Below are 72089 nucleotides of genomic sequence, written 5' to 3'. Positions count from 1 at the left end.
GAGAAAAAGATTTCATCAGCTAAGTTTATCATTACAATATAGAAGTACGATTTATCAGACTGAACTGATGAATCTGAGTATGTAATCCTCTCATGGCTGAGGAATGCCTGAGTCAGCACAGGTAAATCTTTTTTCTCAAACTCAATCTACCTCTTGAACAAAAGAAATACAAGTCAATAAATTGGCAAATTTAACTCCTTTTTCTTTTACATACAACAAAATTTACTCTTTGGGTGTACTCTTTTATTATTGAGAAAAGCATATAGTAATGTGTCCACAAAAACATGACTCAGTGTTACCAAGGCTGTTGCCCCAGAATCATTCCCCTATCCCTCCCTTGAATGGAAACCAATTTCTCTTATCTAAGTTTCAGGAGGAAGCTGCAAAGAGAAAAACAAGAACTGGTTAGAACTAGGACCAAGATGGTGGAAGATTTGAATTCCAGTAGACCTTGAGCCTCATTATACACTCATTATAATGCGTTAGCATGTTAAGTGACATACCCAACAATGCAGTTGCCATGACGACAACTGGAAATGTCCATACAAGGACTGAGAAAGAGTGTTGCATCAGTTCTGGGTCCAAACCACACCCCTTTTTTTGGATTAGTCATCAATATTCCTCCCTCTCTTTTCAATTTCCTCCCTTTTACCTCAACCCTCCAATATATATGGTGTTTCTGCCCGAATTAAGTTGAGAGTTGATTTGCAAACTAAATTCTAACTTTTCCATTCTTCGGTCGTTGAATAAAACTTGTGCCGTTCCAGACTCAGCACCAGTTTCATTATTGGTTGTGCAAATCTGAGCAGAAAAAGAATACAGTAGCCAAGACAAGGGGTCTCCACACGGGCTAAGGATCCCAGAGCAGGTCCAGTGGACCTGTAACCTGTAACATCAGGGCTCAGAACACACCGCCAAGTTGACTCAGGATTAGTAGTGAAATGGCTTAAGCAACTTCACAGTAAAATACCATTCAAAGAGCACCAAGAAACAAGAATGCAAATGCCTGCTCTCAAGGATTATTAACAATAACTCTGTCCTTACTTGGAGTTGGTATCTACATCAAAACTGTTGTCTGAAAAAAAATACACAACCTAAAAGTTGAGAGTTATATTTTATTCGACAGACTTTCTGTGGACTTCAAGCCCAGGAGACAGGACTCTCAGACCACTCTAAGGGACCACTCTGAAGAGGTAAGGGAGGAGCCAGGATACATAGGAGTTTTTTGCAACAAAGACCAGGAAGTTGGAACATCAAAAGATTACGGTTAATTAAAGAAAGCCAGACATCTCAAGTTAAGGAATTTAACACCTTCCTATGTATGGGAAGATGCAAGAGTCTGGGCTCACTGAAATTATTCCTTTGATATGCACTTCAGCTACCTGGGGCCAGTATCCTGTGCTTTCTCATCCTGAGTCTCCTCAGGGTGCACCATTCGGGTGAGCCTGTAATGTTGGGTCTTGATGGCTGCAATATCCTTTGTTTACAGATATGGCAGGCAGCATTTTTTCCTTTACAATACTGAGGTGCCAGAAGGGTGGAGAAAAAAGGGGAATTGGAAGTTCAGAGGTTTGAATTGAAAAGAAGTTAGAGCTACCACTATAGTCTGTTTTTAAACTGTGCAAGAAGACAGCCAGTGACAGCTTAATTGCCACTCTCTAAAAAAGAGTTGTATCCTAACGGAGTAAATTCATAATGCCAAAATTAACCTCTTGCTGGGATATTTGACTGAGGTTGCGGTTGACATATACTACAGATAGGAATCATGTGTTGGGGAGGAAGAAGGTTTCCTCTACACTTCTAGGTTTGTCTGGCTGGTCTAAAAATAAATTGACATGAGACAGATTAACAGGAGAAAATCAAACAAAAGTTTAATAATATGCCGACATAGGAAAGACCCAGGAGAACTGAGTAACTCACCAAAATGACTAAAACCCTTACCTTAAAATGCTATCTGCAGCTAAAGACAAAAGAAGATGTTGACGGTAGTGGTTTGGGACTTCAAAGGTGAGGAAGGCAATCCACAGGGACATTAAGAGCAAAGTCTGGTAAACAAATGTTTGCTGAGCCATGCAGAGACAATGAGACACAGTGTGAACGCTAATTTAAAAATTTCAGAGTTTTCTCCCCACACATAGCCCATATTCTTTGCAGATATTTCTGGCGATAGCTCTATTCTGGGAATAGGGCTTCTTTCTAAATTGCTTTTAGGCAGTTAAGGGGAAGGTCAGAGTTTTTTCCCAAGTCTTCTGGGGCTTGATTGTTTTCAGCTAGAAATAATCTGCATGCCAGAGACATTGGGGGGTGGAAAAAAATTTTTTTAACATCTTTACTGGAGTATAGTTCTTTACAATGTTGTGTTAGTTTCTGCTGTATAACAAAGTGAATCAGCTATATGTATACATATATCCCCATATCCCCTCCCTCTTACATGCCCCTCCCACCCTCCCTATCCCACCCCTCTAGGTGGTCACAAAGCACCAAGCTGATCTCCTTGTGCTATGCAGCTGCTTCCACTAGCTACCTATTTTATATTTGGTAGTGTATATATGTCAGTGTTACTCTCTCACCTCATCCTAGTTTACACTTCCCCCTCCCCGTGCCCTAAAGTCCATTCTCTACATCTATATCTTTATTCCTGTCCTGCCCCTAGGTTCTTCAGAACCTTTTTTTTGGATTCCATATATATGTATTAGCATCTGGTATTTTTCTCTTTCTGACTTACTTCACTCTGTATAACAGACTCTAGGTCCATTCATCTCACTACAAATAACCCGATTTCATTTCATTGTATGGCTGAGTAATATTCCATTGTACATATGTGCCACATCTTCTTTATCCATTCATCTGTCATTGGACACTTATGTTGCTTCCATGTCCTGGCTATTGTAAATAGTGCTGCAATGAACATTGGGGTACATGTCTCTTTTTGAGTTATGGCTTTCTCAGGGCATATGCCCAATAGTGGGATTGCTGGGTCATATGGTAGCTCTATTTTTAGTTTTTTAAGGAACCTCCATACTGTTCTCCATAGTGGCTGTATCAATTTACATTCCCACCAACAGTGCAAGAGGGTTCCATTTTCTCCACACCCTCTCCAGCATTTATTGTTTGTAGATTTTTTGATAATGGCCATTCTGACCAGTGTGAGGTGATACCTCATTGTGGTTTTGATTTGCATTTCTCTAATGATTAGTGATATTGAGCATCCTTTCATGTGTTTGTTGGCAATCTGTATATCTTCTTTGAGGAAATGTCTATTTAGGTCTTCTGACCATTTTTGGATTGGGTTGTTTGTTTTCTTGATATTGAGCTGCATGAGCTGCTTGTATATTTTGGAGATTAATCCTTTGTCAGTTGCTTCATTTGCAAATATTTTCTCCCATTCTGAGGGTTGTCTTCTCATCTTGTTTATGGTTTCCTTTGCTGTGCAAAAGCTTTGAAGTTTCATTAGGTCCCATTTGTTTATTTTTGTCTTTATTTCCATTTCTCTAGGAGGTGGGTCAAAAAGGATCTTGCTGTGATTTATGTCATAGAGTGTTCTGCCTGTTTTCCTCTAAGAGTCTGATAGTGTCTGGCCTTACATTTAGGTCTTTAATCCATTTTGAGTTTATTTTTGTGTATGGTGTTAAGGAGTGTTCTAATTTCCTTCTTTTATATGTAGCTGTCCAATTTTCCCAGCCCCACTTATTGAAGAGGCTCTCTTTTCTCCATTGTATATTCTCTCCTCCTTTATCAAAGATAAGGTGACAATATGTGTGTGGGTTTACCTCTGGGCTTTCTATCCTCTTCCATTGATCTATATTTCTGTTTTAGTGCCAGTACCATACAGTCTTGATTACTGTAGATTTCTAGTATAGTCTGAAGTCAGGGAGCCTGATTCCTCCAGCTCCGTTTTTCTTTCTCAAGATTGCTTTGGCTATTCGGGGTCTTTTGTGTATCCATACAAATTGTGAAATTTTTTGTTCTAGTTCTGTGAAAAAGGCCATTGGTAGTTTGATAGGGATTGCATTGAATCTGTAGATTGCTTTGGGCAGTACAGTCATTTTCACAATGTTGATTCTTCCAATCCAAGAACATGGTATATCTCTCCATCTGTTTGTATCATCTTTAATTTCTTTCATTAGTGTCATAGTTTACTGCATTCAGGCCTTTTGTCTCCTTAGGTAGGTATATTACTAGGTATTTTATTCTTTTTGTCATGATGGTAAATGGGATTGTTTCCTTAATTTCTCTTTCTGATTTTTCATTGTTAGCGTATAGGTATGCCAGAGATTTCTGTGCATTAGTTTTGTATCCTGCAACCTTACCAAATTCATTGATTAGGTCTAGTAGTTTCTGGTAGCATCTTTAGGATTCTCTATGTGTAGTATCATATCATCTGCAGACAGTGACAGTTTTACTTCTTCTTTTCCAATTTGTATTCCTTTTATTTCTTTTTCTTGTCTGATTGCAGTGGCTAAAACTTCCAAAACTATGTTGAATAATAGTGGTGAGAGTGGGCAACCTTGTCTTGTTCCTGACCTTAGAGGAAATGGTTTCAGTTTTTCACCATTGAGAATGATGTTGGCTGTGTGTTTGTCATATATGGCCTTTATTAGGTTGAAGTAGTTTCCCTCCATGCCTATTTTGTGGAGGGTTTTTATCATAAATGGGTGTTGAATTTTGTTGAAAGTTTTTTCTCCATCTATTGAGATTACCATATGGTTTTTATCCTCATTTTGTTAATATCGTGTATCACATTGATTGATTTGCATATATTGAAGAATCCTTGCATTCCTGGGATAAAGTCCACTTGATCATGGTGTATGATCCTTTTAATGTGCTGTTGCATTCTGTTTGCTAATATTTTGTTGAGGATTTTTGCATCTGTGTTCATCAGTGATATTGGCCTGTAATTTTCTTTTTTTGTGACATCTTTGTCTGGTTTTGTTATCAGGGTGATGGTTATCAGGGTGATGGTGGCCTCATGGAATGAGGTTGGGAGTGTTCCTCCTTCTACTGCATTTTAGAAGAGTTTGAGAAGGATAGGTGTTAGCTCTTCTCTAAATGTTTGGTAGAATTCATCACTGAAGACATCTGGTGCTGGGCTTTTGTTTGTTGGAAGATTTTTAATCACAGTTTCAATTTCAGTGCTTGTGATTGGTCTGTTCATATTTTCTATTTCTTCCTGGTTCAGTCTTGAGAATTGCTACTTAAGCTTTCTTTTGATTTCCATTTGCATGGAATATCTTTTTCTATCCCCTCACTTTCAGTCTGTATGTGTCCCTAGGTCCTAGGTCTGAAGTCTTTTGTAGACAGCATATATACGGGTCTTGTTTTTGTATCCATTCAGCCAATCTAAGTCTTTTGGATGGAGCCTTTAATTTACAATTAAGGTAATTATCAATATGTATGTTCCTATTACCATTTTCTTAACTGTTTTGGGCTTGTTTTTGTAGGTCTTTTCCTTCTCTTGTGTTTCCTGCCTAGAGAAGTTCCTTTATCATTTGTTGTAAAGCTGGTTTGGTGGTGCTGAATTCTCTTTACTTTTTCTTGTCTGTAATGACTTTAATTTCTCTGTCAAATCTGAATGAGATCTTTGCTGGGTAGAGTAATCTTGCTTGTAGCTTTTTCCTTTTCATCACTTAAATATGTCCTGTCACTCTCTTCTGGCTTGTAAAGTTTCTGCTGATAGATCAACTGTTAACCTTATAGCGATTCCCTTGTATGTTATTTGTTGCTTTTCCCTTGCTCCTTTTAATATTTTTTCTTTGTATTTGATTTTTGATAGTTTGATTAATATGTGTCTTGGCATGTTTCTCCTTGGATTTATTCTGTATGGGACTCTCTGTGCTTCCTGGACTTGAGTATTTCCTTTCCCATATTAGGGAAGTTTTCAACTATAATCTTTTCAAATATTTTCTCAGTTTTTCTTTTTCTCTTCTTCTTCTGGGACCCCTATAATTCGAATGTTAGTGCATTTAATGTTGTCCCAGAGGTCTCTGAGACTGTCCTCAATTCTTCTCATTCTTTTTCTTTATTTTGCTCTGCTGCAGCTATTTCCACTCTTTTATCTTCTAGGTCACTTATCTATTCTTCTGCATCAGTTTTTCTGCAATTGATTCCTTCTAGAGAATTTAATTTCATTTATTGTGTTGTTCATCATTGTTTGTTTGCTCTTTAGTTGTTCTAGGCCCTTGTTAAACGTTTCTTTTATTTTCTCCATTCTATTTCCAAGATTTTGGATCATCTTTACTCTCATTATTCTGAATTCTTTTTCAGGTAGACTGCCTATTTCTTCTTCATTTGTTTGGTCTTGTGGGTTTTTACCTTGGTCCTTCATCTGCTGCATATTAGTGAATGATAATCTAATGTCTCTGGCAATAATCTAATTATTTAATGCATTTATTTTATATTAATATCATGAAAGAAATATTAACTGGGGAATCTCAAGATTTTGGGGTTCTTAAAAAGAACCAAGCAAAGGCATCTGTGAAAAGATGGTATGAAATTAGAAGTTAGTTACAAGAAGAAAACTGGAAAACTCATAAATATGTGAAGATTAAACAATTTGCTCTTGAACAAACAATGGGTCAAAGAAAAAAACAAAAGAAAAATCAAACTATATCTTGAGGCAATGAGAATGGAAACACAAAATATCAAAACTTATGTGATGCAATGAAAGAAATTGTAAGAGGGAAGTTGGTACATTAAGAAACCTACAGTAAGAAAGAAAAATCTCAGCTAAATGACCTAACTTTATACATTAAGGAACTAGAAAAAGAACAAACTAGGCCCAAGGTTAGTAGAAGAAAGGAATAACAAAGATTAAATCAGAAATAAATGGAACAAAGACTAAGAAGAAAATAGACAAGATCATTGTAAGTAAGAATTGGGTTTTTTTTGAAAAGACAAACCAGAGAGACAAAACTTTAGCTAGACTAACTAAAAGAAAAAAAGAGAGGGGGAGCAAGAGAGATAGAAGACATGAATAAATAATACTATAAATGACAGAGGAGACATTACAACTGATATCACTCAAATACAAAGGATCATAAGAGACTACTATGAACAATTATACACCAACAAATTTGACAACCTAAAAGAAATGGATAAATTGCTAGACACATACAACTCTCCAAGACTGAATCATAAAGAAATAGAAAGATTTGAACACATGAATTACTAGTAAGGAGATTGAACTGGTAATCAAAAATCTCCCAATAAGAAAAGTTCAGGACTAGATGGCTTCACTGATGAATTCTATCAAACATTTAAGAAGTAATACCAATCCTTCTCAAACACTTCCAAAAACCAAAAGTGGAGGGAACACTTCCATTTTAACACATTCATTTTATGAGAGCAGCATTACCCTAACACCAAAGTCAGACAAGGAATTACAAGAGAAGAAAATTATAGGCTAATATCTCTGATAAACTTGATATAAAAAAACCTCAAAAAATTAGCAAATTGTATTCAACAGTACATTAAAATGATCATGAACAATGATCAAGTGAAATTTAGTCCAGGAATTCAAGGATAGTTCAATATCTGCAAATCAATCAATGAGATATACACATTAACAAAATGAAGGATAAAAATCATGTGACCATCTCAATAGGTGCAGAGAAATTATTTGACAAAATTCAACATTCTTTCATGATAAACTCTAAAAAAAACTGGGTATAGAGGAATGTACCTCAACATAATAAAGTCATATATGACAAAATCACAGCTAACATCATACTCAATGGTGAAAAGCTAAAAGCTTTTTATCTAATATCAAGAACAAGGCAAGGATGCCCACTCTCTCTACTTTTATGCAGCATAGCACTGAAAGTCCTAGCCAACATAATTAAACAAGAAAAGGAAAGAAAAGCCATCCAAATCAGAAAGAAGTAAAATTGTTCCTATTTGCAGACAGTATATTATATATAGAAAACCCAAAAGACTCCACCAAAACACTGTTAAAACTAATAAATGAATTCAGTAAATTTGCAGGATGACAAATCAATATACAAAAAATTAATTGCATATTAATAAATTAATAACAAACAATCAGAAAGAGAAATTAAGAAAACAATCTCATTTACAATAACATCAAAAATAGTAAAATTCTTAGGAATAAGTTTAACCAAGGAAGCAAAATATATGCTGAAAACTATAGGACACTGAAGGGAAACTGAAGAAGACATAAATAAATGGGAAAGTTAATCCCTGTTCTTAGATTGGAAGAATTAATATTGTTAAAATGTCCATATTACCCAAAGTGATCTACAGATTCAATGCAATTACTACCAAAATTTCAATGGCATTTTTATAGAAATATAACAAATAATCCTAAAATTTGTATGGAACCAAAAAAGATCTCAAATAGCCAAAGCAAACTTGAGAAAGAATGAAGCTGGAGGCATCATACTTCCTGATTCAATCTATATTATAAAGCCATAGTAGTCAAAAGAGTATTGCATTGGCATAAAAATAGACATATACATGAATGTAACAGAATAGATAGCCCAGAAATATACTATATGGTCAATTAATTTTTGATAAAGTAGCCAAGAATATACAAAGGAAATAGGATAGTCTCTTCAATATACGGTGTGGGGAAAACTGGACAGCAATTGCAAAAGAATGAAACTGGACCTCTATCTTCCACCATAAAAAAATCAACTCAAAATGGATTAAAGATCTGAATATATGACCTTAAACTGGAAAACTCCTAGAAGAAAACATAGGGGGTAAATTTTATGACAATCGTCTTGGCAACGATTATTTGGATTTGACAACAAAAGAAAGACAACAAAAAGGAAAAATAAACAAGCATCAAACAAAAATGCTTCTGCACAGCAAAGAAAATCATTAACAAGATGAAAAAGCAACCTATGGAATGGGAGAAAATATTTGCAAACCACATATCCAATAAGAGGTTAATACCTAAAATATACATGGAATGCACATGACTCAATAGCAACCAAACAAACAACACAATTAAAACATGGGCAAAGGACCTGAATATATATTTTCCAAAGAAGATATACAAATGGCCAACAGCGACATGAAAAGGTGCTCAACATCACTAATCATCAGGGAAATGTAAATCAAAACCACAGTGTGATATGACCTCATACCTTTTAGGATGTTTATTATCAAAAAGAGAAGAGATAACAAATGCTGGTGAGGATGTGTAGAAAAGGGAACTCCTGTATACTGTTGGTGGAAATGCAAACTAGTACAGCCACTATGGAAAACAGTATGGAGTTTCCTCAAGAAATTAAAAATGGAACTACCATATACAGCAATCCCACTTCTGGGGTATCTAGCCAAAGAAAATGAAATCACTGTTTCAAAGAGATATCTGCACCCCTAGATAAAAACACAATCCTTTGAAATTCAGTACAAAATTTTCAACTTAAGTTCACCAAAAGATGTATACATGGATAGTAACTAATTTGAGAGTTATTTCCCTTGAATTGATAAGTACATTCATTTCAAAAGAAATAAGAAAATGTGTACTGATCTGCAAAATAAAGTGATGAAATACAATTAAAATAAGTACTTTTTTATTTTTAAAATATAGGTACTATTTTAATGGTAGTTTTCTGTGTAATATTCTTCAATTCGATACTTTGTTAAGTTTTGAATTTCAGAGCTAACAATGAAATAATAACAATAAACCAGGAACATAGTGTTAAACATACACACAAAGTGCTTTAGAGATTTAGGCTTTTGTATTCACAGAGATGAATGAAGAATAAAGCAATTGTTTTTATAATCCTTTCAGCATTAAGACTATCTGACCTATGATCTCCAAAGGATTATTTTGAGATTGGGGGGAGGGGAGTGGGAGAAAAGCCAATTTATTTTGTGAAAGATGTTAGATAATAGGTTTATAGATTAAATGTAGCAAAATTCATGGTAAGACAATAATTGCCTTTTTATAACTGAAACAGAATGGATAAAATAAGACAGTGATTTGAAAAATAAACATATAGTAACCTGTAGCAGAAGACTGAGCCAATCTATTTGGAGAAAATTATGAAAACATGTAAGCCATCAGTAATGCTGATAACTTATTCAGTGGGCAAAAAGCAATTATTTTTCCACTCTGGAGACTATGTTTGCTAGTCTAATACTGGACTAGATGGTATATAGACTAGACTAGACATAAATCCAATGTACTTATTTTGTTTAGTTTTTTCATTTCTTTAATCTTGGAATAATTTTTAAGAGAAAGAAAACTTTTAGAGTTTGTTTCCTTTTCTTGAAACTGAAATTTATATTATTGAAAATGTAAATAACAGGTCATCATATAAATGCCCTTGAATTTTCAGAGAATAAACACATTCAGTGAACATAGTCAGGACTCTTTAGGATGTAAATGACAAGGGCACAATTCAAACGTGGCTTTAGCTCACTTAATAGTAATGATCAAGAACAGGCTTCAGTTATAGCTGTATCCATGGCACAAACAGTACCTGTAGGATTGGGCATTACCTTTTCCACCCTGTATTCCTCTGTCTTGGTTCTATTTTGTTTGCTTCCTGTGACAGCTCATATCTTGTGATAAAAATAAAAAAGACTGGTGAATATTGACTTCTACAGGACTACTCAGGGACTCTGTCACTAGGGATCTCCTCTGGATATGGATTTAACACTCAAGGCCCAGTATCTTTCTCCCCAAAGCCTTTTTGTTTCTGAACGTCATAAAAGATGGTCCATCTTTTTATGATCAAAGTTGTTGCTCAGAGATACAGATATTTAAGGGACCTGGTGGTAGATCAAAAAAGAGTAATTTTCTAAGGTGTTCATATTTTCTAAGCAATTGCAGAGACATCAATCAGGACCCACCAACAGAGTGGGGATAGCCCAGTTAATTTTTGAAAAATCGTGCTGGCTCACTTCTTCCCCACATAATAATCAGAACTTTTCATACTGTGTAAAAGATGAGTATCATAGCAATTAGATCAGTTCCCACACACTCAATGAAAATAGTGACTTTAAAAAAATGTTATATGTAAGATAGCTGCATTGAATTCCAATGGATAAATTAGAGACAAACTTTCTTTAAAAGTTAATGCCATGGGTGGAGATCAAGATGGCAGAATAGAAGGACGTGGAGCTCATTTCCTCCCACAAATACATCAAAACTACATCTACACATAGAATAACCTTCACAGAATATCTACTGCACACTGGCAGATCTCATACAACTAAAGCTGCAAGAAAGATCACCATATAACTTTGTAGAATGAAAGGAAGAAAAGGAATTGGTATGAGATCTGCTCCCTTAGGAGGGAGCAGTGAAAGAGGAAAGGTTCCCTCACCCTGGAAACCCCCTTCACTTTCTCAGAAATCAGCCAGGACAGATAGGGAGCTTCAGAGGCTCAGAGGAGAGTGCAGCAGCAGAACAGAGAGAGACCAGCGCAGAGGCCCTGGCCACCTCACTTCCTGTCCCAGTATCAGATGCATGTCTGCTGGTGTGCACAGGGACTGGGTACTGAAATTCAGGCTTCAGCCCACAGACTTGGGGAGAGGACTGAGGTTGGATGCATGGAAACAGCCTGAAGGGACAAGAGTGTGGTCCTGTCTGCAACCAGGTGTGTGCAAACAATGGAGCCTGTGTCCACAATAGAAGCCCCATTGTTAATTAGTGAGGGGAGGGGTGGGGCCACACCATAGAAGCCTCATTCTCACAGTGGGCAAGGCTCTGCCTCTATAAGCTCTGAGAGCAAGCAAGCACTGGCGGTTGCCCACATGCAGAAGGGGGCTGAAATCTGAGCCAATTCCTGATGGCTGTGACACTTTGGTGGATTTATACTGCTAGTGGTTTTGTAAGTGCAGTGCCTGTGGGACATTCAAGCAGATTACTGGTGCTTCAATGGCTGGGTCAGGTCCAGTGTTAGCAGTGGCGAACTTTGTGGGTATGTGCATGCAAAGGTGGGGCTGGGGTCTGAGCTGACCCGCATAGTTCCCACCCCAGGTCCAGGTGCATGACTATGGCAGGCGTGGGTGCTGAACTTCAGTGGATCTGTGCCAGTGGCTTTGTGAACTCAGTGCCTAAGGGACATCTGGGCCAATTGCAAGCATTCCCAAGGCTGAGGCAAGGCTGAGGGCAGTGCCAACCACAATGTACTTTGTGAGTGCATGCAATGGGTGACAGGTGACACCACAGAGTTCACTTTGTGGTGGAGAGCCCCTGTGGAGGAATACTCAGTGGCTCCTCTCCCAGTGGTAGTGTTCCAGTCCCACGTACCTCACATTGCAGATTAAAACCAGATCTGGGGGCTTCTACTCCAACAACTGAGGAGCAGACTCTGCCCCAGACAGGGCTGTGACAGTCACAGAGCAAAGAGGAGGCCCTGCTCAACATCCAGTGCAGGCTGTGGTCACCACAACACTGGTCACACTCCCTATCAAGGGGATAATGGTCTGCACACACTGAGGAAAGATGTGGCAGGCATCAATACTAAAAACAGCCCTTGCACCAAAATATTAGACTCACACAGTCTACACAGGTATGCTCCCACATAAAAACAGCCCTTGAAGATCACAGTAGATAACTATTTCCCCTAAATTTATAGAGTTGGAGAAATATAAGTAAAATGAAGAAGCAGAGGAAACAGTCCCAATTAAAAGAAGAGAATTCCCCTGAAAGAACAAACAATAAAACTGACCTCTATATACTACTAGACCCCAAGTTCAAAAAGGAGCTAATAAAAATACTGAGGAATTAAGAAAGGTTATCAATAGAAGTACAAATCACTGTAACAAGGAACTAGAAATTATAAAGAGGAGCCAATCAAAATTAGAAAATATTTGCTGAGATGAAACTGAGTTAAAGGCAATAAATAGCAAACTAAATAATGCAGAAGAATGAATAAGGGATCTGGAAGATAGAAAAATGGAAATTACCCAATCAGAACAGCAGACAGAAAAACAAATAAAAAAAGAAAGCAACATATGAGATTTATGGGATAATATAAAGCATGCTTATCTACACATAATAGGGATCACAGAAGGAGAAGACAGAGAAAAGGCGATTGAAAATGTATTTGAAGACGTTATGGCTGAAAACTTCCCAAACCTAAAGAAGGAAACAGATATTGAGGTACAGGAAACCCAGAGGGTACAACAAGATGAACCCAAACAGATTGGGTTAAATTATATTTAACCAAGCCATATTATAATTAAAACGGAAAAAGTTAAAGAGAAAATTCTAAAAGCAGCAAGAGAAAAATGAAGAGTTAGTCACGAGGGAATCCCCATATGACTATCAGCTGATTTCTCTATAGGAACATTGCAGGCCAGAAGAAAGGGGAAAGATATAGTCAAAGTCCTGAAAGGGAAAACCTTGAAACCTAGGATACTTTACTCAGCAAGATTATCATTCAGAATATAAGCAGAGAAAGAATCTCTCAGACAAGAAAAAACTAAAAGAATACAGCAATACTAAACCTATCTAAAAGAAATATTGAAATGTCTTATCTAAATAGAAGAGAAGCAAGAATCTACAGGAAAGAAAACATAACAATAGGAAAGTAAATCACTTATATAAGTCAGTATATAAATTTTAAAAAATCAAAAAAAAAATTGTGAAAGTGATTATAACCTCAATGAATAGCGAAAGGATAAACATGAAGATGTAAAAGAGGACATCAAAATCACAAAATGTGGGAGAGGGGAGTAAGAAAACGTAGATTGTTTTTAGAATGTTTTTGAACTTATATGACTACCAGTTTAAAACAAGTAGTTAGAGAAATAGGTTTAAATACTTGAAAACCAGGGTAATCACAAATCAAAAACATACAATAAATTCACAAAAAACAAAAAGAAAGAACTCAGGCATTATACAGAAGAAAACCATCAAACCACAAAAGGAAAAACAAAGAGAAAAATAAAGGAACAAAGAAGAAATACAAAATCAACTGGAAAACAAGGTTTAAATAATAAATACACAACTATCAATAATTACCTTAAATGTCACAGAATGCCAATCAAAAAAACATAGAGTGGGAGATTAGATAATAAAACAATAGCCTACAATGTGGTACAAGAGAATCACTTTAAGATGAAGGACACACAGAGATTGAAAATGAGGAAAGAGAAAAAGATATTTTATGCATATGAAAATGACAAGAAAGCAGGGGGTATCAGCACTCATGTCAGACAAAATAGACTTTAAAACAAAGGTCATAAAGAAAGATAAAGAAGGACACTATATGATGATAAAAGGATCAATACAAGAAGAGGATGTTACACTCGTTAACATATATGCATTCAATATAGGAGGACCTAAATACATAAAACAAATACTAACAGACATAAAGGGAGAAACTAATGGGAATACAATAATAGTAGGAGCCTTTAACACCCCACTGACATCAATGGACGGCTCTTCCAGACAGAAAATCAAAAAGGCAACAGAGATCACAAATGACACGATAGAACAGTTAGATTTTACTGATATTTTCAGGACTCTACATCCCCCAAAACCAGAATACACCTTTTCAAATGCACATGGAACATTCTCTAAGATAGACCACATACTAGGACACAAAATAAGCCTCAACAAATTTAAGAGGCTAGAAATTATTTCAAGCATCTTTTCTGACCACAACAACATGAAACTAGAAATCAACCACAAAAAGAGAAATGAGAAAACAAAATGATTACGTGGAGACTAAACAACATGCTACTAAAAAACCAATGGGTCAACGATGAAATCAAAGAGGAAATTTTAAAATATCTTGAGACAAATAACAATGAAAACACAACCATACAAAATCTATGGGACGCAGTCCTACAATGGAAGTTCAGGGCAATACAGGCCTTTCTGGGGAAAACAAAACAAAACAAAACAAAACAGGAAAACTCTCAAATAAACAATCTAACCTACCACTTGAAAGAATGAGGAAAAAAAGAACAAACAAAACTACAGTCAGCAGAAGGAAGGAAATAAAAACGATCAGAAAGGAAATAAACAAAATAGAGATTAAAAAAAAATAGAAGAATCAATAAAACTAAGAACTGTTTTTTAGAAAGGCTAAAAAAAATAAACAAGCCTCTAGGCAGATTCACTCAGAAGAAGAGGACCAAAATAATCAACATAAGAAATGAAAGAGGAGAAATAACAACTGATCTTGCAGAAATTACAGAAACAAAAAACAAAAAACAAAACTATAAGCAAATACTATGAACAATTATAACCCAACAAATTAGACAACCTAAAAGAAATGGACAAGTTTCTAGAAACGTATAGCCGACTAAAACTGAATCAAGAAGAAATATATAATTTGAACAGACTGTTCTCTAGAAGTGAAATAGAATCTGTAATAAGAAAACTCCCAGAAAACAAAGGTCCAGGACCTGATGTCTTCACTGGGGAATACTACCAAACACACAAAGAAGAACTTATACCAATCTTTCTCAAAGTCTTCTGAAAGGTTGAAGAGGAGGGCACATTCCTAAAGTCATCACCCTGATACCAAAGCCAGACTAAGACACTATCAAAAAATAAAATTACAGGCAAATATCTTTAGATGAATATAGATGCCCTAAAAGTGTCCTTTCAACCTGTCAATGTGCATAACTAAATGGATATCAGGTCCATGTTCATGAGTAAGATGAATCCATGTATGAAGCATCTCACATCTCAATTTAATCTATATAGTCAGTGCCTTTTCTCTTAAAATATCCAACAAGTTGAGTGAGGACACTGACAAACATTTTCATGTTTATTTGAAAGAAAGAATATGAGTACAAGAAAACTCATAATATAACCAAAGAGGAAAAAAATACACTAGGAGGATGTACCTTACTACCAATCAAGGTCAGAAAGTTAGTATCATTTAAGACAGCATGGTATAGGTGCAGTAAGAGACAAAATATCCCATACGGAAAAAAATGGAGGCCTCAGAAACATACTTAGCATTTACAGTCACATGTTTGTTTGTTTACAGCGGGAACACATGTCAGTGAGGAGAGAAGACATAATTTAAATCATAGGATTAGGGTACTTGGTAATTAGGTAACTGATAAAAATAAAGTACTGTTTAATTTAAAATGCTACTAATAAATTAGTATTAATTTAAAATAATACTAATACATAATTATTAAACAATAATAATAAATTGTTTAATAGCAACTTGAAATACTATGAACTTGGGGTCAAACTGACCAAAGATAGAACATATTTTATAGTCACAAGTTACTACTGTAAAATATTTAATTTACCCAGGCTGATGGATACCACCGTCTCACCATTTTAAAGGTGAATTTATTCATAAAAGAGAAAAAGAGAATAAACAAATGGAGATTCATACTACAAGTATCAATATGAAAAGTCAAAATTCATTTTCAAAAAGTCCATTCTACCCAAATTATCAGTGTGATTCCAGCAAAAACCTGGACTATTTCCTGAGGCTCTTCATACACTGAGATTTCCTGAGGATTTTTATACTTTGACAGAAGACTTATCATAGAACAAATCTCCCCTTCCCCCCACCCCCCAAAACCCACAAGAAACACTTATACAGTAATTACGTAAAGAAACATTACTGGATATTAAAATTTATGATAAAAATAAATTAAGACATTTTTGTATTGGCAAGGTAGAGATAAAAAACCTAATGAAATTGAAAAGAAAAAACTGAGAGAGGTTGTATAGCAGAGCAATTTAGAAAGATGAATATTTTAACAGAAGTAGACCAAACAGATATCCACATGGAAACACTATGATCTATACTTTACACTTTACAGTAAAGTCATCCCAGAGGAATTAAAGACTTTAAAAAAACCCACAAATATTTCAGTCATTTGGTAAAATATATGAGAATTTCATCAAGAATATTGTCTGAAAATAAATCCCAATAGGAGGGAATAATTGAATTCTTCCACATCTTTCCAGAGAAAGAGAAAATGTCTTCCCTAAAGAAAACAACAAAATGATGATACTAGTTTCAGACTGGCAGAAAGTATTTGTAATGTTCCATATGCCACAAAGAATACTCAGAAAATATAAAGAATTTCTAATATCAATGAGAAGGACACTCAAACAAATATAACATGAAGTGGAAGACAGAAGTTGGTAATTTATCAAAAAGGCAAATAAACGAGCCTCACTGCATTTCTAATTTTTAAAATTAAAATGAGGTGGCATTGCCTACCCAACAATTTGGCAAATTCTGACAATTCTAAATTTTGAGAAGCTGTTGAACAAAGCAAAAGCTTATACATTGCTGGAAACTGATAAAAAAAAAACCAAAAAAGAAACCCTTGTGGCAGACAGATTCTTAGGTAGTCTCCATGATCCCTGCCTCATGTTGTTCACAAACTTGCGTGGTTCCCTCCCTCCCTTTGAGTGGAAGTGGAACCTACAACTTGTTTTTAACCTAGATAACATTGCAAGTGTGATGTGATATTACTACCATGACCATTACATAGGATTGTGACCTCAGTCTTACAAAGAGACTTTGATGAATTCAGCAACCTTGTTGATAGGCCAATATTGGCAAGCAGCTGAGGACAGCCTTTGGCAAACATCCAGGAAGAAATTGAATTCTTTAGTCCAATAGCCACAAGGAAGTGAATTCTAGCAACAAAAACTATGTGAGCTTGGAATTTAATCTTTTCCCAACTTGAGCCTTCAGACAAGACATCTGCCCTGGCCAGCACCTTAATTGTAGTCTTGCAGATGGCCCAGCTAAACCGTGTCCAGACTTATGAGCCAAAGAAACTGTGACATAATAAATTTGTGTGGTTTTAAGCCATTAAGTGAACAGTGTTTCCAGATCCTCTTCAGATTCTTGGACAGCAATAACATAGAAAAGAATATCGCCCCCACAAGATTCTTAGGCAAGCAAAATTTTTATTAGAAGGATAGCTTGTGCACAAGGGAGAAGGCATAAAAGAGTACCACCTCCCTGAGGACTTTCAGGGAAGTGGTTTAAAGGAAGGGTGAGGAAGGGGGCCACATGGTGCTTGATCAGTTGTACTCAATTCTCGGATTGGTTGGCATCAAGGTGAAGTTTCAAGTATCATCAATCTTCTGGTTTCAACTGATCTGGGGTCTACATGCTTGCAGTCAGCAATTTTCATCTGGTGGGGGTCTGCTTCTTTCAAAAACACCTTAGGAATGTGTGTCAGGACTTCATCTATATCTTTCAGGGAACTGGGAGTTCAGTAATTCTGCTGTATGGTGGATTTATACTCCCACTTTTGTCCTTTGGAAACTATGTACATACATCCGTGGAACAGAGTGAGAGCTAATCTTTTACTCCTGTGGGTCTCTGGTTATTGTTTCAGAAGCCCAAGCCTTTAGGCACTTTATTTTACTGGGCCTGTCAAGGCCACTTGCTTATGCTGTTCCCTATGTCCTTTTCTAAAATGGCTGTATTCTTCTTTCCCTGTAGTGTTACAAGCAACAGATAATAAATATTCCTTTTATCCTGCTCATCCTTAAATAAACACCCCAGAGAAACTTTCTGGGATGTGTCCATAGAGACATGTATAGAATAGGCATGACTTCTGTCTGCTATAATAGTTAGCATTCACCTGTATGCTCCCTCCATTGCCTTAACACACTTTCCCCAGCCCCTCCATACTCTCTCAAATTCTATGCTTAATTGAAACAAAATAAAATAACTGACAATAGACACATTTATTGCAGAGGGATATTTTTGGCCATTTTATACAAGAAAGCTTATGGCATCCCTCTTTATATGATAAAAAATAAACATATAAGTAAATAAATAACCTGACAGTTGATAATCTATGGATATGCCTACATTAGAATACCATACAGCAGAGGAAATGAATAACATACAGAATAGGATTATCACACCTGGAATCTGAAGAAAAAGGAGGCAAGTGGCAGAAGAATGCATACTCAAGCACCTTTCCCAAAGAGTTTCAGTACTTTCCAAAATACAAAATAGTATTATTTAAGGATATGTGCATTTTTAGTACAGAAGAGAAGAAAATATGGGAGAAGCAAACAACAATATCAGAAATATTTTCCCCATTGCAAGATGTCGGGAGGTATACGGGAAAGAGGGCTCCTCTGAGCAATTTAGATGATACAAAAAATGCAGCAAAGGTGAGCATTGTCCTTGATGCTAAGGCTGTGCCTGTTCCCTTGAGCAATCTGGTTAACAGTTGGCAGGAATGTCTAGGAACAAAGTGGACCTCATATTGGCCTAGTCATAGTAAAGGGGGCTTAAGGACCCTTCATCCTCTTATTTCCCCTTTAGCCTCCACCAAACACAGAGTCTTGCTAAACTAGATGCTGTATTTTTCTTCCCAGACTCTGAGGGTCACTGGGGAAAAAATGTAGGCTCTGGGGCCAGAGCTATGAGTTTGGATAACCGCACCTCAAAAAACTAATTATTGTTCTCCAAGATATTTTTAAAGTGTTTCATCATTTCTAAAATATAAATAATAGTATTTCTAATATCATAAGTGTATCCTGGGTATTAGTGATACAATCAATACAATCAATTAATGATTGATTGATAGAATAGGTATAAAGTATACTGATGGTTGTTGATACACATCCTATATAAATGTTCCCAGTTGTTATTAACCAAGGGAAGAGGAGAAAATTCACCTTCCTGAACACCATTCCATTTACGTAGTTAGCCTCACAGTCTCAGAGTGCCTCTGAAATCTCCAGAGAGCACACATCTCTGGATGCCTAGAACTCTCTCCCCTGGAGTCTTATGTGGGTCTCAGATGTCCATGGAAAACCTTAGAAACCCTGTAGGAGTAGTTAGTGGAATGTCTGTTGTGACATGACAATCATGTAAAGCCTGTCTTTCACATGCCATTTACTTAGAAGATGAGGATTTGGCCTTCACCTTTTCTCCCTTGTTCTCTCTTAAACTTCTCAAGTACTTCAGTAAGAAAGACAGATATAATTTGTTGATTCCCTTGACCCATCAATGTGAGCAAGAAACATGGCAATTTGTAGAGCTAAATGAAAATTTATTCTAGGTTCATAAAGCAATAATTTACTATGAGTAAGCATTTTGATTCTCACATTAATATATGTATTCAGTGCATTTTTCCTCAAAATTTCCACTGGGTTTCCTGAGTACATTGACAACTAATTATTACCTTTATATAGAAGGCAAAGGTCCAAGAATAGTTTTTAAAAATCCTCTGTAGAATTAAAAAAAAAAAATAAGAAGATGGGAGGAATTGCCATACTTGCCATACTACCAATCAAGATTCATAAAACTAGTCATCAAGACAGCATGATGTAGATGTCATGATAAACAGAATAGATCACTGGGGAAGAACGGAAGCTTAGTAACTGGTCCATCTATTGGGTCCATTGACACTTGATTTATAACAGAGGAGGAACTGCACATCAGTGGGAGGAGATGGATACATAGAACTGGGATACATGCTCTTTCAAATTCTTCATTGATTGCTTCTTCATTGTGCCCACAGGAAGCAGAAGCAGAGGTGACAGATGAAACCATTTACTTTCAAGTACACCTCTCTTCCCACATCTTCAACTAGCCCTCAAAAATTATTTTTTCAGATAAGCTAAGAATATAAAAATGCTATTGTTCATCTTATGTTGTATATCTCTCAAATGTTAATTTTACTGTTCCAATAAACTATGTAACTGATGTGTTAGTTGTCATAATTGGCATGAGGTGGATTTTGAATCAAGTTAAGTAACAAACAAGGGCAACCATAGAAAGCCTAATCAGCATATTTCTGATGAATGTTCCAAACTTACTGAGTCTCACGCTTATCAGCATATTTCTTTTGAGAGTTCTTCTTTAAACTTTTTCTTTTGAAGTAATTATAGATTCACATTATTTGAAGTTTCAAAAAATGTACATGGAGGTCCCTTGTCCCCTTAACAGGGTACCCTGTACAGGGTTATTTTTGAGAGTATGACAAATTCATATATTCAGACTTCATGGGGTTCTGCATGGATAAATGTCCTCAGGTCTCTGAGGCTCTCTCTTAGAAAGACATTAAGCATGCTTTAACACACAACATACTAGACACCACTGCAATTCTGGTGATTCAATTATTAAAGTTCATATGACTTCAAAAACATAATATATGACATATTAAAGTATAATATATGATATATACAAATACAGAAAAAGTCTCTTAAAGGTATAAAATCAATACAAGTTTCAAAAGTCAAGCCATTGAAAACAGTGCCCACAAGCAAAAAAAAAAAAAAAAAGTGATACAAAAAACTCTATTGGTATCAGCACATCTAGGATAAGTAGCTTCTTAGATTAACTACCATAGCTTAGAGGAGAATGTGGTTACTTCTTTTAGAAAATATAGAATTAGGAGACTAGGAAGTTAAGAAATCAGGATGTAAATGCAGAATATAATAAAAATGGCCTATATTTTGTTGCTCCAAATTAGATACAGAGAATTCAAGAGAAACAATCCCCATTTGGACAGTAGACATCCAGATTGTTGGCATGTTTTAAGGACATGTGAGGGAGTTTGGGGAATGGGGTTGTTTTCTCACTTGGAAAGAAACTAAGCTTACTCATACCTAGAGTCATTCATTCTATGTTAGTTCATAGATCTCAACAATCCAATTACTTGTTCTAACAATTTCCTTTTTTTACCAACAGAGGAACAATATGCATCAAACATTCCCAAGATTTTCCTATGTAAGAACCATTCCAAACAATTCTTTGGTTACATTGAAGAGAAACTTGAGTACAGTCCAGTGGGGCCAATGTTTTCCAGCCAGGTCCTATGGCCAAAGCCTTCTATTCTTGGCATCTTAAATGCAATTTGCAGAAGGCTGATATCTTCAACAATACAACCAAGTTGCTTAATTAGACTTTTGGGAAGTACTATGGACGGAATGTTTGTTTACTCATCCCCCCAAATTTATATGTTGAAATCCTAACCCACAAAGTGATGGTATTAGGTGGTCAGGGTGTTTGGGAGATAATTAGGTCAAACATGTGGAGCCTCATGAATGAGGTTAATATCCTTATAAGAAGAGACATGACAGAGCTTGGTTTCTCTCTCTCTGCTCTTTGCCATGTGAGTGTACAACAAGAAGATTGACATCTACAAGCTAGGAGGTGGGTTGTCACCAGATGCCAGATCAGCTAACACCTTGATCTTGGACTTCTAGCCTTCAGAACTGTGAGAAACAAATTTATGTTTTTTAAACTAGTCTATGGTACTCTGTTTAGGCAGCCCAAACTAACTCAGAAGTCAGTACCAAGAAGTGGGATGGTACTATAACAAATACCTAAAAATGTGGAAGTGCCTTTGAAACAGGCTAATGGGCAGAGGCTGGAAGAGTTTTGAAGTCTGTGCTAGAAAATTTTGATATTGCCATGAAGGGACTTTTAAAGACAATTCTGCTGAGTGCTCAGAAAAAAAAAGAGGAGAGCTGTAGTGAAAACTTTTATCTTTTTAGTGAATACATAAATAAATATGTACAGAATGTTTGTAGAAATGGACAGTAAAAGATATTCTGATGAGGTCTTAGATGTAAATGAAAAACATGTTATTGGATGATGGAGAAAAGAATATCCTTGTTAACAAGTGGCAAGAAGCTTGGCTGAATTATGTTTATGTTCTAGGGTTTTGTGGAAGGTAGAACTTGCTTGTGGTGAAATTGAATATTTAGCTGAGGAGATTTCTAAGCAAAGTATTAAAGGAGTGGTTTGGTTTTCCCTGACTGCTTATAGTAAAATGTGAGAGGAGAGAGATGAATGAAGACAAACTTTAAGCAAAAAGGAATCAAAATTTTAAAATCTGGAAAATTCTCATCCTATCTAATTTACAAAAAATGAGAAAGATGTTCTAAAGAGAAAATTAAGGTTTTGGCAGATAATTGATAAGGAGATTAGTGTGGGTGTGAACCATGGAGTTAATCAGCCAACTCAGCTGAATCCAGGAATAGAGATGGGATTATACTAGCAGAAACACTGCAAACTGGGACTCAAGGAAACAGAGGAAAAACAGGATGGAAGGAAGGAAGGTTGTGAATGTGTGCTACACTTAATAAAAAGGGAAAAAGGACCAAAAAAGTTATTTCAGAGAAAATTGGGGCCACTGCTTAGGTTTCAACAGAGCAGATGGCCTCCAAGCAAAGGCATGAAAGTGGGGCCCCCTGAAGTGCTATTAGCAGTATCACCACTTGGCAGAGCCATGGCATGGACAAGGCCCCAGCAGAGAGCCATGGCATGGGTGGAGCCACTGCAGAGAGCTTTGATGTGGGCAGTGCCCAGCCAGCTGTGAGGGTAATATTGCTACCTCTGTGGGTCTGGGAAGCAGAGCATTAAGCCAAAGAAGATTCTTCTAGAGCCTTAACACTCATAGAGTTTGCCTTCCTAGATTTTAGACTTGCTTGGGACACATCACCCCATCCTTCTTTCCTGTTTCTCCCTTTTGGAATGGGAATGCCCATCCTATGCCTGTTTCAATATTATATTTTTAAAGCACATAACTTGTTTGGTTTCACAGGTTCACAGTTGGAGAAAAATTTTGCCTCAGGAAGAATTGTAACTCACCCCTGTGTGTCTTTCCAATATATGATTAAAATAAGGAGGTACCTGGAGATTTTTGCAATTGGCCCTTTAGTTATTTGCATAGTTCCATAGTTTATGGCCATTAGCAATAAAAAATAAATACCATTAGTAATAAAAAATAAATAAAGTGGCTCTTAAAGTAAATCTCTAGATTAGGAATAATAAAGAAGACTGGTTCTAGAAGAAACATTCACCAGACACAGGTGAACAATAATTCAATACCTGTCTTTGAGACTGTATGTCCATTTTAGTGAATCCTTCAGTACTTAAGACACAATTTCACCACCAAAATAATTGTTAGAACTAATAAATGAATTTAGTAAAGTTGCAAGACACAAGATCAATATACAAAAATATGTTGCTTTTCTGTACACTAAAAACAAACTATCAGAAAGAGAAATTAACAAAACAATCCCATTTACAATTGCATCAAAATAAATAAAGTACCTAAGAATAAATTTAACCAAGGAGGTGAAAGATCGTATGCTGAAAATTATGACATTGATGAAAGAAATTGAAAAAGACATGAATAAATGGAAAGATAGCCCATGCTCATGGATTGGAAGAATTAATGTTGTTAAAAGGTCTATAATACCCAAAGCAATCCACAGATTCAATGCAATCTCTATCAAAATTCCCGTGGACTTCTTTACAGATATAGACGAACAATCCTAAAATTTGTATGGAACCACAAATGACCCAAGATAGCCAAAATAATCTTGAGAAAGAAAAACAAAGTTGGAGGCATTAAACTTCCCAACTTCAAACTATATTACCAAGCTATAGTAATCAAAACAAAATGGTATTGCCATAAAAACAGGCACATATATCAGTGGAACAGAATAGAGAGCACAGAAATAAATCCACATATCTATGGTCAAATAACTTATAAGAAAGGAGCCAAGAATATACACTAGAAAAAGAAAAGTCCCTTAAAGAAAGGTGTTGATCAGAAGTGAAGGGAGAAATTGACAGTAATACAACAATAGTAGGAGACTTTAACACCCCACTTACATCATTGGAAACATCATCCAGACAAAAAATCAATAAAGCAACCAAGGTCCTAAAGGACACAATAGACCAATTGAACTTAACAGATATCTACAGGACACTACAACCAGAAAAGGGAGAATGCACATTTTTTTCAAGTAAGAATAGAACACTCTCCAGGATAGATCACATACTAAGTCACAAAACAAGCCTCAACAAATTTATAAAACCAGAAATCGAGTACAGAAAAAAAAAAAAAGGAAAAGAACAAACACATGGAGACTAAATGACATGCTACTAAAAAAAACCAGTGGATCAATGAGGAAATCAAAGAGGAAATCAGAAAATACCTTGAAGCAAGTGAAAATGGAAGCACAACACTCCAAAATCTGTGGAAGGCAGCAAAAGCAGTTCTAAGAGGGGAATTCATAGTAATACAGGCCTCCAACAAGAAACAAGAAAAATCTCAAATAAATAATCTTACTTACCACATAAAAGAATTAGAAAACGAGCAAACAGACCTCAAAGTCAGCAAGAGGAAGGAAATAATAAAGATCAGAAAGGAAATAAGTAAAACCGAGATTTTAAAAAATTAGAAATGATCAATGAAACCAAGAGCTGGTTTTTTGAAAAGATAAATAAAATTGAAAAAATCTTTGGCCAGGCTCACCAAGAAAAGACAAAGGACACAAATAAACAAAATAAGAAATGAAAGAGCAGAAATAACAACTGATACCACAGAGATACAGAAAATCATAAGAGAATACTATGAACAGTTATATGCCAACAAATTGGACAACTTAGAAGAAACAGACAAATTTCTAGAAACATACAGCCTGCCAACACTGAGTCAAGAAGAAACAGACAATTTAAACAGACCTATCACTATAAGTGAAATTAAATCTGTAATTAAAAAGAAAGACTCCCAGCAAACAGAAGTCCAGGACCGGATGGCTTCACAGGGGAATTCTACTGAACGTATAAAGAAAAACTTATACTGATCCATCTCAAACTATTCCAGAAGATTGAGGAGGAAGGAACACTCTCAAATTCATCCTATGAAGCCACCATCACCCTGATACCAAAACCAGAAAAAGGTACTACAAAAAAAGAAAATTACAGGCCAAAATCACTGATGAATATAGATGCAAAAATCCTCAACAAAATATTAGCAAATCAAATCCAACAATACACAAAAAGGATCATATACCATGAACAATTTCATTCCAGGGTCACAAGGATGGTTCAACATATGTAAATCAATCAATGTGATATACCACATTAACAGAAGAAAGGATAAACACCACATCATCATCTCAATAGACACAGAAAAAGCATTTGGTAAAATTTAACATCCATTCATAATAAAAACTCTCAGCAAAGTGGATATAGAGGGAACATATCTCAACATAATAAAGGCCATTTGTGACAAACCCACAGCCAATGTAACACTCAACTATGAAAAGCTGAAAGCCTGCCTGCAAACTCAGGAACAAGACAAGGGTGCCCCCTCTCACCACTTCTATTTAACATAGTATTGGAAGTTCTAGCCACAGCAATCAGGCAAGAAAAAGAAATAAAAAGGTATCTAAATTGAAAGGGAAAGGAAAACTGTCACTATTTGCAGATGACATGATACTCTATATAGAGAGTATCTGTCTACCTTGAAACTGTCAGAACTAATAAATGACTTCAGCAAGGTTGCAGGATACAAGATTAATACACAGAAATCTATTGTGTTTCTATACACTAATAATGAAATACAGCAAATCCCCTACATAATAATGAGTTTCATTCTGAGAGCACATTCGTAAGTCCTATTTGTTCATAAGTCCAACAGTGTTAGCCTATGTACCCCACTAACACAATTGGCTATATAGTACTGTACTGTAATAGGTTTATAATAATTTTCACACAAATAATACATAAAAAACAAACACAAAAAATAAAGATAACTTTTTTCTTTTTAGTGTCAATTCTTTTATTTTATTTATTTTTTAACATACTTATTGGAGTATAATTGCTTCACAATGTTGTGCTAGTTTCCACTGCACAACAAAGTGAATCAGCCATATGCATACATATATCCCCATATCCCCTCCCTCTTGTGTCTCCCTCCCACTTTCCTATCCCACCCCATAACATTTTTAATCTTACAGTACAGTACACAAAAGCACAACTACTTGTAGAGGATGCATACACGTGACAATGTACACCAGACACATGAACTAACTTACATGATTGGACATGTGAACGCACGTTCACATCTTTGAAAGTTGCAACTTGAAGATTCATATCTAGGGGACTTACTGTATCAGAAAGAGAAAGTTTAAAAAAATCCTGTTTAAAATTGCATCCAAAAAATAAATAAATAAATCCAGGAATACACTTAACCAAGAAGGTGAAAGACCTAGACTTTGAAGAATATAAAATACTGATGAATGAAATTAAAGATGATTCAAATAAATGGAAAGATATCTTATGTTCTTGGACTGGAAGAATTAATGTTATGAAAATGGCCATACTACCAAAAGCAATTTAATGCAATCCCTACCAAAACACCCAGGAGAGTTTTCACAGATCTAGGACAAATAAATCTCAAAATTTATATGGAAACACAAAAGATTCTACATTGCCAAAGCAATCCTCAGGAAAAAAATCAAAGCTGGAGGTATAACCCTCCCAGACTTCACAGACTATACTGCAGACTATACTGCAGAGCTACAGTAATCAAAACAGAATGGTACTGGCACAAAGACAGACACATAGATCGATGTAATGGAATAGACAGTTAGAAATACACACACACCTATGGTCAATTAATCTATGACAAAGGAGGCAAGAATATGCAATGGAGAAAAGAGAGTCTCTTCAAAAAGTGGTGCTGGGAAAACTGGACAACTACATGTAAAAGAATGAAATTAGAACAGTCTCTAACACCATATACAAAAATAAACTCAAATTGGAATAAAGACCTGACACTGTAAAACTCCTAGAAGAGAACATAGGCAGAACACTCTTTGACATAAATTGTGACAATATTTTTTTGAATCTGTCTCCTAAAGCAAAATAAAGAAAACAAAAAATAAACAAATCAGACCTAATTAAACTTAAAAACTTTATACAGCAAAGGAAACCATTGATAAAATGAAAGGACAACCTATGGAATGGGAGGAAATATTTGCAAATAATGCAGCTGAAAAGAGGTTAAAATGAAAAATAGATAAACAGGTCATACAACTCAAAATCAAAAAAACAACCAAATCAAAAAGTGGGTAGAAGGCCTCAATTGACATCTCCAAAGAAGACATACAGATGGCAATAGACACATGAAAAGATGCTCAATATCACTAATTATTAGAGAAATGCAAATCAAAACTATAATGAGATTCACCCCACATTTGTCAGAATGGTTATCATCAAAAAGTCTACAAATAGGCAAGGACCTTCAAGACAGCAGAGGAGAAAAACGTGGAGATCATCTTCCTCCCCACAAATATATCAAAAATACATCTACATGTGAAACAACTCCTACAGAACACCTGCTGAACACTGGCAGAAGACCTCAGACTTCCCAAAAGGCTAGAAACTCCCCACGTACCTGGCTGTGTGGCTGACAGAGTCTTGGTGCTCCAGCCAGGTGTCAGGCCAGAGCCTCTGAGGTGGGAGAGCTGAGTTCAGGACATTGGACACCAGAGACCTCCCAGCCCCAAGTAATATCAATTGGCGAGAGCTCTCCCAGAGATCTCCATCTCAACACTAAGACCCAGCTCAACTCAACGATGAGCAAGCTCCAAAGCCCGACACCCCATGCCAAACAACTAGCAACACAGGAACACAAACCCACCCATTAGAAGAGAGGATGCCTAAAATCATAATAACTTCACAGACACCCCAAAACACACCACTGGATGTGGTCCTGCCCACCAGAAAGACAAGATGCAGCCACCAGAACACAGGCACCAGTCCCCACCCTATCAGGAAGCCTACACAAGCCATTGAACTAACCTTACCCACTGGGGGCAGACACCAAAAACAATGGGAACTATGAACCTGCAGCCTGCGAAAAGGAGACCACAAACACAGTAAGAAAAGCAAAATGAGAAGATAGAGAAATAGGCAGCAGATGAAGGAGCAAAGTAAAAATCCATCAGATTAAACAAATGAAGAAGAAATACGCAGTCTACCTGAAAAAGAATTCAGAGTAATGATAGTAAAGATGATACAAAATATTAGAAATAGAATGGAGAAAATACAAGAAATGTTTAACAAGGACCTAGAAGAACTAAAGAGCAAACAAACAATGATGAACAACACAATAAATGACATTAAAAATTCTCTAGAAGGAATCAATAGCAGAATGAATGAGGCAGAGGAACAGATAAGTGACCTGGAACATAAAATAATGGAAATGACAACTGCAGAGCAGAATAAAGAAAAAAAGAATGAAAAGAATTGAGGACAGTCTCACAGACCTCTGGGACAACATTAAATACACCAATATTCGAATTATAGGGGTCCCAGAAGAAGAAAAGAAAAAAGAAAGAGAGAGAGAAAATATTGAAGAGATTATAGTTGAAAACTTCCCTAATATGGGAAAGGAAATAGTCAAGTCCAGGAAGTGCAGAGAGTTCCATATAGGATAAATCCAAGGAGAAACACGCCAAGACACATATTAAACAAACTATCAAAAATTAAATACAGGGGGTCAGAGAGAAGATGGCAGAAGAGTAAGACGCGGAGATCACCTTCCTTCCCACAGATACAGTAGAAATACATCTACAAGTGGAACTGCTCCTACAGAACACCCACTGAACGCTGGCAGAAAACGTCAAACCTCCCAAAAGACAAGAAACTCCCCCCGTACTTGGGTAGGGCAAAAGAAAAAAGAAATAACAGAGACAAAAGAATAGGGACGGCACCTGCACCAGTGGGAGGGAGCTGTGAAGGAGGAAAGATTTCCACGCACTAGGAAGCCCCTTCGCGGGCAGAGACTGCGGGTGGCAGAGGGGGGAAGCTTCGGAGCCACGGAGGAGAGCGCAGCCACAGGGGTGTGGAGGGCAAAGCGGAGAGATTCCCGCACTTCCTGCACGGAGGCTTGGCGCTGACCAGCACTCACCAGCCCGAGAGGCTTGTCTGCTCAGCCGCCGGGGCGGGCGGGGCTGGAAGCTGAGGCTCGGGCTTCGGTCGGATCGCAGGGAGAGGACTGGGGTTGGCGGCGTGAACACAGCCTGAAGGGGTTAGTGCACCACAGCTAGCCGGGAGGGAGTCCAGGAAAAAGTCTGCAGCTGCCGAAGAGGCAAGAGACTTTTTCTTCCCTGTTTTCTGGTGCGCGAGGAGAGGGGATTCAGAGCGCCGCCTAAACGAACTTCAGAGACGGGCGCGAACCGCGGCTAACAGCGCGGATCCCACAGCAACAGGGGCACAGAGGGAAAAACGGAGAGATTCCGCACAGAGGCTCGGCGCCGAACAGCGCTCACCAGCCCAAGAGGCTTGTCTGCTCAGCCGCCGGGGCAGGCGGGGCTGGGAGCGGAGGCTCGGGCTTCGGTCGGATCGCAGGGAGAGGACTGGGGTTGGCGGCGTGAACACAGCCTGAAGGGGTTGGCGCACCACAGCTGGCTGGGAGGGAGACCGGGAAAAAGTCTGCAGCTGCTGAAGAGGCAAGAGACTTTTTCTTGCCTCTTTGTTTCGTGGCGTGCAAGGAGAGGGGATTCAGAGCGCCGCCTAAACGAACTCCAGAGACTGGCGCGAGCCGCGGCTATCAGCGCGGACCCCAGAGACGGGCGTGAGACACTGGGGCTGCTGCTGCCGCCTCCAAAAAGCCTGTGTGCGAGCACAGGGCACTCTCCACACCGCCCCTCCCGGGAGCCCGTGCAGCCCGCCACTGCCAGCATCCTGTGATCCAGGGACAACTTCCCCGGGAGAACGCACTGCGCACCTCAGGCTGGTGCAATGTCACGCCGGCCTCTGACGCCGCAGGCTCGCCCCGCCTCCTCTGTACCCCTCCCTCCCCGCAGCCTGGGTGAGCCAGAGCCCCCGAAGCAGCTGCTCCTTTAACCCCGTCCTGTCTGGGCGGGGAACAGACGCCCTCAGGTGACCTACACGCAGAGGCGGGTCCAAATCCAAAGCTGATCCCCAGGAGCTGTGCGAACAGAGACGAGGAGGGGAAATCTCTCCCAGCAGCCTCAGAAGCAGCGGATTAAAACTCCATAAACAACTTGATGTGCCTGCATCTGTTGAATACCTGAATAGACAACGAATCATCCCAAATTCAGGAGGTGGACTTTGGGGGCAGGATATATTAATTTTTCCCCTTTTCCTTTTTTTTTGTGAGTGTATATGTATATGCTTCTGGGGGAGATTTTGTCTGTATAGCTTTGCTTTATAATAGCTTTATTTTACTTCACTATATTATAGCCTCTTTCTTTCTTTCTTTCTTTCTTTCTATTTTTTCTCCCTTCTACTCTGAGCCGTGTGGACGAAAGGCTCTTGGTGCTTCAGCCAGGCATCAGGGCCGTACCTCAGAGGTGGGAGAGCCAACTTCAGGACACTGGTCCACAAGAGACCTCCCAGCTCCACATAATACCAAACGGCAAAAATCTCTCAGAGATCTCCATCTCAACATCAAGACCCAGCATCACTCAATGACCAGCAAGCTACAGTGCTGAACACCCTATGCCAAACAACTAGCAAGACAGGAACACAGCCCCATCCATTAGCAGAGAGGCTGCCTAAAATCATAATAAGGCCACAGACACCCCAAAACACACCACCAGACGTGGACCTGCCCACCAGAAAGACAAGATCCAGCCTCATCCACCAGAGCTCAGGCACCAGTTCCCTCCACCAGGAAGCCTACACAACCCACTGAACCAACCTTAGCCACTGGGGACAGATACCAAAAACAATGGGAACTACGAACCTGCAACCTGTGATAAGGAGACCCCAAACACAGTAAGATAAGCAAAATGAGACGACAGAAAAACACACAGCAGATGAAGGAGCAGGGTCAAAACCCACTAGACTTAACAAATGAAGAGGAAATAGGTAGTCTACCTGAAAAAGAATTCAGAATAATGATAGTAAGGATGATCCAAAATTTTGGAAATAGAATAGACAAAATGCAAGAAACATTTAACAAGGACGTAGAAGAACTAAAGAAGAACCAAGCAATGATGAAAAACACAATAAATGAAATTAAAAATACTCTAGATGGGATCAATAGCAGAATAACTGAGGCAGAAGAAAGGATAAGTGACCTGGAAGATAAAATGGTGGAAATAACTACTGCAGAGCAGGATAAAGAAAAAAGAATGAAAAGAACTGAGGACAGTCTCAGAGACCTCTGGGACAACATTAAACGCACCAACATTCGAATTATAGGGGTCCCAGAAGAAGAAGAGAAAAAGAAAGGGACTGAGAAAATATTTGAAGAGATTATAGTTGAAAACTTCCCTAATATGGGAAAGGAAATAGTTAATCAAGTCCTGGAAGCACAGAGAGTCCCATACAGGATAAACCCAAGGAGAAACACGCCAAGACACATATTAATCAAACTGTCAAAAATTAAATATAAGGAAAACATATGAAAGGCAGCAAGGGAAAAAAACCAAATAACACACAAGGGAATCCCCATAAGGTTAACATCTGATCTTCCAGCAGAAACTCTGCAAGCCAGAAGGGAGTGGCAGGATATACTTAAAGTGATGAAGGAGAAGAGCCTACAACCAAGATTACTCTACCCAGCAAGGATCTCATTCAGATGTGATGGAGAAATTAAAACCTTTACAGACAAGCAAAAGCTGAGAGAGTTCAGCACCACCAAACCAGCTTTACAACAAATGCTAAAGGAACTTCTCTAGGCAAGAAACACAAGAGAAGGAAAACACCTACAATAACAAACCCAAAACATTTAAGAAAATGGGAATAGGAACATACATATCGATAATTACCTTAAATGTAAACGGATTAAATGCTCCTACCAAAAGACACAGGTTGGCTGAATGGATACAAAAACAAGACCCATATATATGCTGTCTACAAGAGACCCACTTCAGACCTAGAGACACATACAGACTGAAAGTGAGGGGGTGGAAAAAGATATTCCATGCAAATGGAAATCAAAAGAAAGCTGGAGTAGCAATTCTCATATCAGACAAAATAGACTTTAAAATAAAGACTATTACAAGAGACAAAGAAGGACACTATAGAATGATCAAGGGATTGATCCAAGAGGAAGGTATAACAATTGTAAATATTTATGCACCCAACATAGGAGCACCTCAATACATAAGGCAAATACTAACAGCCATAAAAGGGGAAATCGACAGCAACACAATCATAGTAGGGGACTTTAACACCCCACTTTCACCAATGGACAGATCATCCAAAATGAAAATAAATAAGGAAACACAAGCTTTAAATGATACATTAAACAAGATGGACTTAATTGATATTTATAGGACATTCCACCTAAAAACAACAGAATACACATTTTTCTCAAGTGCTCATGGAACATTCTCCAGGATAGATCATATCTTGGGTCACAAATCAAGCCTTGGTAAATTTAAGAAAATTGAAATAGTATCAAGTACCTTTTCCGACCACAACGCTATGAAACTAGATATCAATTACAGGAAAAGGTCTGTAAAAAATACAAACACATGGAGGCTACACAATACACTACTTGATAACGAAGTGATCACTGAAGAAATCAAAGGGGAAATCAAAAAATACCTAGAAACAAATGACAATGGAGATACGACGACCAAAAACCTATGGGACGCAGCAAAAGCAGTGATAAGAGGGAAGTTTATAGCAATACAAGCCTACCTCAAGAAACAGGAAACATCTCGAATAAACAACGTAACCTTGCACCTAAAGCAATTAGAGAAAGAAGAACAAAAAAACCCCAAAGCTAGCAGAAGGAAAGAAATTATAAAGATCAGGTCAGAAATACATGAAAAAGAAATGAAGGAAACAATAGCAAAAATCAATGAAACTAAAAGCTGGTTCTTTGAGAAGATAAACAAAATTGATAAACCATTAGCCAGACTCATCAAGAGAAAAAGGGAGAAGACTCAAATCAATAGAATTAGAAATGAAAAAGGAGAAGTAACCACTGACACTGCAGAAATACAAAAGATAATGAGAGATTACTACAAGCAACTCTATGCCAATAAAATGGACAACCTGGAAGAAATGGACAGATTCTTAGAAATGCACAAACTGCCGAGACTGAACCAGGAAGAAATAGAAAATATGAACAGACCAATCACAAGCACTGAAATTGAAACTGTGATTAAAAACCTTCCAACAAACAAAAGCCCAGGACCAGATGGCTTCACAGGTGAATTCTATCAAACATTTAGAGAAGAGCTAACACCTATCCTTCTCAAACTCTTCCAAAATATTGCAGAGGGAGGAACACTCCCAAACTCATTCTATGAGGCCACCATCACCCTGATACCAAAACCAGACAAAGATGTCACAAAGAAAGAAAACTACAGGCCAATATCACTGATGAACATAGATGCAAAAATCCTCAACAAAATACTAGCAAACAGAATCCAACAGCACATTAAAAGGATCATACACCATGATCAAGTGGGGTTTATCCCAGGAATGCAAGGATTCTTCAATATACGCAAATCAATCAATGTGATACACCATATTAACAAATTGAAGGAGAAAAACCATATGATCATCTCAATAGATGCAGAGAAAGCTTTTGACAAAATTCAACACCCATTTATGATAAAAGCCCTGCAGAAAGTAGGCATAGAGGGAACTTTCCTCAACATAATAAAGGCCATATATGACAAAGCCACAGCCAACATTGTCCTCAATGGTGAAAAACTGAAACCACTTCCACTAAGATCAGGAACAAGACAAGGTTGCCCACTCTCACCACTATTATTCAACATAGTTTTGGAAGTGTTAGCCACAGCAATCAGAGAAGACAAAGAAATAAAAGGAATCCAAATCGGAAAAGAAGAAGTAAAGCTGTCACTATTTGCAGATGACATGATACTATACATAGAGAATCCTAAAGATGCTACCAGAAAACTCCTAGAGCTAATCAATGAATTTGGTAAAGTAGCAGGATACAAAATTAATGCACAGAAATCTCTTGCATTTCTATACACTAATGATGAAAAATCTGAAAGTGAAATTAAGAAAACACTCCCGTTTACCATTGCAACAAAAAGAATAAAATATCTAGGAATAAACCTACCTAAGGAGACAAAAGACCTGTATGCAGAAAATTATAAGACACTGATGAAAGAAATTAAAGATGATACAAATAGATGGAGAGATATACCATGTTCCTGGATTGGAAGAATCAACATTGTGAAAATGACTCTACTACCCAAAGCAATCTACAGATTCAATGCAATCCCTATCAAACTACCACTGGCATTTTTCACAGAACTAGAACAAAAAATTTCACAATTTGTATGGAAACACAAAAGACCCCGAATAGCCAAAGCAATCTTGAGAACGAAAAATGGAGCTGGGGGAATCAGGCTCCCTGACTTCAGACTATATTACAAAGCTTCAGTAATCAAGACAGTTTGGTACTGGCACAAAAACAGAAATATAGATCAATGGAACAGGATAGAAAGCCCAGAGATAAACCCACACACATATGGTCACCTTATCTTTGATAAAGGAGGCAAGCATATACAGTGGAGAAAAGACAGCCTCTTCAATAAGTGGTGCTGGGAAAATTGGACAGCTACATGTAAAAGTATGAAATTAGAACACTCCCTGACACCATGCACAAAAATAAACTCAAAATGGATTAAAGACCTAAGTGTAAGGCCAGACACTATCAAACTCTTAGAGGAAAACATAGGCAGAACACTCTATGACATACATCACAGCAAGAGTCTTTTTGACCCAGCTCCCAGAGAAATGGAAATAAGAACACAAATAAACAAATGGGACCTAATGAAACTTAAAAGCTTTTGCACAGCAAAGGAAACCATAAACAAGACCAAAAGACAACCATCAGAATGGGAGAAAATATTTGCAAATGAAGCAACTGACAAAGGATTAATCTCCAAGATTTACAAGCAGCTCATGCAGCTCAATAACAAAAAAACGAACAACCCAATCCAAAAATGGGCAGAAGACTTAAATAGACATTTCTCCAAAGAAGATATACAGATGGCCTACAGAAACATGAAAGAATGCTCAACATCATTAATCATTAGAGAAATGCAAATCAATACTACAATGAGATATCATCTCACACCGGTCAGAATGGCCATCATCAAAAAATCTAGAAACAATAAATGCTGGAGAGGGTGTGGAGGAAAAGGAACACTCTTGCACTGTTGGTGGGAATGTAAATTGATACAGCCACTATGGAGAACAGTATGGAGGTTCCTTAAAAAACTACAAATAGAACTACCATACGACCCAGCAATCCCACTACTGGGCATATACCCTGAGAAAACCATAGGTCAAAAAGTGTCATGTACCACAATTTTCATTGCAGCTCTATTTACAATAGCAAGGACATGGAAGCAACCTAAATGTCCATCGACAGATGAATGGATAAAGAAGATGTGGCACATATATACAATGGAATATTACTCAGCCATAAAAAGAAATGAAATGGAGGTATTTGTAATGAGGTGGATGGAGTTAGAGTCTGTCATACAGAGTGAAGTAAGTCAGAAAGAGAAAAACAAATACCGTATGCTAACACATATATACGGAATCTAAGGAAAAAAAAAAAAAGGCCATGAAGAACCTAGTGGCAAGACAGGAATAAAGACACAGACCTACTAGAGAATGGACTTGAGGATATGGGGAGGGGGTGAGGTGAGATGTGATAAGGTAAGAGAGTGTCATGTTGTGGTGGCCCCCAAGCTGTAAGCTTATTCAGCTTTCTGCTTTCCGGAGAACTACTTGTCTCTTTCTTGGTATGCACTCCTGACGCTGCGGTATTGAGCGTAAAAAAGGAAAATGGCTTGTGGCCAGTTTCGTTCCAGGTGCCTGCTCTGGATCTAAGAGCCCCTGGTTGTTCCCCAGAAGTAGGACGTGCTGCTCTGAGGGGGAAGTCTGTATCTCCAAAGAATGGCCCATAAGGCATGCTGATGCATAGATAGTGGTGCATAGATAGTGGCGCATAGATAGTGGCGACAGAATTATGTGGAAATACAAGGTTTACTGATTTGTTGCCTAGTGTTCATTCCGTGCTGAACCTATATATATATTCATGCTCTTTGAATAAACTTGCCTTGCAACCATCAGTTGTCTTGGCCCTTCTGACCCCATACTGGTGCTTTTCAGTTCCTTACCCCTCACTGCCAGGAACTTTTAGCTTTCTGCAGCCGGTCTGCGGCATCATGGACATATATACACTACCAAATGTAAAATAGATAGCTAGTGGGAAGCAGCCGCATAGCACAGGGAGATCAGCTCGGTGCTTTGTGACCACCTAGAGGGGTGGGATGGGGAGGGTGGGAGGGAGGGAGATGCAGGAGGGAAGAGAAATGGGAACATATTGTATATGTATAACTGATTCACTTTGTTATAAAGCAGAAGCTAACACACCATTGTAAGGCAATTATACTTCAATAAAGATGTTTAAAAAAAAAATTAAATACAAAGGAAACATATTAAAAGCAGCAAGGGAAAAGCAACAAATAACATACAAGGGGATTCCCATCAGGTTAACAGCTGATCTTTCAGCAGTAATTCTGCAAGCCAGAAGGGAGTGGCAGGATATATTTAAAGTGATGAAAGGGAAAAAATTACAACCAAGATTATTCTACCCAGCAAGGATCTCAATCAGATTCGATGGAGAAATTAAAAACTTTACAGAGAAGCAAAAGCTAAGAGAATTCAGCACCACCAAACCAGCTTTACAACAAATGCTAAAGGAACTTCTCTAGGCAGGAAACACACGAGAATGAAAAGACCTACAATAACAAACCCAAAACATTTAAGAAAATGGTAATAACAACATAATATGGATAATTACCTTAAATGTAAAGGGATTAAATGCTCCAACCAAAAGACATAGACTGGCTGAATGGATAAAAAACAAGACCCGTATATAGGCTGTCTACAAGAGACCCACTTCAGACCTAGGGACACATACAGACTGAGAGTGAGGGAATGGAAAAAGATATTCCATGCAAATGGAAATCAAAAGAAAGCTGGAGTAGCAATTCTCATATCAGACAAAATAGACTTTAAAATAAAGACTATTACAAGAGACAAAGAAGGACACTACATAATGATCAAGGGATAAATCCAAGAAGAAGATATAATAATTGTAAATATTTATGCACCCAACATAGGAGCACCTCAATACATAAGGCAAATGCTAACAGCCAAAAAAGGGGAAATTGACAGTAACACAATCATAGTAGGGGACGTTAACACCTCACTTTCACCAATGGACAGATCATTCAAAATGAAAATAAATAAGGAAACACAAGCTTTAAATGATACATTAAACAAGATGGACTTAATTGATATTTATAGGACATTCCATCCAGAAACGACAGAATACACTTTTTTCTCAAGTGCTCATGGAACATTCTCTAGGATAGATCATATCTTGGGTCACAAATCAAACCTTGGTAAATTTAAGAAAATTGAAATCTTATCAAGCAGCTTTTCTGACCACAATGATATGAGACTAGATATTAATTACAGGGAAAAAAACTGGAAAAAACACAAACACACGGAGGCTAAACAATACACTTCTAAATAACCAAGAGATCACTGAAGAAATCAAAGAGGAAATCAAAAAATACTTGGAAACAACTGACAATGAAAATACAATGACCCAAAACTTATGGGATGCAGCAAAATCAGTTCTAAGAGGGAAGTTTATAGCAATACAATCCTACCTCAGAAACAAGAAAAATCTCAAATAAACAACCTAACCTTACACCTAAAGCAATTAGAGAAAGAATAAAATAAACCCAGTGGAAGAAGAAAAGAATTCACAAAGATAAGATAAGAAATAAATGAATAAGAAATGAAGGAAACAATAGCAAAGATGAATAAACCTAAAAGCTGGTTCTTTGAGAAGATAAACAAAATTGATAAACCATTAGCCAGACTCATAAAGAAAAAAAGGGAGAAGACTCAAATCAACAAAATTAGAAATGAAAAAGGAGAAGTAACAACTGACACTGCAGAAATACAAAGGATCATGACAGATTACAACAAGCAACTATATGCGAATAAAATTGACAACCTGGAAGAAATGGACAAATTCTTAGAAAAGCACAACCTTCCGAGACTGAACCCGGAAGAAATAGAAAATATAAACAGAGAAATCACAACCACTGAAATTGAAACTGTGATTAAAAATCTTCCAAAAAACAAAACCCCAGGACAAGATGGTGTCACAGGTCTATTCTATCAAACATTTAGAGAAGAGCTAAAACCTATCTTTCTCAAAATCTTCCAAAACATTGCAGAGGGAGGAACACTCTCAAAACCATTCTAGGAGGCCACAATCACCCTGATACCAAAACCAGACAAAGATGTCACACACAAAAAAGAAAACTACAGGCGAATATCACTGATGAACATAGATGCAAAAATCCTCAATAAAATACTAACAAACAGAATCCAACACCACCTTAAAAGATCATAAACAACAATCAAGTGGGGTTTATCCCAGGAATGCAAGAATTCTTCAATATATGCAAATCAATCAATGTGATACACAGTATTAACAAATGGAAGGATAAAAATCATATGGTAATCTAAATAGATGCAGAAAAAGCTTTCAACAAAATTCAACACCCATTTGTGATAAAAACCCTCCAGAAAGTAGGCAGAGAGGGAACTTACCTCAACATAATAAAGGCCATATATGACAAACCCACAGCCAACATCATTTTCAATGGTGAAAAATTGAAACCATTTCCACTAAGATGAGGAAGAGGACAAGGTTTCCCACTCTCACCACTATTATTCAATATAGTTTTGGAAGTTCTAGCCACAGCAGTCAGAGAAGAAAAAGAAATAAAAGGAATACAAACTGGAAAACAAGAAGTAAAACTGTCACTGTTTGCATATGACATGATACTATACATAGAGAATCCTAAAGATGCTACCAGAAAACTACTAGAGCTAATCAATGAATTTGGTAAACAGGATACCAAATTAATGCACAGAAATCTCTTGCATTCCTATACACTAATGATGAAAAATCTGAAAGAGATATTAAGGAAACACTCCCATTTACCACTGCAACAAAAAGAATAAAATACCTAGGAATAAACCTACCTAAGGAGACAAAAGACCTGTATGCAGAGAACTATAAGACACTGATGAAAGTAATTAAAGATGATACAAAGAGATGGAGAGATATATCATGTTCTTGGATTGGAAAAATCAACATTGTGAAAATGACTATAATACCCAAAGCAATCTACAGATTCAATGCAATCCCTATCAAAATACCAATGGCATTTGTCACAGAACTAGAACAAAAAATTTCACAATTTGTATGGATACACAAAAGACCCTGAATAGCCAAAGCAATCTTGAGAAAGAAAAACGGAGCTGGAGGAATCAGGCTCCCTGACTTCAGACTATACTACAAAGTTACAGTAATCAAGACATGGTACCAGCAGAAAAACAGAAATATAGATCAATGGAACAGGATAGAAAGCCCAGAGCTAAACCCACACACATATGGTCACCTTATCTTTCATAAAGGAGGCAAGAATATACAATGGAAAAAGACAGCCACTTCAATAAGGGGTGCTAGGAAAACTGGACAGCTATATGTAAAAGAATGAAGTTGGAACACTCCCTAACACCATACACAAAAATAAACTCAAAATGGATTAAACACCTAAATGTAAGGCCAGACACTATAAAACTCTTAGAGGAAAACATAGGCAGAACACTCTATGACATACATCACAGCAAGATCCTTTTTGACCCAACTCCTAGAGAAATGGAAATAAAAACACAAATAAACAAATGGGACCTAATGAAACTTAAAAGCTTTTGCACAGCAAAGGAAACCATAAACAAGACAAAAAGACAACCCTCAGAATGGGAGAAAATATTTGCAAGCGAAGCAACTGACAAAGGATTAATCTTCAAAATATACAAGCAGCTCATGCAGCTCAATATCAAAAAAACAAACAACCTAATCCAAAAATGGGCATAAGCCCTAAACAGACATTTCTCCAAAGAAGATATATAGATTTGCCAACAAACACATGAAAGGATGCTCAACATCACTAATCATTAGAGAAATGCCAATCAAAACCACAGTGAGGTATCACCTCACACTGGTCAGAATGGCCATCATCAAAATATCTACAAACAATAAATGCTGGAGAGGGTGTGGAGAAAAGGGAACCCTCTTGCACTGTTAGTAGGAATGTAAATTGATAGAGCCACATGGAGAACAGTATGGAGGTTCCTTAAAAAACTAAAATTAGAACGACCATATGACCCAGAAATCCCACTATTGGGCATATACCCTGAGAAAACCATTACTCAAAAAGAGTCATGTACCCAATGTTCATTGCAGCACTATTTACAATAGCCAGAACATGGAAGCAACCTAAGTGTCCATCGACAGATGAATGGATAAAGAAGATGTGGCACATATGTATGATGGATTATTACTCAGCTATAAAATGAAATGAAATTGAGTTATTTGTAGTGAGATGAATGGACCTAGAGTCTGTCATACAGAGCGAAGAGAAAAACAAATACTGTATGCTAACAACGTATATATGGAATCTAAAAAAAATCTTAAAAAAATGGTTCTGAGGAACCTAGGGGCAGGACAGAAATAAAGACACAGATGTAGAGAATGGACTTGAGGAGACGGGGAGTTGAAGGGTAAGCTGGGATGAAGTGAGAGAGTGGCATTGACATATATACACTACCAAATGTAAAATAGATAGCTAGTGGGAAGCAGCCACATAGCACAGGGAGATCATCTTGGTGCTTTGTGACCACTTAGAGGGGTGGGATATGGAGGGTGAGAGGGAGACGCAAGAGTGAGAGGATATGCAGATATATGTATATGTATAGCTGATTCACTTTGTTATACAGCAGAAACTAACACAACATTGTAAAGCAATTATACTGCAATAAAGATGTTTAAAAAATAAAAGTCTACAAATAACAAATGTTGGAGAGGACGTGGAGAAAAGGGAGCCCTGTGCACTTTTTTGGGAATGTAAATCAGTTTAGCTCTATGGAAAACATTATGAAGTTTTCTCAAAAAAGTAAAATAGAACTACCATATTATCCAGCCGTTTCACTCCAGGGTATATATCTGGAAAAAATGAAAACACGAATTCAAAAAGATACTTGCACGCCAATGTTCATAGCAGCAATATTTACAATAGTGAAGACATGGAAGCAACCCAAGTGCCCATCAACAGACGAATAAAGAAGATGTGAAATATATATATAATGGAGTATTACTCAGCCATAAAAAGAATGAAATTCTGCCCTTTGCAGCAACATGGATCGACCTAGAGAATATTATGCTTAATGAAATAAGTCAGACAGAGAAAGACAAATACTGTATATCACTATATGTGGAATCTAAAAAATAGTATAAATAAATGTATATGTAAAACAGAAACAGAGTCACAGATGTATAAAACAAACTTATGGTTACCAAAAGGGAGAAGGAAACAGGGAGGGACAAATTAGGGATATGGGATTAACAGATACAAACTACTATGTATAAAATATATAAGCAACAAGGATACATTGTACGGTACAGGGAATTATACCCATTATCTTGTCCTAACCTATAATAGAATATAGTCTGCAAAAATACAGTATCATTGTGCTGTACACTTGAAACTAACATTATATTGTAAACCAACTATACTTCAATTAAAAATAAATAAATTAAAAAATTTTTAAAGGAAAGATCAAATAAATAAATGGTGTTGGGAAAACTGGACAGCCCCATGAAAAAGAATGTAACTAGACCACTATCTTACACCATACACAAAAATAACTAAAAATGGATTAAAGAATTGAATGTAAATCTGAATCCATAAATCTAAAAGATGTAAACTTAGGTGTTAAGCTCCTTGGGCTCAGTCTTGGCAATGATTTTTTGGATCTGACTTCAAAAGAAAATACAACAAAAGCAAAAATAAGTAAATAGGACTACATAAAACTAAAAACTTCACAGCTAAGGAAATCATTAACATAATGAAAAGGCAACATACTAAATGGGACAAAATAATTACAAATCATATATTTGATACAGGGTTAATATTCATAATATATAAAGAACTCATACAACTATTTAGCCAAAGAACAATCTCAAGGAAAAATGCACAGATTTTAATAGACATTTTTCCAAAGAAATCATACAGATGGCCCACAGGTACATGAATAGATGCTCAATATAACTAATCATCAGGGAACTGCAAATCAAAACTATACTGAAATACCATCTCAAACCTGTTAAAATGGCTATTATCCAAAAGACAAGAAGTATAATAATAAGTATGGATGAGGTTATGGGGAAAAGGGAACACTTGTGCACTCTTGGTGAGAATGTAAATTAGTGCAGCCACTATGGAAAACAGTATAGAGGTTCCTCAAAAAATTAAAAGTTAAACTACCATAAAATCAGGCAATTTCACTTCTGGGTATATATCTGAAGAAAACAAAAAAACTAACTTGAAAAGTTATATGCACCAACATGTTCACTGCAGCATTATTTTAGAAAGTCAAGATATGGAGGTAGCCTAGGTCCATCAATAGATGAATGGATAAAGAATATATATACACACAATAGAATATTATCAGTCATAAAATAATGAAATCTTGCCATTTGCAACAACATGGATGGACCTTGAGAGCATTAGGCTAAGTGAAATAAATGAGACAGAGAAAGACAAATACCCTATGATCTCACTTATATGTAGAATTCAAAATAAAAAAAAAATTTTAAACAACCAAAACAAAAACTAAGCATATAGATACAGACTACAGATTGGTAGTTGCCAGAGGCAGTGTGTGGAGGGTGGGAGAAATTAATAAAGATATAATTTATAGCATGGTGACTATAGTTGATGATACATATTGCATATTTGAAAGTTGCTAAGCAAGTGGATCTTAGAAGTCTTCATCACAAGGAAAAAATTTACAACTGAACAGTGATGGATGTTAACTAGGCTTATTGTGGTGATCACTTCACAATATATACAAATACCGAATTATGTTGTACATCTGAAAATGTTATATGTCAATTATACCTCAATCTATAAAAAAGAGACGGGCTTCCCTGGTGGCGCAGTGGTTGGGAGTCTGCCTGCTAATGCAGGGAACACGGGTTCGAGCCCTGGTCTGGGAGGATCCCACATGCCGTGGAGCGGCTGGGCCCGTGAGCCACAATTACTGAGCCTGCGTGTCTGGAGCCTGTGCTCCGCAACAGGAGAGGCCGCGATAGTGAGAGGCCCGCGCACAGCGATGAGGAGTGGCCCCCCCTTGCCACAACTAGTGAAAGCCCTCGCACGGAAACGAAGACCCAACATAGCCATAAATTAAAAATAAATAAATAAATAAAAATTAAAAAAAAAAAAGTTTAAAAAAAAAAAAAAAAAGAGACAATTTCACTCATTCTCAAGTCCCTTGACAGCTTTAAGAAGAAGTCTCATTTTCCCTATGTCTGCAATGACTCTGTGTGGTAGCACAGATAGTGTCCAGGAGAAAGAAGCTGGGAAAGTTATTAGACCTAGGTGGGAAGTTCCACAGTTTGTTCAGACCTCACAGGACATTGTCCTGCCACTCTAATGAAGGTTAATATTCAGAGACTGCCTAATTTCTAAGATCAAAAGGCAAAAGAGAGGGAAAGGGCATATCCATAATTGTTTACATTAGAAGTTAAAAAGAGAAATTACTCTTAAATAAAGTGATTTTTCATATCTTCATTTTGACTGAATTCAAATAGATCTTTGGGCCAACTTAGCCATCACAGTTATGATTGCCACTGCCCCTTAACCCACCCATCTTGTCTGAAGCCCTTGAAAAGAAAATAACATAGGTTGAGTTCAATGAGTAATTTCAATCAGTCTCTCACTCCTAAAGAGAATTGAGGTATAAAGATGTACACCAAACTGCATATGAACAGTTCAGTACAGATGATATTTGACATATGCATAAACACAAAAAACTATCACCAAAAATAGAGATTGTAAAACTATACATCACTCCCAAAATCTTCCAGGCAATCCTTGCTTGGCAATGCTTCTCTTCTATTCCTCCTTGCCAAACCAGGCAATCATTGAGTAATTTTCTAACATTATAGATTTGTTTGCATTTTCTGGCATTCTATGTAAGTAAAATCATGATTACATACTCTTGCTTATCTGGCTTCTTTCACTCACTGTCATTATTTTGAGATTCATCCTGTTGCAGGCTGTATCATCAGTCCATTCATATTTACTGGTCAGTAGTACATTGCATTATTACATATTAGGGACATATTACATATTATGGATATACCATAATTATCACATTCACCAGTTGATGGACATTTGGGTTCATTCCAGTTTTTCCTAGTAAAAATAAAATTGCTATGAATATTCATGTACAAGTCTCTGTATAGATATATGCTTTTTTTTTTTTTTTTCTCTTGGGTAAGTACCTAGGAATGGAAAGTCTGGAACAAATTGTGGGCATATATTAATCTTCTTAGGAAACTACCAAGATAACATTCAAAGTGGCCCTACTGTACCATTTTTAAATTTACCAATTTAAAACTATACCAATTTAAAAATTAACATCAGCAATATATGAGAATTCCAGCTTCTGTGCAACTTTTTCAGCAGTCAATATAGTCATTCTTTTTAATCCCTGCCATTCAAACAGGTATGTGGTAATATGTCACTGAGCTTTTGGGTTTCATTTCCCTAAAAATTAATGTTTACATGCATCTTTTCACAGTCTTATTTCCTATCTGTATATCTGCTTTAATGAATTATCTTTTCTAATCTTTTGTCCATATTTTTAAAAATTGAGTTATTTTCTTAATATTATAAGAATACAAGTCCTTTACCAGATATAAATTTTGAAAATATTTTTATTAGGCTGTGGCTTTTCATTCATGTAATAGTGTCTTTTGAAGAGCAGAGGCTTTATAATTTTGACAAAGTCCAGTTTCTCAATTATTTTATGTATTATTCTTTAGGTATTATATCTAAGACATGTTTGCCTTACATTAGGAAAAAAAAATTCTGTTTTCTGCTAGAAATTTTTTAGTTTTAGTTTTTACATTGAGATCTATGACCTATTTTGAATTCATTTTTAAATATAGTGCAAGGTAGGAACCAAAGTTTAAAAAATAGTTGTCCACATATGTGCAGGCTTATTTCTGGACTCAATTCTATTTCATGTTCTACTTGTTTATCTTACACAAATACCACACTGTCCTGATTACTATAGCTTTACAAGCAGCCTCAAAATCAGGTCATGTTAATTCTCTAACTTTACTTTTCATTTCATTTTTCATTTCAAAGCAGTTTTGACCAATCTAGGTCCTTTGCATTTCTATACAAATTTTACTATGAACTTGTCAATTTTTATGAAAGGGCCACCTGGGCTTTTGATTGGATGGAGTTGAAAGTATATAATACAGTCATTGGATGGGATTGAATGTATGTATTATATACATATAATAATATATAATTTGGGAGATTTGAAATCTTAATATTGAGTCTTCTGACCAAAAAACATGGTATATCTCAATATTTATGTCTTCTTTAATTACTCTTAGCAATTTTTTCTGTAGTTTTCAGTAGAAATATCTTACATATTTACATAATATACTTACATAACTATCTGATAGTTTTTAGTGCTGTTGTAAATTGTAATTTTTAAATTATAATTTTAAATTACAACTACTAGTATATAGGGATACATTTGCTATTACCCTTCAACCTTGATTAACTTGCTAATACTAGAGACTTTATTCACTTATTAGTTAAGAATAACCTGTAGCTTATTAGTTTTTAGTTTCTTTTTTGTAGATTCCGTCAGAATCTACAAAAGCCCAAGTGAGGTATAGTCCTACTGAAAAACAATCTACCTGCCCTGCAGCAAACAGAAGGCTTCATCATGGACTTACCAGAGTCTGTTGGAACTTCCCTCCCGTCAAGTGGATGGATTAAGGACACATTCCCCAAACCAAAAAGTGCTTGTGCCCAAGTAATTGCACTGTAAAAGTGGCACACATACCTGCAACAACGTAGTGTGTACAATTCAAGCCTGCTGTCTGAAGAATTACATGCTCTCCATGGGCCAGTGTCTTATGTAGATCCGGACATGGCTCCTTAGACATCACCCATTGCCACCCTCAGCCAAGTCAGAGAGGGAACCAGGACCCCATGCCTCCCTCTGGAGACATGGTTCACCAATGGCAGCAGTTGAGGCAATACCCTCACTTGACATGCTTCAACAGTTTGCCTGGATTCTGACATCACTTGGTTTGAAGAAGGTACTAAGCACAGCAATCATGGATGAACTGAGGGTGGTATGGATTGTGATCACTCACAAGTCTATGCCCCTCTACACAGCCACAGACAGCTGGGCTGTACAGGAGGGACTGACCATGGATGCCCCAATGGCATCAAGAAAGATTGACTACCTTGAGATGGTCCCTGCGGTGAACTGATACAGACAAACTGGGACGTGTGCACACAACCTGGTGCCACCATCATGATATGGTATGTCTTGGCACATTCTTTAACTACACTGCCTGAGAATCACGAATCAGATGCCTTAGCCATGGTGACAGCTGTTCTGGAAGGGTCATAGACTCTCAGATGTGGCAGTGGCTTCATGGAAAGTCAGGACATCGAGGCCCCAGTACCACTTGGGAAGCCAAAAGGTTACACCTGCCTTTAAAATAGAGTGACCTACAGGCAGTAGATAGGAACTTCCATCATTGTACCTGCAGTGACAACCCCTGAGACACACCTTTGGTCATACTGGATGAGCTACTAGGCCAGTGACCAGATGGCAAGTGGACGATATTGGCCCTTGCCCTTAACAGAAGGACACAAGTATGCATTGACCTGTGTGGACCCAGCAACTGGGCTGACACAGACTTTTGCCAGTAAAAGGGCAAATCAAGTAACCACTATTAGGGGTTTGACCAAGTTGGAAAGTATTACAGGGCACCACCCACTTGCATAGAAAGCAACCAAGGGACCCATTTCACTGGACATGACATACAAGAACGGGCTAAAGCCTGCGAGATTTTATGAACCTTTCATCTGTTGTATAACCCCACAGCTGTAGGGTTGGTATTAAGAATGAATGGGTTACTGAAAGAGACATTGAAGTTTTCTCCAGATGGGTCTTTAAGAGGATGATCTCCAAGACTATTAGAGGCCATCTGGCTGTTAAACACTGAGCCCACCACAGGCCACACATCTGCTTGTGAGAGACCGACTACACCTGCTCTGCAAGCTACGGCCTTGAAGGCAGAAGTCTTAGGAGGACTGAGACTCATCCAGCGGGATGCAGGTCTTAAAAGAGTGCCACAGGACCTCCCACCTGGGGAGACTATCTTAGGTTAGAGACTTAAATGATATCCTCCTTCCAAGTGTCTTAGCATCCTTATACCTTGGAGGGAAGTGCTAGCCTGCAGCATATTATCAATATTTCCTCAACCTTTCTAAGTGAAGGCCCAGCCATAACCAAGGTGATCTCTCCCACAGAAACCAGATGGGGGACTAAAGTAGGGCTCCCCTTATGGGCTCCTACTTAAGTTCCCACATATATCTCCCAGCCCACTTCTGAAATAAAGGGACAAAATGTCTGGTATTTTCCTCCAGGAAAAGTGTCAAAACCTGGGGTGATCCTGGCACAGGGAGACTGGACTGCTACCTAACCCTAACCACGCAGGGACATTTCTTTTGCATACACCTTCACCTGTTGGTTGACCTCCTTTCCTGGCAAATGGGGAACTGCCCTGCTAGGCATTCTCCTTTATCTAGCAGGGATCCTTTGTACTTGGTGTTGTGTATATTGCTGTTGAGGTATAGGCATGCAGGCTACCTCCTGACATCTGGCCGTTGGGTATTTGCGGAAGAATGGTGGATAAGATTGTGCAGGTCATATAGATGTTAGGTATGAAATATGTGGCTGAGCCACACTGACTCCATTTTGTCAGCTCCATCTTAGGCCCGCAGTCCCACCTCCTTCCTTTTCCATGTGGCTAAGCTTTAGCCTAACTCACAAGGAACGTGCCTAAGTCAGATGAGTTCCCTATCAACTTTTACCCATGCCTTCATCTGATATGAAAACTAGAAGAATGCCTTTTACTGATGCAGATGGTTAATGGTAATGAGACCCCCCCCCAGGGGGAGGAAAACCCGCTGGCTCCAGTTTGTGTGGACATGTTTCTCACTTGGGAGTCAGATTCTATTAAATTTCCTTGCATCCCTTTCGGTGGTACACAGTGCAGCTGCAAATGCCTCTGGATTTTCCGTCCACCCCATCCTTTCTACCTGTAAGTTACCCACAGTAAACTTCATAATTGCACTGTATGGAACTGCCTACTGCGCTTTTTGGTCTCAAGTTCCTTCTCAGCTCAGAGGATATTATTCAATATCTCCACCTCCCAACACAACACCCATTGTATGTGTGCAATAACATATGGCCACATGTTCTTGCTTCGTTAGTAACTCCTGCTTCTCTATAATCTTTCCATAGTTTACTATTAAGCAACTATCTGGGAGTCACCATCTGCTCCTACATCTATCTCATTATGTCATCCGCCTATAGCCTACATGTCTAAACTTAACTTTCTAATTATAACATGCCCATTCCTTTTAAATCTTACTAGTACCACAAAATTTATCAGTGCTTTTCAGAAACTGTATACCAGCAGTTGGTTTTTGATATCCCATCTTGCTCTCAAGCCTGACTTATTTCTTCTATCATCGTAGATTTCTTAGTTACCATGGCTGGTCATTCTTTGTATCTCCTGACATTATCTGGCTTAATATAAATAACCTCTGGGTTAACTGGTTCATGAAATGCAGAAAAACTTTCCTTCAGTCCTTTCGTTACTCAGTCTTAACTCCAGTAATTAAGAGGTAAGAAGAGTGTGGCATCACTCTCATGATGAGATGTTAAGACAAATAAAATTCCGAAGTCCTGAGGAGCAAAGAAAAGGGCAATGATTCATTCATACTTCAAAAACACTAAAAACCAAAAATGTGGACTGTGAACTGAATCAGCTTGAGGCTCTTTTTGGGTGTTATTCTGGGTGTTATCACTTTTAATCAATCTGCATTTATAGTGTTCCTAACATGAAAAGCAAAAACATATAAAAAGGATTCTGATCTTATTTTATATACAATTTGACAGACTAATAATTCATTAAAGACATTTTTACCAAGTAGCATGTATGATGCTTGCTACAGATGCTTTTAAGTTTAGGGACACTACCTCAACCAGGTGATAAGGATTAGCCTTTTCAGTGATCATTCATGTTGATAGCATATACTTTTAATATGATGAGAATGACATTTTATCTCTATGGTCTTCCAACAAAAAACCTGTAATAGCAATGCAAACATAGAGCTATCAGAAAGCCAAAACTGAGGGATATCCTACAAAATACTTGACAAGTACTCCTCAAAACTGTCAAGGTAACAAAAACATGGAAGGTCTGAGAAACTGTCATAAACCGGTGGAAGCTAAAGAGACATGACAATTAAATGTAATGTAGTATCCTGAATGGGATCTTGGAATACAAAAACATTAGGGAAAAACCAGTGAAATCTGAAAAATTAGTGTTTAGTTAATAATGTATCAATGTTACTGGGTTATGACAAATGTACCAGAGTAATATAAAATGTTAATAATGGGAATTGGGTGAGCAGTATATAGGAACTATCCCTGTAACTCTTCTTTATAACTATTTGAAGTTAATTTTAAATTTCTTAAAAAATACTCCAGATTAATTTTTTTTGTCTATAATTTTCTGAAAAATCAAGCATGTAGAAAGAGATGCTTTTTGACTATTATTTCCTTTTTTGGCATTGTGAGGTGTCAGAGACTGAGGAGGGGCAAACATATTCTCTTAGTTGGTAGACCTCTCCTGCCACCACGAGTGCTGATCCAATCTCTTGTGTGCTAGCCCAGCCCTGGTGGTATGATACAGCACTCATCCAATGGTGAACTCTTGATCCTGGATCTTTTCTTTGACAATGATGCCACTAAGTTAAGTAATAACAACGCAGTGTCAAAGAAATGTCTGTTATCCAATTAATGCTAAAGATATACCATCATTTTCCCTCACAAAGTATTAACATATATGGAATAGAAAATTCAGGGAATCAACTTATTGTCCTCATGCTCAATCTACCAGATCATATTTGCAGAAAGCAACATGCCCATGGTAGAAATTCTTAGTGGTTCAGGTTTTAAAACAAGGATTTCATTTACTTTCTTTTCTGTGCTGACCAAACCATGCAGCCTGAAATGATGGCAGATTGATCAAATATTTTCTTGGCCAAGACTATAGTACATATATTGTTTCCTCAAAAGTGAGTCTGCTTTTCAATACCAGTGCAGTGCATCTGACATGGAAGTAGTCCCTATTTTCATTCCAATTCCAAAAATAACAATGGTTTGCAATGCTGCAGTGTGAGCAAGCATCTTGAGGTTGGAAAAAGACCCTAGACAGGATGCTCAGGCTACATGCATATAAGAGGACTTGCTTTATAATTACAAAATAAACCACAGGAGTGGCATAAAATGTAGGCCCCCAAACCTTGTAAGAATCAACACCCACCCCTCCCCCTAAACACACAAGAATGCTTGAGAAATCTAATGGATCTCCCAGAAAAACAAGGCCAGACTAATATTCAGACATAGCAGGCAGGCTATATTAGATACATATATATGGCATCAAGCTGTCAGAGCAAAGCCAACAGAAGGACATAGACTGTCACTCAAAAAAAGGAAAGGGACAGGTCCAGAGCAGGTTTGGCTACTGCCTTCTACTAGAACTCACCAGCAATAATGAATCCTCTGTTACACAGACTCATACAGATGTACCACATAGCTCGGAGACTAGTCAAATATTTATTGGTGTTGTCCACAGAATTCAAGTTATCCCTCCATCTCAAAAACTTCACATTCCACAATGAGTTTGTGTACAGGTAAATATATTCTTACATAGTTTCTATAAAACTTGATATTACATATAAAACACAAGTTTTGGTACATCGATTCTAGCTGAGAATTTTATTTTCAATTCTGAAACTCATACATTCCCTCAGAAAAAAATTTCTCTGAAGCAAACTCAGTAATTGTTAAAAAATGTCATTTATCAAAATACAAGATTTTAGTCTAATCTTAACTATTTGATGCTTAAAGAAGTTTACTCTGCAGAAAAGACTTTTGTGTTTTTCCCTGAGATTTCTGATTTTTATTGAAGCCATCTGATCATTCAGGATATTGACAGAAGTTTTCTTCCCCATGAAAAATCTCTGATACAAACCGATAGGTTAAATTCTTAAAGGTCTTCTGACATTTATTATATTCATTGGTTTCATCCAACTCAACAGACAGCTGGCTAAGCTATATGCATTTAACCAACAGGCCAAAATCTGTAAGAGCTCAACAGAATAAAAACTTAATTCTGGCTTAAAAAAAAACAAAAAACCCCAAAAAAACAATTGGTGAAGATCTGTCAGTGGAGAATTGTTTCACTCAGTTATTGACTCTAGCTTCTTTCGCCTTGTGCTCTGCCATATTTAATACACAGCACCCAAATCTGCCATAGAAATCTCTCAATTCCAGTATAACACAGGACAGGAAGAATGTAAGGTGACTTATTGAGGTCATTTATTACTTAAATGTAATAGCATCATACTCCATGACCAGCCCCACCCAGACGAAGGAAAGATTGGGAAACTAAGACAAGCTATGTGCCCAGGGAAAAGGAAACAGTTAAGGAAAATAATTTGCCAGTCTATGTGACATGAGCTTTTCTACTGTGTGTTATCTAATAAGGTGTAACTTCCTTTAGCACATCCCAAATTCATTACATGCAAGGGTTTTCTCTCTGGTGTGCATTCTGGTGTGATGTACTCTAAGAGCTGCCTTACGGACAAAGGTTTTTCCACATTCATAACATTTGTAGGGTCTCTCACCTGTGTGAATTCTCAGGTGTACTCCAAGAGTTGAATTTTGGGCAAAAGCTTTCCCACATTCATTACACTCATAGGGTTTCTCTCCTGTGTGAATTCTCTGATGTGCACTAAGGTGTGACTTCTGGGAGAAAGTTTTCCCACATTCATTACATTTGTAGGATTTTACACCTGTGTGAATTCTCTGATGTACTCTGAGGGTTGAATTATGGGCAAAAGGTTTCCCACATATGTTACATTCGTAAGGTTTCTCCCCTGTGTGAATTCTCTGATGTGCACCAACATATGACTTCTGGGAGAAAGTTTTCCCACATTCATTACATTCATAGGGTTTCTCCCCTGTGCGAGTCCTCAGATGTGCTCTGAGGTGTGATGTCTTGGAGAAAGTTTTCCCACATTCACTACATTCATAGGGTTTCTCCCCTTTGTGAATTCTCTGATGTGCCCTGAGGGCTGAATTATCTGCAAAAGTTTTCCCACATTCCTTACATTCATAAGGTTTCTCCCCTGTGTGAGTTCTCTGATGTGCATAGAGGTGTATCCTCTGGGAGAAAGTTTTCCCACATTCATTACATTCATAGGGTTTTTCTCCTGTGTGAATTCTTTGATGGACAATGAGGGCTGCCTTATAGACAAAAGTTTTCCCACATTCATTACATTCATAAGGTTTTTCCCCTTTGTGAATTCTCTCATGTCCACTGAGGTATGATTTCTGGGAGAAGGTTTTCCCACATTCACTACATCCATAGGGTTTCTCACCTGTGTGAATCCTCTGATGTGTACTAAGACGTGTCTTCTGGGAAAAAGTTTTCCCACATTCATTACATTTGTAGTTTCACCTTAGTGTGAATTTTCTGATGTGCTCTGAGGGTGGAATTATGGGCAAAAGTCTTCTCACAGTCATTACACTCATATGGTTTCTCACCTGTGTGAATTCTCTGATGTGCTCTGAGGGTTGAATTATCAGCAAAAGTTTTCCCACATTCATTACATTCATACAGATTGACTCCCATATGAGTTCCAGGATAATGAACAGGATGTGAATTTGAACAAAAGGATTTCCCACATTCCTCACATTCATAAGGTTTCTCCCCTGGGTGGGTCCTCTGATGCTGAATAAGGTGTGTTTCTGGTAAAATGATTTCCTGCATTCAGTAAGTTCAAATGACTTCTCTCCTGTGTCACACTGCTGATGAACACTGAGGGCTGAGTTCTGATGGAAGGATTTCTCATATTTATCACATTGATAGAATTTCTCTTCTTTGTGAGTTCTCTGATGTACTATAAAGTCTAACTTCTGGTAGAAGGTGTTTGTAAATCCATTATAAACACAGAATGTATCTCTAGTTTGTATCTTCTGATGTACTATATGGCCTGAGCTCTGGCTCAAGTTTTCTTCACACTTACTGCTTTCAAAGGCACCTTGTCCTGTAACAGTTCTCTGAGGCTGAGTGAGGGGTGAATTCCTACTGAAGTTATTCCCACTTTCATTACATTCATTGTGTGCCAAAGCCATGTGAACCTCATTGTATTCACAGGATTTACCACATTCATTAAGATCAAAGCATTTCTTCCTTGTGCCATTTCTCATGTGGTTAAAAAGAGCTGCTTTATCACAATTTCCCCTAAATTCATTATCCTTACAGGAATCCTCTCCTGTTACTGAACTCTTAGCTGTAACACAGACGGTCTTATCATGTAAAACTTTTCCATATTCATTACATTCAAAAGATTGCTCCAGAGTTTGAAATTTATGATGATCTTTCACATAACTGAGAGCTTCCAGATTTTCATTATATTTGTAACACTGCTCTCCAGTATGAGTTTTCTCATGCTGAATATCCAGCTGCAACTTTTCACATACATTTATGTAGTCAGTCTTGTTTCATGAATAATTCCTATCACTAAGAATTAATTCAGAAACAACTGGCAAATTCATTCTACATGAGTCATGTTTAGAGGGCATTTTTCCTGAAAAATCTGGAGTTATATTGAGATTAAATGGTTTCTCTAAAACTTTCTGCTCTTCTTTACTCAATATTTTGTTATCAATGAATACTACTTGCCACAGAGGTTTCTCTTGTTTTTCCCGGTTCTCCTCAATATGGACATCAACTCTGCAATATCCTAAAATGAGAAAAATTGAAAACATCTTATGAATCCCACATTTCTTATGGAGAGAAGCTTAAGGTCATATGTTTTGTTATTTATTGTATCTATTGTTTCTAGTCATATTTCCAAAGATTAATAATTCACACACAGAGAAAGACAGACACATACACTCTCTCTCTCCCCATCCATGTTATTTAAAAAAAAAACAAAAACGAAAAACAGGTATTATTTCCAGTGCTGGCCGAGATGGAGAAGCCTCATTTTTCCAAGGCCCACCCTCTTACAATTAAAATTTCCTGGACAAAAAAAGCATACAAACAAACAAACAAACAAATGAAGATGCTACAAAATGGAATAGAGGTGAAGTTTAGAAATGACATGGCAAAGAATTCCAAGACTTTTCTTTCTGTTTCTCATATATCTTATATGGGGTACTGTTGTGCTGGAGGAGCCTATAAAACAAAGTCAACAATAGGTGGAGATAATAAGAGCTTCAAGAAAAATCTGTTCCTTCTTAGTCAAACATCTGAGAAAAAGGTGGTCCCACAGAACAAAAAACTTTTCGACAATATTCACCCTACTCAAGCCAAAAAGAAAAAGGAACACTCTTCCCTATGGTTCTGCTAGATATAAAGGATTTGTACACTCTTCCAAAATTTCCTCTATGAGCCAAACCAACAGTTCACAAGAAAGATCATGAATTCTGAGAAAGTTCAATTCGTGGGACACTCTATGAGATGGTAACAGCAACCACCACCAAAATTCTGCCTGGAACCATATTCCTACTGACTCTACGGACTCTGCAAAGGCAAGAGTAACAAATCTGTTGTTTTAGGGCACTGGTAGCAACTCATAGCAGGTACAGGAAGGAGAGAAGGAAAAAAAAGCACAGAAACAAGAAAAGAGGCAGGAATATATGGTAGGCCCAATATTACAACTAGAAAAGACGAAGTAGGGCTTGTAAAAATTACACCCTCAAACTCAAGAACACAGCATAGTCAAAAACAGCTGAATTCACATTATTCTCAAATGCGTATGAAGCATTCATGAAGATAGACGATATTCTGAACTGTAAGACAAATATTCACAAATATAAAAGAAGTCACATAAAGTATAGTCTCAAGCCATAGAGAAACCATCATACTAGAAATCAGTAACACAAAATTATCTGGAGAAATACAAAATATTTGTAAATTAACAAGCTTCTAATTAACCCATAGGTCAAAGAGGAAGTCTCACAGAAAATTAAAGTATTTTACATATATGAAAACAAAACTGTCAAAAACATATAGAAATTTGTGGGATGCAGCTAAAGTAGTACTCAGAAATAAATTTATAGCTTAAAATTTTTATATGAGAAAAGAAAGCCCTCCAACAATTACCTAAGCTTCTACTTTAAGAAACTAGACAAAGAGAAGGTCAATCTAAAGAAAGCAAAAGAAAAAATAATAAAGATTAGAGTAGACAATAAAATGGAAAACAACAGAGAAAAATCAATCAAACCAAAGCTTATTTATTTAAACATATTTTTTTAAATGATAAAAACCAAAAGAAGAAAAAAGACACACATTATCAATATCAGAAAGAAATGCAAAAGGGGATATAACTACTGACACAACAGACATTAAAGAGATAATAAAAGATTAAGAGAAACTCTATGCCTATAAATTTGACAATTTACATGAAATGGACAAATGTCTTGAAAAATAAAACAAAACAACTAAACTCACTCAAGAAAAATGAAATAACCCAAATAGATCAGTATTAAGAAACTGAAAATGTGGTCAAAAAAACATACACTTCCAAGAAACAGCTCTAGGATCAGACTGTTTTAACTAGTGAGTTCCACCAAACATTTAAATAATACCAATTTTATATAATCTCTTCTAGAAAATACAAGATGAGGGAATGTTTCCTAAATATTTTATGAGGCCTGTACTATCCTCACAGCAAAACCAAACAAAATAATTCGAGAAAAGAAACCTAGTGACCAATATCCCTCATGACATCAGTGCAAAAGTCCTGAAAAAAAAAAGTAGCCAAAAGAACAGAGCAATATATAAAAATAATAAACCAGGATCAAGTGGGATTCATCCCAAGAATGCAAACTGTTGGCATGTTTTTAAAAAAAACAATCAACATAATCCATTATATTAATCATCTATGGAATTAAAACCACAAAATCATACGAATTAAGGCAAAAAAATTTCACAATATTCAAAATCCATTCATTAACCTAATAAAGGGAATCTATAAAAAGCCTGCAGCTAACATCATACTTAAGAGTGAGAGAGTGAACACTTTAACCCTAAGATTGGGAAAAAGACAAGGGTGTTTACTCTTAGCACTTCTACTCAAACAATGCAATAAGGCAAGAATAAAAATGAAGATACAGAGTAAGTCTACACAGAAAAATCACATGAAGATCTTCAAAAAAGCTCCTTGAACTAATAAGTTTTGCAAAGGCAAAATATAAAGCCAATATACAAAATACAATCACATACAAACAATGGTCAATTAGAATGTGAAACCAGGTAAATAACACGATTTACCATAGCACTAAAAAAACAAAACCCAAAAAAACTTGGTATCTGTATGCTGAAAAAACACTGATAAAAGAATTCAAAGAAATCCTAAAGAAATCCTAAATAAATATGTTGTCTATCGATTGGAAGACTATATTGTTAAGGTGCCATCTTCATTCTTCTTTAAAACTTTAAGTATCTTATATCTGTTTTATATATATGTACTATATATATGCACATATTTAACTGTACTTAGTGGATGGAGTAGGAAAGAATACATTTACTCCATCTTTTCCCTGGTTAATGCTTTTCATATCTTATTAATGCCTTCCTTAAACAGAGTCATAAACATGTTTTCCTTATCATATAGAATATTTCTAGTTTTGCTTTGATAATCAGGTTTTTAAGCCACCTTAATGCAGTTTTTTGATTTGATCCATAAGGTTACCTTGGAATTCTTTCTCCACTTTTCTGTGGGGATAGTGCCACCTGTCAAAGACCAGTTGTCTATAAAGCACATTTTTTTTCTTGAGCTTTCTCTTCTGTTTCACTAATTTATTAAACTAGCCCACTCTCGGCTCCATAATACTTAACTACTCTGAGATTTACATAAAGCCTTGATATCTGGAAGAGCAAGTCCTTCCCACATCACTCTTCATTATGAATGGGATTTAGTTTGATATTGCGTTAAATCTTTACTAATATACCCCCACTTGAACTTATTAAGTTCTATTTTTCCTTTGTCTTTGTTAGGGTTAGCTGAAGTTTTATCTATTTGATTTTTATTCTAAGAACCATTCTACAATTTCAGTTTTCCAGTTTATTAATTTTTTTTGGCTGCGTTGTTTTTTTTTTTTTTGCTTAGTTGTACGCGGGATCTTCATTGTGGCATGTGGGATCTTTCGTTGCGGCATCATGCGGGATCTTTCGTTGTGGCATGCGGGATCTTTCGTTGTGGCATGCGGGTTCTCTCTCTAGTTGTGGCACGTGGGCTCCAGAGCACATGGGCTCTGTAGTTTGTGGCACTCAGGCTCTCTAGTTGAGGTGCGTGGCCTCAGTAGTTGTAGCGCATGGGCTTAGTTGCCCCACGGCATGTGGGATCTTAGTTCCCCGACCAGGGATCGAACCTGCGTTCCCTGCATTGTAAAGCAGATTCTTTACCACTGGACCACCAGGGAAGTCCCCAGTTTATTAACTTTTAACTTCACTTTTAAGTTCTGTTTTCATTAGTATATTTTTGCTATTGTTTTTGCTTAATTTATTAACATAAATATGAGACTAAAAATTTACCTGTTAACTATTTAGCTATCTCGTAAGGTTTCTAACATGTAACACTTATTATTATTTTATAAATGTCATGTAATTTTGGATTTGGTTTGCTTTTATATATTATTATTTAAACAGATAATTTTTAAAATTTTCATGTCCAAAGAATTTTTTTTTACTCATTTTATCAATTTCTAGGTTTATCAAACTATATAGAGAAAATATTATCTGTGGTGATTTTAACTTGTTGGATTTATTGGTATTTTCTTTTTAGACTAACTATATTTTCACTATCTTATGATTATATTCTATGGGAACTTGAAAGGCTTGTTATTTGATTTCAGCATACACATACACAAATATGTTTCACTTTAATAAAATTATCATTTATATCCTCTATAGGCATACATTTTAATGTCCACAGTATCTATTATTTAATCAGATGAGATATAATATCCTACTCCTAGTGAATTTTAAGTTCTTAGAACTCCATTATTTTGTGTTTTATGATCATTGATATAGTAGTCTTTGGTGCAGTCACTCCAATGCTTAAAGGTTTATTTTAACCTGTGCTCCTGAGCAAGAGGACTTCCTTTTAAGTTAATGTATTTATTGCCTAAATTCAAACTTGAATAATAGAATATGAAACTCTGAATTATTTTTATTGACTGAATAACTTTATCATTCTCTTATTACAATCTTTCTAAGATACTTATTTAGGGACAACTTTTTTAGCCAGTCAGTATGATCCAATCATTTACATTTAGTGACTGGGAGATATTCTTCATCTAAATTATGTCAATCTTTATGTTATGGCTATTTAAATGGCTTCACAATGAATAAAGAAGATGTGGCACATATATACAATGGAATATTACTCAGCCATAAAAAGAAATGAAATTGAGTTACCTGTAGTGAGGTAGATGGACCTAGAGTCTGTCATACAGAGTGAAGTAAGTCAGAAAGAGAAAAACAAATACCATATGCTAACACATATATATGGAATCTTAAAAAAAAAAAATGGTTCTGATGAACCTAGGGGCAGGACAGGAATAAAGACGCAGACATAGAGAATGGACTTGAGGACACAGGGAGGGGGAAGGGTAAGCTGGGACGAAGTGAGAGAGTAGCCTTGACATATATGCACTACCAAATGTAAAATAGATAGCTAGTGGGAAGCAGTTGCATCGCACAGGGAGATCAACTCAGTGCTTTGTGACCACCTAGAGGGGTGGGATAGGGAGGGTGGGAGGGAGACGCAAGAGGGAGGGGATATGAGGATATATGTACATATATAGCTGATTCACTTTGTTGTACAGCAGAAACTAACACAACATTGTAAAGAAAATATACTCCAGTAAAGATGTTAAAAAAAAAATGGCTTCACAACATAAACTTTTAATAAACACACTTAAGGTGATTTTATTTTTTTACTCCAGGAATTATTTTAAAATTATAACTTCTGAAATTCCTGAAATTGTTTATTAGTTTAGACAAAGGTCATTAAGCACATGAAAAGATGCTTGACAGCATTAGTGATCACAGAAATTGTTATGGACAATTTGTTCAATATGTTGAAGCCCTAACCCCAATGTAACTGTATTTGGAGATAAGGCCTTTAGGGAGGTAATTAAGGTTAAATGAGTTCATAAGGGTGGGGTCCTAATTCTATAGGACTGGTATTCTTATAAGAAGAGGAAGAGACATCAAAGCTCTCTCTCCATGCATGCACAGAGGAAAGGCCATGTGAGGACACAGTGAGAAGGTCATCTGCAAGCCAGGAAGAGAGACCTCACAAAAAAAATCAATCCTGTTGCCACCTTGATCTTGTACTTCCAGTCTCCAGAACAGTGAGAAATAAATTTCTTTTGTTTAAGCTATGGTATTTTGTCATGCCAGCCCAGCTGACTAATACAGAATTGCAAATCAAAACCTTAATAACATACCACTTTACATCCATTGGGATGGCTAGAACAAAAATAAGTGTTGGTGGAGATGTGGAGAAATCAGAACCCTCACATGCTATCATCAGGAATGTAAAATGGTGCAGCCACTTTAGAAAAGTCTGGTATTTCCTCAGTTACCATATAACCCAGCAATTCTACTCCTAGGTATAAACTCAAGAGAAATAAAAGCATATGCCCATGAAAACACTTGTTAATAAATGTTTATATCAGCATTACTCAATAATAGCAAAAAGGCAGGATCCCAAATGTCCACTGACTGATTAATGGACAAACAGATGTGGTATATCCTGACAATGTAATATTATTTTGCCATAAAAAGGATGAAGTACTGATACATGCTACAACATGAACCTTGTAATGATAAGTGAAAGAAACCAATCACAAAAGACCATATAATGTGGGATTGCATTTATATGAAATGTCCAGAATAAACAAATCTACAGACAGAAAGTAGATTAGTGGTTGCTAGGGCTGAAGGGGACAGGGAGAGAGGGAGGTCATAGCTGAAGGGTATAGGGTTTCCTTTTGAGGTGAAGAAAACTGACTGTGGTGATGTTTATACATATCTGTGAGTCTATTAAGAGCCAGTGAATTGTACATTTTAAATGGGTGGATTGTATGATATATACAATTGTATACTGAATTGTATCTTAGTAAAGCTGTTTAAAAGAAAAGTAAATAAACTTTCAAAAGTCATCCCTTCTAAAGTCTAACTACCCCAGGTACTTCCTTGTGTCAATGCTCACTCACCTGGGTACTTCTGGTTTAGGAATTCTTCCTCTGAGGACCAGGGCTCTTCACCGTGCTCCAACTTGAAGATCACCTGGGGTTTGATAATGCAGTACCCTGCAAATGTAACAACTAAAGCTATATATAGACCAGAACCATGGGCATTTCTGAAGGTGGAGCAAAATGAATGTGCTCATTTGAAGTTTTCAATGGGAAAGTAATGACACATTGTTTCTGCTTCTGTAAAGGTCTCAGTTACCTTAAACTTCTCAATTAAAAGTCTGAACAACAATGTCTATAAATGGTTCATGTGTTTTGATAATTAAAAAAAAAGAAAATATTCCAGAGGGAGTCATATGGTAAGGTCTGCTCACCCAATGAGATGAGGTGGCTGTAGTTCTCCAGCATCACATCTTTGTACAGGGTCCTCTGAGCAGGGCCTACATACTGCCATTCATCCTGAGTGAACTCCACAGTCACGTCTTCGAATGACACTGATCCCTGTAACACAAATTTTGTTCAAAAGTTCAGAATTAGTTGAAAACTATTATTTCTCCTGTTTACTTTTAAGGCTTTAAACCAAATCATTATAAAGATTGCTTATTTTTGACCTAGTTTGTCTCTAACTTTGGAGTTACCCAATTAGTTAAAAAGATTTTAGCAACTCATTTTTAACTTAATTCATTTATATATGTTTACGAATTATAGATTTTTTTTAAGATTAAAAAAATTCAATATAAAGAGACTTCTTACAACTCTTCTTCTATATCCTAAGGGATTATCCTGGGTATTCTAGAGAATTCTAGAATGTTCCATCTCTCCTTGGACATCATCACCGTAAATAATGGGAGACACGTTACAGATATACATAAGTTGTAGAGGTATTAGACATGATGGAATTTATGTATAAATAAATGTATAGAACTCATGAAGAGTCAAGAACAACTTACCAAGGATGGGTGTGAAAGAACACTATCAACACTGAAGTAACAGATATAGGAATAGGGATATAATCAGACAGCAGAAACAGCAACCAATCTGATAACTACTTTCTTGTGTAGCTACCCATCTAGCAGTATGAGCAGCTTCTTTAATGCTGGTTCCAAACACTGATATTTGGGAAATAAAGGGAAAGAAATGTGTTAGAAGTTTAGTGAGACAGATCTGTTCATGTTGCTACTAAAGGGTCTGTGAAACATAAAGCTGGAACAGTTCCTTAAGCAAGTATACACATAGTTTTAGAACACAGAAGGGAGGTCGAGGATGAAGACAAGCTTTAAGGAATTACTAGCAATTTAGGTGGTAACTGAAGTTATCCGAGGCAATCAGACAACAACTTGAGCACATACAGATTGAGGAAAGAAAAGTATCAAAAAACAGCATTTGAGAAACCATGAATATTAAAGAGGCTGGCAGAAAAAGTAGAGGTCACAAAGCCAGAGGAGAAGTTTTCTGGAGAGTAATTATGAGAGAACAGAATCTTAGAAACTGAGAAAAGGGAAAGTTTCCATAGCAAAAGACTTCAAAGAGGCTGGCAGGAGGGAGAAATAGTGAGTAGCTAATTCAATGGGTATGAAGTTTCAGTTATACAAAATCATTAAGTTCTAGAGATCTGCTGTACAACGTTGTGCCTATAGATAACAATACTGTATTGTACATGTAAAAGTGTATTAAAAGGGGGCTTCCCTGGTGGCGCAGTGGTTGAGAATCTGCCTGCTAATGCAGGGGACACGGGTTCGAGCCCTGGCCTGGGAAGATCCCACATGCCGTGGAGCAACTAGGCCTGTGAGCCACAACTACTGAGCCTGCGCGTCTGGAGCCTGTGCACCGCAACAAGAGAGGCCGTGATAGTGAGAGGCCCGCGCACCGCGATGAAGAGTGGCCCCCACTTGCCACAACTAGAGAAAGCCCTCGCACAGAAATGAAGACCCAACACAGCCAAAAAATAAATAAATAAACAAATGTGGGGTTTAAAAAAAAATGTATTAAAAGGGTTATCTCATGTTAAGTGTTTTATCACAATTAAAAATAGGAAGAAACAGAACTAGATTAAGAAGTAAAAGGACAGAAATAGCCTTTCCCCAGTGTTATTTATCCAATTATTTGTTCATTCATGTCTTCAGTGTTACTGAGTAGATACCTCCTGTGTGAAGCTCAATGTTAGCAGTTGGTAACTATCAATAAAATAAATGAATAAAAAAACAGGGACACTTCTCAAAATTTTTTTAATCTAAAAGAAAAATAAAGACAAGTTAACTGTATTTCCCAAAATGAAAAAAATTAATGAGAAAAGTGTCACTATCTTCATTTTTGCCAATCTCTTTAATATCTGGCTTAATAAAACTCAGCTGAATTTAAAAAAAAAATAAGTTAACAAGTGACATAAGTGAAAATGATGAAGTGGGATCCAAGAAAATTTTCTCCTCCATAAAAGCAATGAAAAAAATTGCAAAAATTGTAGAAGTTAATAAAGGCAATCTATGGAACATTTATACAAGGGAAAAAAAAGGCTGAAGCACACTAAGAAAGTGATATTGTGTCCTTCTAACGTACCCTGTTTCCATTCCTCTCTCGCCATCTCTGAAGTAGCTTAAGAACCAACAGTCTGCAATCACAGTTAAAATTAGCAACCTGGCAACCACTGGAGCAGCAGAACTGGGTTGGAGTTCTGTCAAAGCCTCACTCCAAGAAAACTCATTACTTGCTCTGTTTGGAGGTTCCCTGAAAGACCTCACTTGCAAGTATGTCTTTATTTGAGCTAACTCAGAGCTCACATAGTATGAAGTCTTATCTCAGAGGCATTTGTCAAAAACATTTAAAGGCATTTGTTTAAGTTAGTGGCTACCTGAGGCGGTGGATAACACTTGGGGCAACCAATGGCCTAATCAAAAAGCTTAAAAGGAAAAGCTGAGGAATGAGATGTCTATAAAGGTTCTGAAAAACTCCCATATATTCCTGAGAATCTAAAAGGGCACATACATGCACAGAGCTGTGCATATGCCCAGGGCTATGAGCATGCTCCAGAAAGATGTGAGAAGGCCCTAAACTCTCACCTCTAGGTAATATTGAGGTTTGGTGTAAGAAGGAAGTGAAGGCTGATACAGAGTTGTAAACTGCCTGCCTGACTGTTGAAAGAATGCCCTGACATGCACAGAGCCCCTTAGCAAAAACTGGGAGACTTCTTGGTTCCAGGCATTTAAGGAAATTTCTATAGAGACTTCAACAGCCACAGATGACAAGAAATACAGGCTGTACATAATTAGCTCACAAAAGTCACTAAGCAAATACATTTCAACAATGACCACTATGGAGGGGAGAAACTCAGATTCCTGGGGTTGCTATTTTATTTAAAATGTCCAATTATCAATACAACAAGAAAGTAAGACACATATGCAGGAAAAAGTGTAATCAATAGAAACTGCTCCTGAGGAAGATGTTAGACTTACTAGGCAATGACTTTAAATTAGCTATTTTAAATACGGCCAAAGACCTAGTAGAGGAAATAATGTCTAAGGACCAAAGGAAAAGTATGTGAACTATATTTCACTACTTAAAGAATATCAGTAAAGAAACAGAAATGATAAAAAAAAGGCTAAATAGAAGCTGAAGAGTTGAAAAATATAAAAACTGAAACAAAACTTTCACTAGAAGGGTTCAACAGCAGATCTGAGCAGGTGAAAGTAAGTATGAACAAACTGGACAATATGCCTATTGAAATTCTACAATATGAGAAACAAAGGTAAAATAATGACAAAAAATAAACTATGGGGTAGCATCAAGTTTACAAACATATGCATAATGAGACTCCCAGACAGAGAGGAGAGAAAAAGTCTGAAAGAACACTTGAAAAAAATATTGGCCAAGAAGTCTCCAAATCTGATGAAAAACAATAATCTACACATTCAAGACACTCAACAAACTCCAAGTAGCATAAACCTCGAGCAAGAGATCCACACCTGGACACATGATAATCAAACTGTCAAAAAGACAAGAACTCAATATTGAAAAGCATTAAGAAGGAAGCAACTCATCATGTACAAGAGTAGTAAAAGCTGATTACTAATCAGAAACCATGGATGACAGAGGCAGTGGTATGACATATTCAAAGTGCTGAAAGAAAAAGGCTGTCAACCAAGAATTCTACACCCAGCAAAAATGGAAAAATTAAAACTTTCCTAGATAAGAAAAACCAGAATTTGTCACAGGCAAAACTGCCCTATAAGAAATAATACAGGAAGTCGTTAAGCAAATCTGTAGAGACAGAAAGTAGGTTAGTGGTTGCTTGTGGCCTGGGGGTAAGGGGTGTAATGGGATTACAGGAGGGGGATAGTTGTATATAGTTGTATATAGTGTATACACTATAGTGTATACAGTTGCTTTTTAAGGTAATGGAAATGTTCTAAAACTGATTGTGATGATGTGTGCACACATCTGTGAGCATACTAAAAAAATGAGTTTTCTTACACTTTAAATAAGGGTGAATTGTACGGTATATGATTTGAATCTCAATTAAGCTGTTTTTTTAAAAAAAATGAGATAGGATGAAATCATTCTGAGACAAAAGAGAAGATTAAAGGGCCAAGCATGGAAATGGGATAAGCCATGTAAAAGGACATGGAAAGCAAGATGACTACATGAAGACATTAGCAGGGGAAGGAAAGAGCCAGTGGAGGGTGTCAGACACTAACAGAGAAACTTTCCAGAATGATAATGTGAGAAGTAGAAGCAAGCACTACAGAGAAGTCCAAGGGAAATGATTAGACAAAACTCAATGGATTTGATTATAATCAAGTCTCTGGGCACTGGAGATCACAGGCAAGTGGTGAGAGGAACCAAGGCATCATGCAGAGAATTGAAGTGTGAATGGAAAGCGCCGAAACATTTGAAAGAGAACAGAATTTTAAACTGTCTGCTGAAAAATCTGAATATCATGGGTACTTGAGATATTTATGGAGAGTAAATTTAAGGATATTCAGTTGATGCATCAGAAAAATGCCTAATTCAACCCATGTCTGAGTTTCTGAAAAACAGTACTGACCGAGTTCTCATTTAGCTTTATGCCTTCTACTTTTATTGAAGAACATGTGGAGGCAACATTCTACCAATCCTAGGGTTATCACCTGGAAGTTGTTAACTAAATCACCTATTTGAAGAATAACAAAGATATGTTTTTATCTTCGATTGTCTTTACTTTCTATGAGGAATCAGTTGGCTTTATCTTCCCACCAATGTGAACCTTCAAAGAAGTGTTGTCTGTCTGACACCCTGACATGGCTACCAAAAACCTCAGAAGTAAATTTGGAGCTCCAATTTGATAAATTTGTAATATCAGAGGATCTGCTTATATCCACATACCACCTTTGCTCTGCTATGCATCTGTACAGTTGACCCTTGAACAACTCGGGGGTTAGGGGCACCTGCCCTCTGCAGAGTTGAAAATCTGCATATAACTTATAATCAGTCCTCTGTATACACGGTTTCTCCGTATCTGCGGTTCCACCTCCTTGGATTCAACCAACTACAGATCATGTAGTACCGTAGATTACCATTAAAAAAAAAAAAATCCACGTATAACTGGACCTGTGCAGTTCAAACCCGTGTTGTTCATGGGTCAACTGTATTTCTACATGTTCCCTGAATGCATCTGATCCATTTGTATTTCTACTTTTCCATGTTAATGTATAGACACTTAAACCCTTATAAAATCCATTGCAAAACAAATAGGTTATTAAAAACTGAACTCACCTGAGCTATGTTCATTTTCTACTGCTTCTGGAAAAATGTAAAGAACTGTGAAGGTTCAGCTGGGGAGGAGGAAAAAGAAACGGGGTCATGAAAAACCTACTCTGCCTTACAACTCCTATATTCATCTGTCTAACAATCTCATAACACCAGCTGGAGAAAAGGCTTCCCCATGGGAGAATGTTCCTTTCGACATTCTTGAGAAGGGACATGAAAGACCATACAAAGGTAGCACCACCTGAACATGTGCATCTCTGATATGATTATGTTGGTCTTAACCTTGCATTTTCACTGAGTAAGGTAAACTTCTTTTTATCAATGAATTAACAATTTATGTTCCCTTCTAATAATAAACAATAAAAACAACAACAACAAAAGTAAAACAGAGAATTGGTTAAACAAATTCAGGTACACCAGGGGTGATATCCTCTACCTTCATTAAAAATAATGTTGTCAAAAAACTACTCAGGCTGGATTGTTAATCAAGTTCTTGTTCAGTTTACACCTTGAGTTAGAGCTGAAATAAAGATGGAATGCTCTATGCAAGAAATATGTTTTTTAATCCTTTGTTCTAAAATAGTTGCTATTTCTAAAAAAAAAGATATTTTGATAAGATGCTTATAGTACTTACCTGTGTAAGTAAATATCATTGTGCTTGGTTCTGCCCTGGTGACTCTACAAAAACATTCATTTCAGTATTTTGGGGCTTCCAAAAGTGTCCAATATAGAAAACCCTTCTTCTACTACCATTTTATTATTCTCTATGTTCAAATACATAGAAAAAATTCTCTATGTTCACGTCCATCACCAAATGTGGCATCTAATGCTCATGGTGTGAGAGCAGCTCAGAATCTGAAAAGAGTGACGGGAAAATGAAGGAAATGGGGTGCTGTTTAGGATTTCATCAACTCTGGCTGCTTATACCTTCCCTGGACATCATGTCCTTACCGGCCATCCAGTAAAGTGCCTTTTCCTGTGTAGCTTGACAGTCACCCATACCTCTCAACCCCAGGTTACCACCTTCTGCAAGTTGGTCCACAAGTGTCCAGTGTCACAGTCTGTGATGGCTTCTAGATGCAATAACATCACCAAGTCTGACTGACCAAATCTGACTCATGCTATACAGGGATCAAGAACTGCTTCTGGTGGAGCAACTCAGAACCCGCTCCTTTCTAGAAATTTTTGCCTCTGCTCTGAAGCTCTGTCAGAAGAGCTGTTCTTCCAAGTGGCATTTGTTCTTGGGACTCCCTCTTCCCTGCTTTAAAAGAGCTACTTTGCTCCAGAGGGACCAGAGAAACAAATCCACTTTATTTGAAACCTTCACCTAACGCTCAAAATCTCTTTGGGCATTCACTAGAAATGTACTATCTAGTATGAAGCCATTAGCTGCGTTCAACTACTACACCCGAAGTGTGGCTAGTGACACAAGTCTAAATAATATTTTGGATGTACTTAATTAAATACACCAGTAAAATTAACTTCACCTTTTTAATTTTTACTGCTGCTACTGAAAAAAATTTAATTACATTTGGTTTGCATTATCTTTCTACTGGCCAGCACTGCATTAGATTATCAGACTATTCTTTTGAGAATGGAGACAGCCTGGACAGTTCAGTAAGGTTCAAGGGCCTCACTCTGAGAATCTACAAATCCCAGTATATATTTCCCACATGGCGACATTCTGTCTGCATTCACTTCACAATCATGTCCCTGGGAATTTGAGGACAGGCTGCCATGAGCTGCTCCGAAGGTTGCAACTCTGGGTCTGAGGCAGGGAGGATATCAGAAAGAGCAAGAGATAGGGAGTAAAATCTATTTGTATTTGCATCCTAACTCTCACCTCCCAGCTTGTATCCCGGGCTATATCATTCCGCACACACGAAATTCCTTTCATTTTTAAAAAAAACGGCGTGTTTATAAAGACAAGTAGACTTGTGAGGGTTAAACGAAATACCAAACAAAGGGAACAAAGTGTCTTATGATAGCAGCTTACACAGTGATTATTACAATCACTTGACAAAATGTTTTGCAGATGACACCTTATTTAATTCTCAGAATAACTGCACAAGCTACTATTAGTAGCCTCCGGTTTATCGTGAACGTTATCAAGGTGCATTCTCCGCCCGCACCTGGCCGGCACCAAACACCTCCTCCAGACAAGGATTCAGCCTCACCTGCACCCCTGGAGCAGGCAGGGACGGACCTGCCCGGACTAGCGGGCTGGGGGAGGGGCGGGCCCGCCTAGAGGTTCCTGGGACTTCCCGCTCCCGTCCCCCGCACAGAAGCCTACCGGACCCAGCAGGACCCCAAGCCACGCGGAACCGGACCCCGTGCTCTCACCTCCAGTGGGCAGCCTTGGCTTCAGCACGGACTCAAAGACCGGGAGATCTTGTTCCTTTCAGGCTGGAGAGGTCGGACGGCAGCAGACGGGCTGGACGTGCACATGCGCAGAGTGAACTCTGAAAACCGATTCCCAGAGGCCTGAGATGTGAGCCCATAACATTCAAGACTACATTTCCCATAAGTCTTTGAGAGCGTAGGAAGTAAGTTTTGAAGCATTTCCGCTTGGTTAGTAAACTGAAAGTCTTAACGTTTGGAGCCGATTCCTGGCGACTTTGCCTCAATTCCCAGAGGTATGGGTTAGACTTTAACTTTATGACATAACAACATATTGCAGTGTGGTTTTCCATCGGATCTTGGTTGGAAAAAAATAACAGTGCAATAGACAACAATTTTGGAAATATAAATATGGACTAGGTATAAGAAATATTAAGGAAAATTAACATTACTTTGGTTAGTGTGATAATATTTGGACGATGTAGGAAATTGCTCTTATTTTTTAAAGATACATACTGAAATATTTACAATTCTGAAATCATGTATTTGTAATTTACTTTTGAAAAATTCATCAAAACAGTTTGAGGAAACAAATATGGCAGAAGGTTAAGAATCGTTAAATCTGTGTCATGATGCTCATTTTACTATTTCTATTATTCTGAATGTTTGAATTTCTTTTTAACATACCGTAAAAGACGTGTGGCTAGGGGTGGGAACGTTGTGGAGGAGGGTTAGGGAGAGTTTACTGCCCCTCCAGAAGTGTACCTTTTAAAATCAAGCTGCCAAGAGCATTGAAGTTACACACAACTATCTGTTATGAATACGACTGTGAAATAGAACAAATATTAGAAAATGGAGCCAGTATTAACATAAAAGAGTAACTTCTGTGATCAGCAGGGGGGAGGAGGAGGGAGTAAGCTAGTTGTTCAAAATTATACAAGTAATACTTGAAAGTATGTACAACCCAAAATGAGGAGATCATTATCAGTTAATAATTGTGATCAATTACTAACCTGGCTTGTATAGTGGAAATTATGTTCAGCTTTATAAAACTGCCAAACTGTCTTCCAAAAGTGGGTGTATCATTTTGCATTCTCACCAGCAATGAATGAAAGTTCTCTTGCTCCATATCCTCACCAGCAGTAGGTGTTGTCAGTGTTTTGGCTGTTGTACATTCTAATAAGAGTGTAGTGGTATATCATAATTTGCAATTCTGTAATAACATCTGATGCTGGGATTCTGTTTATATGCCTATTTGCCATAAGTATATCTTCCTTTGTGAAGATATTACGTCTGAATAGTTATTTGTATATTTTAGATAAAATTTCTTTAGTAGATCTGTCTTTTGCAAATATTTTCTCTCAGTCTGTGACTTGTCTTTTCATTCTTTCACAGAGCAGAAGTTTTTAACTTTGATGAATTCAAATGATTCATTCATGGATTGTGCTTTTGATGTTATCTAAAATTTCATTGCCAAGCTCAGGGTTACCTAGACATTTTCTTCTGTGTTATCTTCTAGAAGTTTTATAGTTTTGCATTTTAGTTTTAAATTTATCATCCATTTTAAGTTAATATTTGTGAAAAGTGTAAGGTCTGTGTCTCCATTTATTTATTTTTGCACATGAATGTCTAATTGTTCTAGCACATTTGTTGAAAAGACTATCTTTTCTTCATTGAATTGTCTTTGCTTCTTTGTCGAAGATTGGTTGATAATATTTGTGTGAGTATATTTCTGGGCTCTCTATTCAGCTTCAATAATCTTTTTGTTGATTCTTTCTCCTGTATCTCACTGGTTTGACACTGTAGCTTTATAATAATTTTTGAAGTCAGGTACTGTCAGTTCTCTGACTTTGTTCTTAAATATTGAGTTGGCTATTCTGGATCTTTTCCATTTCCATGTAAACTTTAGAATCAATTTGTTGGTGTCTACAACATAAGTTGCTGTGATTCTGACTGAAATTGAGTTGAAATTGTTGATCTAGTTGGAACTGACTTCTTAACAATATTGAAACTTACGAGGGTACCTTCAAGGTGGCAGAGGAGTAAGACGTGAAGATCACCTTCCTCCCCACAAATACATCAAAAATACATCTACATTTGGAACAACTCCTACAGAACACCTACTTCACCCTGGCAGAAGACCTCAGACTTCCCAAAAAGCACGAAAATCCCCATGTACCTAGGTAGGGCAAAAGAAAAAAGAAAAAACAGAGAGAAAAGAATAGGGACAGGACCTGCACCTCTGGGAGGGAACTGTGAAGGAGGAAAAGTTTCCACACACTAGGAAGCCCCTTCATTGGTGGGGACAGGGATGGGGGGCAGGGGGAAAGCTTCAGAGCCATGGAGGAGAGCACAGCAATAGGGGTACAGAGGGTAAAGTGGAGATATTCCTGCACAGAGGATCTGTGCCAACCAGCATTCACCAGCCTGAGAGGCTAGTCTGCTCACCCACTGGGGGGGTGGGGTGGGCTGGGAGCTGAGGCTTGGGCTTTGGAGGTCAGACCCGAGAGAGAGGACTGGGCTTGGCTGCATGAACACAGCCTGAAGGGGGCTAGTGCACCACAGCTAGCCAGGAGGGAGTACAGGAAAAAGTCTGGACCTGCCTAAGGGGCAAGAGACCATTGTTTCAGGGTGCATGAGGAAAGGGGATGACTTCCCTGTGTGCCCACAGAAGGCAGAGCACTGCCTAAATGAGCTCCAGAG

General features: G+C 37.3%; 1 protein-coding gene across 1 annotated transcript; it reads right to left on the bottom strand.

The window, feature by feature from the left end:
* Positions 1 to 52228: 52228 nt before the first annotated feature.
* Positions 52229 to 69483, bottom strand: LOC118896977 (zinc finger protein 658-like). Its single transcript, XM_036855649.1, is given in 9 exon segments — positions 52229 to 53541; positions 53543 to 53834; positions 53837 to 54587; positions 54771 to 54835; positions 61329 to 61424; positions 61682 to 61808; positions 67053 to 67111; positions 67681 to 67724; positions 69390 to 69483. Coding segments are annotated over 7 exon segments (2304 nt in total). The 5' UTR covers positions 67068 to 67111; positions 67681 to 67724; positions 69390 to 69483; the 3' UTR covers positions 52229 to 52583.
* Between the last annotated feature and the right edge of the window lie 2606 nt (positions 69484 to 72089).

The sequence above is a fragment of the Balaenoptera musculus genome, chromosome 6, assembly GCF_009873245.2.
Source record: "Balaenoptera musculus isolate JJ_BM4_2016_0621 chromosome 6, mBalMus1.pri.v3, whole genome shotgun sequence".
In the NCBI taxonomy this organism is placed as follows: Eukaryota; Metazoa; Chordata; class Mammalia; order Artiodactyla; family Balaenopteridae; genus Balaenoptera; species Balaenoptera musculus.
The sequence above is the reverse complement of the archived record's forward strand: the minus strand, read 5'-3'. Positions and strand labels throughout refer to the sequence as shown.